Here is a 72,089-nt window from a genome sequence, read left to right on the forward strand (position 1 = left end):
TGAGGAAGTGGAGATGCAAGGCGGGTGTGGGGGGTTGGGGGGAGGTAGGGAAAGAAAAAATGAAAAGATGGGATTGGGAGGGAGACAAACCATAAAAGACTCAATCTCAAAAACAGACTGAAGGTTGCTGGGGGGAGGGGGAACGGGAGAGGGTGGTGGGGAAATGGACATTGGGGAGGGTATGTGCTATGATGAGTGCTGTGAAATGTGTAAACCTGGCGATTCACAGACCTATACCCCTGGGGATAAAAATACATTATATGTTTATTAAAATAAAAAAAAATTTTAAAAAAAAGGAAACCTGTAAACACCATAGGGATCCATGATATCCTGCATTTTTAAAGTTAAAGAAAACAAAATAGAATTTAAATGACCTGATTAATGTCATTAGTTTGGTGGAACCAACAGCTGAGGACAGGAAACATTCACTGAGCTTTTATTATGTGCTAGTCTCTCTTCCATGTGATTTCCCTGTTTTAACTTTTATACAAAACCATATCAGGCAAGTATTGTCATCATCCTCATGGTACAAATGAGGAAAGTGAAGTAGAAAGAGTAAGTGATTTTCCCAAGATCACATAACCAGTGAGTGGCAAGACCAAGCTTCAAACCCAGACAATTTGGTTCCAGATTTTATGCTCTGAACAATGAGGCTATCATGCCAACTCGTTGTGATTTATATTTTTATTTGAGGGGTTGAGACATTAACTTTTTAATCAGTTTTATTGAGGTATGTATTTATATATAGATTATAATCCACCCATTTTATATGTGTGATTCAATGAATGTTGACAAACATATACAGTATAACCACCATGACAATGAAGCTATTAAAATTTTCCTTACTTCTCTAAGTTCCCTTATGCTGTATCGCCATCAATTCCTTCACTCTGTCCCTGGCCACTGGCAATCAGTGAATAGCTGTCACTGTGTGCGCTTTTCCTAGAATTACATATAAAAGTATCTTTCTTTTTTTAGAGTTATTTTTAATTTTTTAAAGATTTTTTAAAAAATTATTATTTATTTGAGAGAGAAAGAGAGTGAGAGACAGAGATAGCAACAGAGAGCACAAGCAGGGAAGAGAGGGAGAATCAGGCTCCCCCCTGAGCAGAGAGCCCAATGCTGGGCCCAATTCCAGGACCCTGGGATCATGACCTGGGCTGAAGCAGACACTTAACCCACTGAGTCACCCAGGCACCCCCAGATTTATTTGTTTATTTTAGAGAAGGAAAGAGAACATGAGCAGGGAAGGGGGAGAGGGAGAGATAATCTTTAAGCAGACTCCACACTGAGTGAGGAGCCAACATAGGGCTTCATCTCATGTCCCTGAGATCAGGACCTGAGTCCAAACCAAGAATCACAAAGAGTTAGAGGCTTAACTGACTGTGCCACCCACATGCCCCCTTTGCGTCTGTCTTTTAATTAGTGTAATGTTATTAAGATTCATCAGTCTTCTTGTATCAATAGTTCTTTCCTTTTTTTAAGTTTTACTTTATTTATCCCTGGACGGGGGTTTGGGGAGGAGGAGCAGAGAGGGAGGGACAGGTGGACTCAGTGCTGAGTGTGAAGCCCAAAGTGGGGCTGGATCCCCGGACCCTGAGATCATGATCTGAGCCAAAACCAAGAGTCAGATGCTTAACCGATTGAGCCACCCAGGCATTTCAATAGTTCCTTCATTTTTATTGCTAAACAGTATACCATAGTATGAATAAATCATGGTTTATCTATTCACTAGTTGTTGGACACTTGGTTTATTACCAGTTTTTAACTGTTATGGGTAAATCTGTGAATGCTTCTATACATTTTTTTGTATGGACATGTGTTTCAGTTTCTCTTGGGCATATACCTAGCAGTGGGATTGCTGTGTCCTTTAATGAGTAGATGTTTAACTTTGTAAGACCATGCCAAAGTGTTTCCCAGACTGGCTATAGACAGAAACACATGAAAGTGCCATTGCTCCACATTCTCACCAACAGTTATATTTTTAGTTTTAGCTGTTCTGATGGATATATAATGGTATTTACTTTGGCTTAAATTTGTATTTCTCTGATGGTTAATGACATTTGTCTTTTTATGTACTTAATGGTGTTTTGTATGTTTTCTTTTTCAAAATGCCTGTATAAACACTTCACTCATTTTTTAATTAATTTTTTTATTTATTATTATTTTTTATAAACATATAATGTATTTTTATCCCCAGGGGTACAGGTCTGTGAATCGCCAGGTTTACACACTTCACAGCACTCACCATAGCACATACTGTCCCCAATGTCCATAATCCTACCCCCCTCTCCCGACCCCCCTCCCCCCAGCAACCCTCAGTTTGTTTTGTGAGATTAAGAGTCACTTATGGTTTGTCTCCCTTCCAATCCCATCTTGTTTCATTTATTCATCTCCTACCCCCCTAACCGCCCATGTTGCATCTCCACTTCCTCATATCAGGGAGATCATATGATAGTTGTCTTTTTCCGATTGACTTATTTCACTAAGCATGATACCCTCTAGTTCCATCCACGTCATTGCAAATGGCAAGATTTCATTTCTTTTGATGGCTGCATAGTATTCCATTGTGTATATATACCACATCTTCTTTATCCACTCATCTCTCATCTGTTGATGGACATCTAGGTTCTTTCCATAGTTTGGCTATTGTATAAACATTCGGGTGCACGTGCCCCTTCAGATCACTACGTTTGTATCTTTAGGGTAAATACCCAGTAGTGCAATTGCTGGGTCATAGGGTAGCTCTATTTTCAACTTTTTGAGGAACCTCCATGCTGTTTTCCAGGGTGGTTGCACCAGCTTACAGTCCCACCAACAGTGTAGGAGGGTTCCCCTTTCTCCGCATCCTCGCCAGCATCTGTCATTTCTTGACTTGTGAATTTTAGCCATTCTGACTGGTGTGAGGTGATATCTCATTGTGGTTTTGATTTGTATTTCCCTGATGCCGAGTGATGTGGAGCATTTTTTCATGTGTCTGTTGGCCATCTGGATGTCTTCTTTGCAGAAATGTCTGTTCATGTCTTCTGCCCATTTCTTGATTGGATTATTTGTTCTTTGGATCTTGAGTTTGCTAAGTTCTTTATAGATTTTGGACACTAGCCCTTTATCTGATATGTCATTTGCAAATATCTTCTCCCATTCTGTCAGTTGTCTTTTGGTTATGTTAACTATTTCCTTTGCTGTGCAAAAGCTTTTGATCTTGATGAAATCCCAATAGTTCATTTTTGTCCTTGCTTCCCTTGCCTTTGGTGATGTTCCTAGGAAGAAGTTGTAGTGGCTGAGGTCGAAGAGGTTGCTGCCTGTGTTCTCCTCAAGGATTTTGATAGATTCCTTTCTCACATTGAGGTCCTTCATCCATTTTGAGTCTACTTTCATGTGTGGTGTAAGGAAATGGTCCACTTTCATTTTTCTGCATGTGGCTGTCCAATTTTCCCAGCACCATTTGTTGAAGAGGCTGTCTTTTTTCCATTGGACATTCTTTCCTGCTTTGTTGAAAATTAGGTGACCATAGAGTTGAGGGTCTATTTTTGGGCTCTCTATTCTGTTCCATTGATCTATGCGTCTGTTTTTGTGCCAGTACCATACTGTCTTGATGATGACAGCTTTGTAATAGAGCTTGAAGTCCAGAATTGTGATGCCACCAACTTTGGCTTTCTTTTTCAATATTCCTTTGGCTATTCGAGGTCTTTTCTGGTTCCATATAAATTTTAGGATTATTTGTTCTATTTCTTTGGAAAAAAATGGATGGGATTTTGATAGGGATTGCATTAAATGTGTAGATTGCTTTAGGTAGAATAGACATTTTCACAATATTTGTTCTTCCAATCCATGAGCATGGAACATTTTTCCATTTCTTTGTGTCTTCCTCAATTTCTTTCATGAGTACTTGATCGTTTTCTGAGTATAGATTCTTTGGCTCTTTGGTTAGGTTTATTCCTAGGTATCTTATGGTTTTGGGTGCAATTGTAAACGGGATGGACTCCTTAATTTCTCTTTCTTCTGTCTTGTTGTTGGTGTAAAGAAATGCAACTGATTTCTGTGCATTGACTTTATATCCTGACACTTTACTGAATTCCTGTACAAGTTCTAGCAGTTTTGGAGAGGAGTCTTTGGGTTTTCCACATACAGTATCATATTATCTGTGAAGAGTGATAGTTTGACTTCTTTTTGCCAACTTGGATGCCTTTGATTTCTTTTTGTTGTCTGATTGCTGAGGCTAGGACTTCTAGTACTATGTTGAACAGCAGTGGTGATAATGGACATCCCTGCCGTGTTCCTGACCTTAGCGGAAAAGCTTTCAGTTTTTCTCCATTGAGAATGATATTTGCGGTGGGTTTTTCATAGATGGCTTTGATAATATGTGCCTTCTATCCCTACACTTTGAAGAGCTTTGATCAGGAAGGGATACTGTACTTTGTCAAATGCTTTTTCAGCATCTATTGAGAGTATCATATGGTTCTTATTCTTTCTTTTATTAATGTATTGTATCACATTGATTGATCTGCGGATGTTGAACCAACCTTGCAGCCCTGGAATAAATCCCACTTGGTCGTGGTGAATAATCCTTTTAATGTACTGTTGGATCCTATTGGCTAGTATTTTTGGTGAGAATTTTCGCATCTGTGTTCATCAAGGATATTGGTCTGTAATTCTCTTTTTAGATGGGATCCTTGTCTGGTTTTGGGATCAAGGTGATGCTGGCCTCATAAAATGAGTTTGAAAGTTTTCCTTCCATTTCTATTTTTTGGAACAGTTTCAGGAGAGTAGGAATTAGTTCTTCCCTAAATGTTTGGTAGAATTCCCCTGGGAAGCCGTCTGGCCCTGGGCTTTTGTTTGTTTGGAGATTTTTGATGACTGTTTCAATCTCCTTACTGGTTATGGGTCTGTTCAGGCTTTCTATTTCTTCCTGGTTCAGTTGTGGTAGTTTATATGTCTCTAGGAATGCATCCATTTGTTCCAGATTGTCAAATTTGTTGGCATAGAGTTGCTCATAGTATGTTCTTAAAATTGTTTGTATTTCTTTGGTGTTAGTTGTGATCTCTCCTCTTTCGTTCATGATTTTATTTATTTGCGTCCTTTCTCTTTTCTTTTTGATAAGTCTGGCCAGAGTTTTATCAATCTTATTAATTCTTTCAAAGAACCAGCTCCTAGTTTTGTTGATTTCTTCTGTTGTTTTTTTGGTTTCTATTTCATTGATTTCTGCTCTGATCTTTATGATTTCTCTTCTCCTGCTGGGTTTAGGCTTTCTTTGTTGTTCTTTCTCCAGCTCCTTTAGGTGTAGGGTTAGGTTGTGTATTTGAGACCTTTCTTGTTTCTTGAGAAAGGCTTGTATCACTATATATTTTCCTCTCAGGACTTCCTTTGCTGTGTCCCACAGATTTTGAATCGTTGTGTTTGCATTATCATTTGTTTCCATGAATTTTTTTCAATTCTTCTTTAATTTCCTGGTTGACCCATTCATTTTTTCGAAGGATGCTGTTTAGTCTCCATGTATTTGCGTTCTTTCCAAATTTCCTCTTGTGATTGAGTTCTAGCTTCAGAATATTGTGGTCTGAAAATATGCAGGGAATGATCCCAATCTTTTGATACTGGTTGAGACCTGATTTGTGACCCAGGATGTGATCTATTCTGGAGAATGTTCCATGTGCAGTAGAATGTGTATTCTGTTGCTTTGGGATGGAATGTTCTGAATATATCTGTGATGTCCATCTGGTCCAGTGTGTCATTTAAGGCCTTTATTTCCTTGTTGATCTTTTGCTTGGATGATCTGTCCATTTCAGTGAGGGGAGTGTTAAAGTCCCCTACTATTATTGTATTATTGTTGATGTGTTTCTTTGATTTTGTTATTAATTGGTTTATGTAGTTGGTTGCTCCCATGTTAGGGGCATAGATATTTAAAATTGTTAGATCTTCTTGTTGGACAGACCCTTTGAGTATGATATAGTGTCCTTCCTCATCTTTTATTATAGTCTTTGGCTTAAAATCTAATTGATCTGCTATAAGGATTGCCACCCCAGCTTTCTTCTGATGTCCATTAGCATGGTACATTGTTTTCCACCCCCTCACTTTAAATCTGGAGGTGTCTTCGGGTCTAAAATGAGTTTCTTGTAGGCAGCATATTGATGGGTTTTGTTTTTTTATCCATTCTGATACCTTGTGTCTTTTGATTGGGGCATTTAGCCCATTACCATTCAGGGTAACTATTGAGAGATATGAATTTATTGCCTTTGTATTGCCTGTCAGGTGACTGTTACTGTATATTGTCTCTGTTCCTTTCTGATCTACTACTTTTAGTTTCTCTCTTTGCTTAGAGGACCCCTTTCAATATTTCCTGTAGGGCTGGTTTGGTGTTTGCAAATTCTTTCAGTTTTTGTTTGTCCTGGAAGCTTTTTATCTCTCCTTCTATTTTCAATGATAGCCTAGCTGGATATAGTATTCTTGGCTGCATGTTTTTCTCGTTTAGTGCTCTGAATATATCATGCCATTTCTTTCTGGCCTGCCAGGTCTTTGTGGATAAGAGTGCTGCCAATCTAATATTTTTACCATTGTATGTTACAGACTTCTTTTCCCCGGCTGCTTTCAGGATTTTCTCTTTGTTACTAAGACTTGTAAATTTTACTATTAGGTGATGGGGTATGGACCTATTCTTATTGATTTTGAGGGTGGTTCTCTGCACCTCCTGGATTTTGATGTTTGTTCCCTTTGCCATATTAGGGAAATTCTCTCCAATAATTGTCTCCAATATACCTTCTGCTCCCCTCTGTCTTTCTTCTTCTTCTGGGATCCCAATTATTCTAATGTTGTTTCGTCTTATGGTGTCACTTATCTCTCGAATTCTCCCCTTGTGGTCCAGTATTTGTTTGTTTCTCTTTTGCTTAGCTTCTTTTTTCTCTGTCATTTGTTCTTCTGTATCACTAATTCTTTCTTCTGCCTCATTTATCCTAGCAGTAAGAGCCTCCATTTTTTATTGCACCTCATTAATAGCTTTTTTGATTTCAACTTGGTTAGATGTTAGTTCTTTTATTTCTCCAGAAAGGGCTTTTATCTCTCCAGACAGGGTTTCTCTAATATCTTCCATGCCTTTTTCGAGGCCAGCTAGAACCTTGAGAATCATCATTCTGAACTGTAGATCTGACATATTACCAATGTCTGTATTGATTAGGTCCCTAACCTTCGGTACTGCCTCTTGTTCTTTTATTTGTGGTGAGTTTTTCCGCCTTGTCATTTTGTTCAGATAAGAGTATATGAAGGAGCAAATAAAACACTAAAAGGGTGGCAAAGACCCCAGGAAAATGAGCTTTAACCAAATCAGAAGAGACCCCAAATCATGGTGGGGGGAGAAAGGGGATAAAAAGAAATTCAGAAAAAAAAAATTAAAAAAGAAAACAAATAAAGAAAAAATATAAAAAAGAAAAATATATATATATCAGATAAACTAGTTAAAAAACATTAAAAAAGGAAAGGGTAAAAGTTAAAAAAAATTTAGCAGAAGAAAAAAAATAAAATAAAATAAAAATTTAAATTAACCACAAGACTTAAAAGTCATGGGGAGAAAGCCAGAGTTCCGTGCTTTGCTTTCTCTTCTTTTGGAATTCTGCTGCTCTCCTTGGTAGGTGAACTTGTTCTTGGCTGGATTTCTTGTTGATCTCTTGGGGGAGGGGCCTGTTGTAGTGATTCTCAAGTGTCTTTGCCCGAGGTGGAATTGCACCGCCCTTACCAGGGGCTGGGCTAAGTAATCTGCTTGGGTTCGCTTTTGGGAACTTTTGTCCCCTGAACGCTTTCCGTAGAGTTCCAGAGGACGGGAATGAAAATGGCGGCCTCCCAGTCTCCGGCCCGGAGGACCTGAGAGCTCGGGGCCCCACTCCTCAGTGCACCCTCAGAGAAGAGAGCCCAATCACTCCTGTCTCCCTGGCCTCTGCCCATGCTCCGAGCTCACCCAGCCTGGGACCGGTTCAAGGTAACCCCAAGCTGAGAGCTCACTCCTCGGCTCTGTCTCTGTAGCCAGCTTCCCCTGTCTAATACCTGTGAGCTCTAGGACACTCAGACACCCCCGATCCATCTGTGACCCTGCGGGACCTGGGGCCACGCTGACCCCACGTGGGCTTCACCCCGGTTTAGCCTCTGGAGCGATGTCCTTCTGTGGAGCATACTTTTAAAAGTCCTGATTTAGTGCTCCGTTGCTCTGCCACTTGCCGGGAGCCGGCCCCTCCTCCCACGGTCTATCTTCCCGTCGCTTTGGATTCACTTCTCTGCCGGTCCTACCTTTCAGAAAGTCATTGATTTTCTGTTTCTAGAATTGCTGTTCTTCTTCTCTTCAATCTCCCGTTGGATTTGTAGGTGTTTGCAATGGTTTGATAAGCTATCTAGCTGATCTCCTGCTACCTGATGTAGTCTCAGCCTGCTACTTCTCCGCCATCTTGACTCCTCCCACTTCACTCATTTTTGAATCAAGGTGTTTGTCTCTTGCTATGTTGTTCTGGAAACAAGTCAATTGAACTGTCAACAAGTCAAGAATTTTCAGGAAAATTCCTTGCAAATACTTTTCTCTCAGTAGGTTTTCAATAGATGCCCATTTTCAGTCCCTCTATTTTAATTTTGCTGAGAATTTTTAAACATGATTTGCTATTAGAATTCTGTCATTTTTTTCTATGCCTATTTAGAAGATTATACAAAATTTTATTTATAACCTGTTAATAAGGTGAAATACTTTGATTTTCAAATGTTAAGCCAATGCTGAATTCTTGCATATACCCAAATTGGTCATGATTTATTATTACTTTTGTATCTACCTGAATTCACTGGATTTTGGCATCACTGCTCATGAGATAAGTTAATTTTTAGTTTTGTTCCTTAATGCCTTTTTCTGGCTTTGGTATAAAGGGAAAGCTGTCCTCTTAAAATGAGTTAATAAGTGTTCACTCTTTTTTAAATTTTTGGGCTTGGATTTTGCTTTTTGGGAAGTTTGTGAATTACATTCTTTAATACATAATGTTCTATTCAGATTATCTATTTTTTATTGCATGAGCTTTGATAAATGTCTTTCAAGGAATTTGTCCATTTTGTTTCAGTTTGCAAGTTTATTGCACTAGTTAATATTTCCTTGTTATTTTAATTACCTTAGGGTCTGTATTGATAGCCCCTCTTTTTTGCTTACACTGTTAATTGGGTATTCTCTCTAATTTTTTGGTCAGTTAGACTTGAGATTTATTAATTTATAGATAGTTTCAAATATTTTTTGATTTATTTTTCTCTATTATACATCACTGTTCTATTTCATTTATTTCAGTAATTGTCTTTATCATTTCTTTTTAAAAAATATTTTATTTATTTATTTGACAGAGACACAGTGAGAGAGGAACACAGGCAGGGGGAGTGGGAGAGGCAGAAGCAGGCTCCCTGCTGAGCAGGGAGCCCAATGTAGGGCTTGATCCCAGGATCCTGGGATAATGACCTGAGCCAAAGGCAGATGCTTAATGACTGAGCCACCCAGGCACCCCTCATCCCTTTCTTCTCCTTATTTTAGTTTTATACTCCTCTGCTTTTCCTATTCTTAAGGTGGAAACCTAGACCATTGACTCAAGACCTTTCTTTTTTTCCTGATATAAATATTTGATTCTATAATTTCCCTCTAAACATGGTTTTCTCTATATCCCACACTTTTTTTTTCCTTAAGATTTCACCTATTTGTTAGAGAGAGAAAGAGAGAGAAAGCAGAAGCAGGAGGAGTGGCAAGGAGAGGGAGAATCAGGCTCCCGCTGACTGGAGAGCCTGACATGGAGCTTGATCCCAGGACCCTGGGATCATGACCTGAGCTGAAGGCAGATGCCTAACCAACTGAGCCACCCAGGTGCCCCTGCATGCCACAGATTTTGATACCTTGTATATTCATTTTCATTTACTTCAAAATGCTATCTCATTTCCATTGTACTTTCATATTTAACACATAGGTTATTTAGAATTGTGGCATTTAATGTCTAATGATTTGTAGATTTTCCATGTAGCTTTCTGTTACTGATTTTAAGTATAACTCTATTGTGGTAAGAGAGTATACTTTGCTTTCAACCCTTTCACATTCATTAGGATACTTTATTGCATAGCATGTGGTGTAACTTTGTGAATATTCTGTGTGCATTTAAAAATAGTATATTCGTCTGTGGTTGGGTAGTGTTCTATATCAGTCAGTTAGGTTGAGCTAGTTGACAGTGTTGTTCTGGTCTTATATTCTCTGCATTATTATCTATTATTCTATCAGTTACCAAAAGGAGTATTATAGTCTTCAACTGTTATCACGTATTTTTAAAATTCCCTTTTCTATTCTATTAGTTTTTGCTTCATATATTTTGAAGCTCTCTAATGGAGTGCATTAATATTTAGGATTATTTTGTTCTCTTAATGAAATACATCTTTTATCATTAAATAATGTCTATCTTTACCTATGGCAATCTGTTCTAAAGTCAGTATGGTCTTATATAATTACTACAACTTTCTTTTGATTAGTATTTTCATGTGTTCTTCATACTTTAACTTTTATCCTGCGTCTTTATATTTAAACAATTTACTTTTAGACAGCATATAGTTGGTTCACACTGTTTTATCTCATCTGACAATTTCTGCCTTTTATTCGTGGGTGTCGAGACAAGTTATAATTATTGTAAATATTGATATGATTTGGTTAAAAGTACCGTTTAACAAATAGTATTACTTGTCACTTTTGTTACTTATTTCCTTATTTTCTGCTTTCTTTTGGATTTATAGAACTGTTTTTATGATTTCATTTTATTTCCACTATTACCTTTTTAACTATACTACTTTGTTTTATTGTTTTTTAAGTTTTCTTCTTATTATATTTTACTTTTTTTTAATCCACTTTCCTGGGATTCAGAATGTATATTTTTCACTTATCACAGTCCACCATCAAATATCCTATAACTTCACATGTAGTATTAAAAATGTATGCTTCCATGTCTTTCCTGTGGCCTTTGTGCTGTTGGTATGTATTTATCACATATACCATTTCTGGTGCTCTCCTTTACTTTGTGTAGATCCAAATTACTATCAGTTATTAGAATCTTAAGCAGGTTCCACATCCAGCAAGGAGCCAGAGGCAGGGTGTGATCTCACAACCCTGAGATCATGACCTGAGCTGAAATCAAGAGGTGGTTGCTTAACTGACTGAGCTACCCGGGTGCCCTCTTCTGAAGATCTCACGTTAATAATTCTCAGAGATTGGGTTCAGTGATAAATTCTCTATTTTTATTTGTCTAAAATGTTACATATTTTGCCTTCATTTTCAAAAGACATTTTTACTAGGCAAGGAATCCTATATTGACTTTTTTCTTTCAGTACTTAATAGAGATTTCTCCCTTGTCCTCTGGGCTGCTTGCAGAGTTGATAAGTATGGTCTCATTTTCATCTTTATCTCCATACATAAGAGGTTTCTCCTGCTTTTAAGAGTTTTTGTTTATCACTGATTCAACAATGTGATTATAATGTGTCTGCATATGAGTAAGTAAGTGTGTGTGTGTGTGTGTGTGTGTGTGTTAGGATTATTTTGGTATTCTTGCGAATGTAGGTATATGGTTTTCATTAAATTTCAAAAATGTCTGGGGCACCTGGATGGCTCAGTCAGTTAGGCATCTGTCTTCAGCCCAGGTCATGATCCCAGGGTCTCGGGATTGAGCCCCGTTAGGCTCCTTGATCATCAGAGAGCCTGTTTCTCTCTCTCCCTCTGCCACCCCCCACCCCCACTTGTGCTTTCTTTCTCTGTGTTAAATGAATAAATAAAATCTTTAAAATTTTTTTTCAAAAATCTCTGGCTGTTACTTCTTCAACTATCCCCCCTGTTCTGGGACACCAATTTCTGGGCCATTGGTTCTGCTATTTTTTCTTTCTGTATTTCACTTCGGAATTTTTCTTTTGCTTTCTTTAAGTTCATAACTCTTCTCCAATATCTAAAATGTAGTTGATACCGGATTGCTTTTTCCTTTTCAGACATTGCATTATTATCAGTAAACAGTCGCACTTGGATCATATGAGTCTTCCATTTCTCCCCTCATCAGGTCCAGGTTTTTTTCTGTGTTCTTGAGCATCTGGAACATAATTATAATAGCAAGTTGAAAGGTTCTTGTTGGCCAGTTCCATCATTTCTATAATTTCTGGGTTTACTTCTACTCAATGATTATTTCTTCTGATTATGGGTCATATTATTCTTTTAAGATTTTATTGAGTTATTTGACAGAGACACATAAAGAGAGAGGGAACACAGGCCGGGAAAGTGGGAGAGGGAGAAGCAGACTTCCCATCAAGATGGGAGCCTGATGCAGGGCTCGATCCCAGGACCCTGGGATCATGACCTGAGCTAAAAGCAGATGCCCAACAACTGAGCCACCCAGGCACCCCATGATTATGGGTCATATTTAGCTCCTTCCTTCCTGGCAATTTAAAAAAAAATTATTTGAGTATAGTTAACATACAGTGTTACAATTCTGGCAATTTCTGATTAGATGCTGGTTTTTATTTTTATTTTCTTGTGTTCTGGATATGGCTGTAGTATTTAAAGAGTATTGAACTTTGTTCTAATGTGCAGAAATTTAGGGTCAACATTATCTCAAGGCCTGATAGTAAATCAAGTTCAGATAAAAAATGTATTTATTTTAGGGCTATTTAATGTCACTATTAAGGTGATAATTTTCTGCAGACTGTATTAGATGCTGCCTGTATTACAAAATCTCTACACTGGCTGATGAAAATGCAAAATGGTCTTTGCCTTCTGTGTCCTGGGAGTTTTTGGCTTGCTGCTGCTTTCCAGTGATTCTTTCCTCATCCTTGTGAATATTTTTTTCCCTGTATGTACAGATCAGTACTCAGCAAAGATTCAAGGGGTATTTTCTGTAGTTCAAAGGATGAGCTAATCACAGCAGAGCAGAAACCTCCCTCTTTTCTCCTTCCTCCTCTTTAATACTTTGCTGTTTAAATTCTAGGTTACTCAGACTCTCTGAACTCAGAGTTTTGTCTTCTCAACTTAGTAAGATCACTGGGGTCTGTTTCCTTCCCCTTCCTTGTACTTCAAACTACCTGGTGTTAAAAAAAAAAATTCAACTAAGTAGATTTTAGAGATTGTATTGGCTTTTATTGAATAATTCATGAATTGGGCTGCATTCCATATAGCAGAGAGAAAGGAGTTCCAAAGAGCTGTACATAATGAGAGACTTTAATAGGCAGAAGGGGGATGGAAACTAAGGTACGTATTAAGTCTTGGTTTGGTGATATGGGCTTAGCACAAATGACTCCATTTTGAGCATGTTGTCTCTTTCTAAACACTGGAAAATGCCTGTACACTAGCTGGAACGTGGAGCGCAATTTACCATGTGTCTTGCACTGCCCATGGACCAATGTCTGTGTCGGGGAGGAAAACAATTTTTCTTCTACCCAGCTGGGTTTTTGGCTGAGACCTCACTGTAATAAAAGATAGATCAACAGGAGAAAAACAAAAATTGAATAACATGTGTACCTCCTGTATACATGGGAGATACCCAGGAAAACTGTTCCAAGCCATCACCTTAAATACCATCTCCAGCTAAAGACAAAAGAAGATGTGGGGGGTAGGGAGCTATTATTTTTATATTTTATATATTACTTTTTAAAATTTTATTATTATAGAATCATTTGGAAAAAAGTAAATCATGTAAGTAGAGAATTTAGCTCAGGGCCTGGCATTATCTTGGTGTCAAATAAATGGTAGCTTAAGTTTTTTTTAAGATTTTATATATTTATTTGAGAGAGAGAGAGTACAAGGAGGGGGAGGTGCAGAGGGAGAGGGAGAAGCAGACTCCCCACTAGTCAGGGAGCCTGATGTGAGGCTCAATCCAAGGACCCTGGGATCATGACCTGAGCTGAAGGCAGACGCTTAACTGATTGAGCCACCCAGGCACCCCAGCTTAAATCTTTTTTAATATAATTTTAGAGAACTGGCTATGTTATAAAATGGCTCAGTTAGCATTCAGAATGTTACAAGAAAGGATATTAGAGTTTATTATACTACCTCGTGATTTTTTAACGTAATTTATTTCTTGTAGTATGCACTTTAGGGATGAGAGAGTTTATTTCCATAAGGCTGCCATTTCAACAAATATTTATCAAAAGCTTCCCATGTGTGAAACACTGTACTAGGCACATGGAATAAGCAAACATTGCAATATACTGTCCATGTCATCAAATATCTTACAATCTAACAGTCACTTCTACATTGAAAGAGTTCCTCTATTTACACCAGTATATACCTAGCTTAATATAGTCTAGACTAAGACCTTTAATATCATTCTTTAAAAATACTTCAAATTTTATGGTGATTTTCTTTTCTTTTTTTTTTAAGATTTTATTTATTTATTTGTTAGAGAGAATGAGGGCACAAACAGTGGGGAATGGCAGGCAGAGAGAGAAGCAGGCTCCCCACTGAGCAAGGAGCCCAATGTGGGACTTGATCCCAGGACTCTGGGATCATGACCTGAGCCCAAGGCAAACACTTAACCAACTGAGCCACCCAGGTATCCCTGATGTTTTTATTTTCACCTGAAGTGTCCCTGCCCCTATTCTTTTATCTGTGGATTTGTTTTTTTAATTTATTTTCATGACTAATGTAACCTCCAGAAAAGAGAGATCTTTTCTTCCTGCCCTGTGCATTTTTGTCCTGACCCAAGCTACCTCTTATAGCAGTACATTTTATCTATCCCCAGCATAAAGCCAATAATACTTTTTGCCATTTTAAATTATCTTTGTTCTCAATTCCAACCCCTAAACTGAGCTTATCATTAATTTTTCATAAATTTCATCAAGGGAAAATATGTCAGGATCTCTGTGAAAGTCCAAATAACACATGCTGAAGTGACCATGCTTTTGGTAACAACCCACTCTTCCAAGTTGGTTCCTAAAATTTATGATCAATGGCAAAGAGCTAAATAGGCATTATATTTCTATGAAATGGAAGGGAAAGTCACTCAGTACTAAAGTTGACATAAAAACAAACTAATTTAAAAACAAACGTTATGCTTTTAGCTAATCTAAAACTAAATTTCCCCAGAGAAATTTCTGAAAATTTGGGCATACTTTGTCCCTGTGCTGATTTTTCTCTGTCATCCTTATCCACATCCACTCCCAGCTCTCTGAGATTTGTAAGCTGTTCCAGAGGAATTCCTAGAACTTGACACATGACAGGATGAGTACCTTGGTGTGACATACTCTGTAGGCTTTTCTGTCTGTTGAAAGGATGAGTTCAACCATAACATACACCATGTTATAATGTGGTGCTTCTGTTGTTAAATTGCACTTTGGTTGAAATTATATGTTTGCTACTTGTTTTATTGAACTTTCTTCCATCTCTCACTTTGTCCTCTTTTATACCTAACGCTGCTCCAGAGTCATGATTTGCCTCTTTTCTTCCCCTATGACCCGGTGTTCATATGATACTGAAAATTTGACTCCCTGTAGCTTGTCACTACAGTCCTTATTAGTGAAAGGGCATAGAATGAGTACTCTGACACAGTATGTGTTGTTCTTACAAAAACATGCTTTGGGAGTAATTACTGTATTGCTTTGCCTGGACCAAAAAATATGGGCCCATATATGAAACAGCAGGACAGATCTCCCAAATCTATTTACAGAGCCACACAAGTCAAAAGAACAACCAAACAGAATTCCTAAATAAGGAAGTTTTTAAACCAGCAGATTAGTTGTCATCCATTTTCCTTCAGAGAAGCTATGTAGCGTGTCTTTGACATGAAAGTTCTATGATTTGCCCTCCCTAGCTTAGCATTAAGAACATATTTCTAGGAGAATGGAAAAAATTAGCATAGTAATGCTTACAGGTTTTCTTATTCACTTGGTACTTTGTGGAGAATTTCTTATAACCATTCATTCAGATGATGCTTAAGTACCATGTTCACTATAAAGCTGTTCCTATTAGTTAGAGGAGTGGTATATATCACACTCATTTCATTGTGTATCAGAAGGGTTCTTGTAGTCCTTGCCATTCTCAGTAGGCACTCCTTGAGGACACTTGTTGCTTATTTCATTGTTACTCCAATGTCAGTTTCAACAACGATTTAAACTCATAAACTAATGGGGCACCTGGCTGGCTCTGTTGGTAGGGCGTGGGATTCTTGATCTCAGAGTCATGAGTTCAAACCCCATGTTGGGTATAGAGCTTACTTTAAAAAAGTAAAATAAATGAACATAAACTTTTTAACGCTGTGACTTTGGAGGCACTAAATCCTTACTAGTGAACCTGTTTGTGTTACTTACTATCAGACTACCTGCTATTTCCAAGCTATCCAAATTTCACCATCCAGTGCATCCTTGGAAGGACTAAATGAAATAGTGTGAGTAGCTCATTATCGAGAATGTATGTTTCAACAAAAGTCAGTTTTTTCCTTCCTTTCTTAGTAAATATTTACTGAAAAAGCAGATGACAGGACTATTCAAGCATTTAGTGTTTCAATCAGAAGCATTGAACAAATTTCCTTTTCTTTTGATAAAAAGGAGAAACCGTATTATTACCTTATCTTTGTCTTGTTAAAAGAGAGATAGCTATATGATAGGTCATCAGGGAAAGACCCTTGGCTTGGTTCTTTATACATGATGCCAGTTCAAATTCTTCATATATGTGCAAGTTCAAATTCTGGACTATAAGATCTTTAAGGTCCTTTAGAATTTTCAAAATATTTATCAACCAAAAAAAAAATTCCCTTTTATTGAATCTGACTTTGAAGGCCTATCAAACTCGGAGAGCTGAGATTCATGGAACACTTGTAAATTTAATGAACTGAGTATTAGAAGAGCATGTCTACCAAGTGTAGCCCTTTGTGAGGCACTGTGGTCTGATGCAGTGTGGACTGCTGATGTTGTCATTTGTCTTTGTCTTTTGTGCTACTGTAAGCCTTATATCATAGGCATGAATCACTTCCTCCAGAAGCCTGAAGAGCTTTTTCCTTCATCTCTACTGCCTATTCATTTGTAGAGGAAGAAACTTAGGACCTTTCTGGAACCATCTCTATAGATCTGAAATACTCTGCCTTTGGTAATGGAATATTCTATTCACCTTCTATAATAAAACTGTGTTTTATTTGTCCCCCAGAGCATGTAATGGTGTTTGGCACCATAGTAAAAATAAGATAAATGGGTAAGATAAATGAAATAAAAAACCAGTTAAGCAATAAAGACCTGAATTGGTTAACTCAGTCCCAGAGGCATACACTTATTTGCAGAGGGGCTCTTTGTATAGAGCATGTAAGTGCACATAAAGAAAGGAGCATTTGAATGATGGAGCATATTCCCCAGGAAGTAATACATGTCTTTCTAAAATACAGAAGCATGTATAAGCCCTCAGACTGCAAATGCCCTAGTCTTTGAAGTTATGCGTTGAGACGATTTGAACAACATTACTTGGAAATAAATGTAGAAATAGCCAAAATGATAAAACATAGTTGCTGAACTTTAGGAAGCAGAATATCTGGACAATAAAGACTAAGAAGTCTGTGATTACTATTTCAATTATGATTACTATTATGATTACTATTTCATTTATGATTACGATTTCAATTATGAAAGTTAGGAGGGTCTAGTCTTGCACAAAGGAGTGTGTGATGTAGAATTTGAGAAATCCTGTTACCAAAAAGGGAGATGCAGAATCAAGGCAATGAAAAAAGAAGATCCAGAGGAAATTTGGGATGAAGGGGCTACTTTCATCACTCCCAGTAATCAAGGTCGGTAGCACAGCCATGATTAATTTATTTCGTCTGAATTTGTAATTTCCTGCTTGGCTGTTGGTTAATAGAATATAGCTCAATTCACTCCTTTGCTTTCATACCTTTACTCTGAACATTTTGTCTATAAAATCCTAAGTAAGAACTTATTTGGGAATTATTAAGGAGAGACATTTAATTGGTATATCAAACCAAAATCATAGTCATGGTATCTTTTTTTTTTTTTAAATTTCAGAAGCCAGGCTATTTTAATTATGAAATTAGTGCCCTAAGGTAGAGAAGCTCCATTTGGGTTACTATTCTCTTTTAGAATGGTCTCTGAATAGGGATAAGCCTGGAATAAAGGGCAAGTCTAGATCAAGTCCCTCTTTTTATATATCGTATTTTGTAAAACTGAAAAGTCTTTCCTCCAAAGCTTTCTTCAGTGTTTTTTCCCTTGATTTAAAGATCTGAAAATTTACAGGGGCATACAGATACAAACATTCCTTACTACTTCACTGATGTAATGAAAGTGAAGTAATGATTTCCTCTCCAAATAGTGCCTTCCTCACAACTCTGAAAAAAAGTAATAATAAACAGTACATCCCTCTGGTGAAATTTGCTTATTGATGAATGGAGGCCTTGCTATTGACTTTTCAGTTGGTTATTTAGCTCTCTATTTCATCATAAGCTACTTCTGTATGCATTTTATTAAACAAACGTCTGTATCCATATTCAGCTGACTAATACAGCATATACATCTTGTATAAATCTGGCTAGTTTGGTGGGAGAAATCCTATTCTGTGGGAGTGTTAAATTGAGTTGAAGTAGTAAGTGAATCCTTAAAGGGTATGAAGCCACTCTACTGTCCAAATAAGACAGTGGTAAGATGAACAGAAAGACAGGGATGGAAGAGTTTGCAGAGGCTCAGCAGGATCCTAAAGGCACCTCAGCTAATAACACTGCTAGAGAAAAAGGAAAGCTAAAGCATCAGGAAGAAGAGTCATCGGGGTAAGGCTGGAAACCCACTAGAAGATCGTAAGCAACCCCTGCAATGACTTTAGATTTGGTAGTCTTAATCAGTGGGGGAAAGAGTTGAAATCTTCCTGAGAAGGAGAAAAATATTATTTGAGTTAAGCTTTCCAAAAATAATTCTGGAAGTGCTGTTTCATAGAGGGTCCACTAGAAGCAGGAGACTAAGTTGGAAGCTCATACCAGGGTTAAGGAAAGACTTGTTATGAGCCAAAGAGTTCTAGGTGGTCAAGATTCAAAGAATCTACCCAAGAAGGGACAGGACAGTTTTTATTTTTATTTTTTTTTTATTTATTTGTTTGACAGACAGATTACAAGTAGGCAGAGAGGCAAGCAGAGAGAGAGAGATAGAGAGAGAGGAGGAGGAGGCAGGCTCCCCACTGAGCAGGGAGCCTGATGCGGGGCTCGATCCCAGGACCCTGGGACCATGACCTGAGCCGAAGGCAGAGGCTTTAACCCACTGAGCCACCCAGGTGCCCCCGGACAGTTTTTTTATTTTTCCAGGGATCCTACCTAGAGTTCAGCTGTGGAGGAGAGAAATTCATTGAGCAGGGGATCAACAGCAAATATTTAAAGACAGGAGTCTCAGGCAGGCATGGAGGACCTGAAAGACTTAGGGTGAAAAGAAATGGCTAAGTCATAATGGAACAAGTCTGGAATCCTTGTCCAAGGTCTTACTTCATTCGTTACTGAGACTCAGGTTAGCCCCTCATACAAAGATGACAACCAATGAGTGTTTGTCACGAGAGAGACTAATTGAACTTAGTTGCTGTTTTTGGTTTAAAGATGTCAAAGATCAGGATAATATGAGAAACGAAAAAAGGAATCATAAAATTTATATGGTAAACAGGAAAAAATATTACTAGCAAAAAGTTAACTGTTATGTTTCATGATTTTTGTAGTCGCAGAAGGCAGTATTGCTGTTTGTGACAACATGTGATGGAAATAGATAGACAAATACCACATGATATACCTTTTATGTGGAATTTAAAGAAAAAAGGGAAAAAAAACCCAAGCCTATAGTTATAGAGAACAGATTTATAGTTGCCAAAGGTAAGGACTGGGGGAGAGCAGAATGGGTGAAGGGAGTCAAAAGTTTCATCCATTTATTTTTTATATATTTTTAACATTTTATTATATATTTGACAGAGAGAGAGAGAGAGAGCAAGAGAGCATAGGCAGGGGGAGCAGCAGAGGGAGAGGGAGAAGCAGGCTCCCAGCTGAGCAGGGAACCCAATGTAAGGCTTGATCCCAGGCCCCTGAGATTATGACCTGAGCCAAAGGCAGATGCTCAACCAACTGAACCACCGGGGCACCCCAAGGTATATCCATTTATAAAATAATTCCTGGGAATGTAATATACATCATAGTGACTATAGTTAAAAATACTGTTTTGCATGTTTGAAAGTTGCTAATGTTAACTGAATTTACTGGACTTATTTCTCAGTATATACAAATATTGAATCATGTGTACACCTGAAACTAACATAATGTATGTCAATTGTAACTCTATCTTAAAAGAGAGATACCTCCCACACTCCAAAAAAAACAAAAACAAACAAACAAACAAACAAAAAAACCAAGAGAGGCAAAATCTATATTACAGAGATGACTTGTTCTCAGATCATGGTAAATCGATAGATATGGACTTCTGGTGAGAAAAGAAAGGTCACTAGAGAATAAATTAATTCCAAGGTGAGCCATAGAAGGTTGATTATTATTTCTTTTAGTCATACAATGAAAGAATATATTGCAAGCAGCAAAGAAGAGGGGAGGTGGGATAGGAGAGCAATGTAAGGGGGGATTTAAGAGTAAAAACACAAACAGTAATATTCTGGGGGGTTTGCTAATGATTTTTAGAAGAGTATTAATGTGCCTCTTAGTAGTCTATAATCTTCCTTCACTACCCCAGACTTTTAGTAAAAAGACTTTTCTACTACTCTTCTCTACTACTCTTCTACTACTTTTCTACTATAAACAGCAGCTTTTTAACAAATTGGGAGAATGAAGGGAAATTGATGAGGTCCAACATAGGTTTAGGTAGGTCAAGAAGAGAACAGCAATTGGAAAAAGCAATTGAAAATGCTGCAGGAAGAAGAAATAGGAACAAAAGAGATGAAGGCAAGTGCTGCTTTCCCTGCCTCCTCCCTCTGAGGGAACCCTTAGAAATAGAGACTCCTAGGATTTCCTTCAGTATCTGGGATGAGGACTTGAACCATTGTATTTGGCTATGAAGGAAAGCGTGAGGGTAACCTCAGCAAACTTGAGACCTTGGGAGACACAGCAGACATCTGAGGTATATTTACAAATGCATAGGACAATAGCAGAGTAACTAACGAGGTTTCTTTTTTTTTTTTAAGATTTATTTATGTATTTTAGAGAGAGAGAGAGAGAGAGCGGGGGTGAGGAAGGGCAGAGAGAAAGAGAGAAACTCAAGCAGACTCCACACTGAGTGAGGAGCCTGACACTTGATGCGGTGCTCAATCTCCCAACTTAGATCACAACCTGAGCCAAACCAAGAATCAGACCCTTATCTGACTACACCACCCAGGTGCCCCTAATGAGATTTCTTTTAACTGAAGTGAAAATTGAAACAGAATAGTCAAAAGACTTTTTTTTTTTTTTAATTCACAAAGCCACTACTGGAATTGGGTCACCAAATGCTTGCTCTATGGCCTTTTTTTTTTTTTTCCCTACTGCAAAATTTTTGTACTAGGTCTAAAGGAAAATTTAGAAAACATGCACTAATTTTGAGATAGGTTCTAAAACAAGCAAATCCTGATGATTATAATTTTATCTAAATGTCTATTATATTGGTCATCCTGACTCTGTATTTTTCATGTGTTTAGGTTTAAAAAAAACAAAACAAGCAAATAGAATATATAACTATAGAAATTGAGAGATACTGTAAATTAATTAATTAAAAATACAGTCTTTGCCCTTATAATATTTCCCCAAAACTATAAAACAGGTCTATGCTCAGAGAAAACAGAAGAAAATGTATCTTGTCAACTATGTGACAGTTCCTAAATGGGTCGGTTGATTACTTAAGAATCCGCTTCCAACATTGTGTTTCAACTATAGTTCAATTTTTTTTTTTAAGATTTTATTTATCTGAGAGAGAATGAGCACAAGTCAGGGGCAGAGGGAGAGGAAGAAGCAGACTCCCTGCTGAGCAGAGAGCCCAACATGAGGCTTGATCCCAGGACCCTGAGATCATGACCTGAGCCAAAGGCAGATGCTTAACCAACTGAGCCACCCAGGTGTCCCAGTCAACTGTAGTTCAATTACAAAGAAAAAAAAATCTGCTACCTTAAGAAGTGGTGCAGTTTCAATGCAGAGCTAGAGAATATATAAAAATAAATATTCTTATTAAGTATTGAGTTATAGGTCAAATAATTTGGCTAGTTATGTATTCATCCAGCTTACTTCAATACATCATAGAGGGATTTAATTACTTGCAAGATCTACAATTTTGCATGTCACGCACTGGTACTGATTCCTTTGCTTTTATTTAAAAATAAATTAATTTCAACTTAGTAAATATTCTGTGTCCACTACAAAGAGGTCACCATGCTAAGTACTTTAGGAGATATCAAGTAGAGTAATATAGGATTCTTGGCCTAAAGAGAAAAGGACCAAAATTTTATAACGTGAGAGAGGGAGCTCCATAAGAGAAGTACTGTGTTCTGTGGAAAATCAGAAGAGGCAGAAACATTATCTAGGTTGACCCTCAGAAATGGCTCCAAGAAAGAAACATTTGATCTGTTCTTTGATAATCCAAGATGGATAGAGGGAGACTGCGTAAGGATGGAACAGCATAAACAAAGACAAGTAGGCAGGATTTATAGTCACTTTGGTCATGTCTTGGGCAAACACATGTCAACATGGCACCTAAACAGCAAAATAGGATCACATGTAGGGGTGCCAGGCTGGCTCAGTTGGTATAGTACATGACCCTTGATCTTGGAGTTGTGAGTTCAAGCCCCACACTGTATGTAGAGATTACTTTAGAAAAAAACACATAAAATATAAGGCCTTTACATATCAATAAAAAACTGAGTATCAATTTTGGAAATGAATGGGCAGCTCTTTAAAGCTTTTGATCGGGGAGTGAAATAGAACCGTAATTTCGGCACATTATTTTTCTTTTCATTCCCCCCGCCCCCCACATTGCATCCCTAGGACTTATTTATTTATTTATTTATTTTATAACTGGAAGTTTGTACCTTTTGACATTAACTTGCATTATCAGCACATTATTTTTTAAAATTTTTTATTTCTTTTCAGCGTAACAGTATTCATTGTTTTTTCACCACACCCAGTGCTCCATGCAATCCGTGCCCTCCCTAATACCCACCACCTGGTTCTGACTGTGTTGTTGCATTACCACTTGAGGAACACATAGTGTACTGAAGGATTCAGAGGTTCTGAATTGTAATAAGAGAATTGGGAAAGAGGGGCTGATATGAGCTATGAAAGTAGACTTTTTTTTGAGAATTATTTATTTATTTTAGAACACAAGCATGAGCCAGGGGGAGGGGGAGGGGGGGAGGAGAAAGAATTTCAAGTAGATTCTATGTTTGATTGATTAGATGGTGGTAAGTGGTGTGTGTAACAGATTGCTCCTGAAATTTAGTGATATAAAGAAGAATAAGTATTATCTCTTAACATTTCCTGAGAGCAAGAATTTGGGAGTGATTTGACTTGGTGATTCTGGCTTGGATTACCTCCCAAGGTTGTGGACAGTATCCTGAAGACTCGAACTGGGTTGGATACCAATACCCTGCAGTATTACTTGACATAGCTGGCAAGTTGGTGCTGGCTGTTAGCGGGAGCCTTTAGCTCCTCTTCAGACATTTCATAGGGCTGTTTGAGAATTCTCTCAACATGGTAGCTTGTTTCCTCTTGAGGGAGCGATTCAGGAGTCTAAAGTGAAAGCTGCATTGTTTTTTACAACCTAGCTTCAGAGGTCTTATCATTTCTACAGAACCCTATTAAAGTCACATAGTCAGCCCTAATTTGAAGTGGAAGGGGAGAGTTCAGGGAAAAGGTATAGGTACCAGGAGAAGAGGATCATTGGGGAACATCTTGGTGGCTGTCTGCCTAGTGTAATTTTCTTCAGGGGAGAGAATCCTCTACTTTATCTCCTAATATCCTAGCCCAGTTCATTACTGAACTGAAAAATGAAAGATGGCTTTGAGCTTTTGAGCTTCTATAATTGGGGGAATTTTAGCTCTACATTTTATACAACTAGAGATAAAGAAGCTTAAGAGGAAATGTATATAACTTGGATTTATTTCTACATATTTTCTTTGAGGAGTGAAATGTATTTAATTTTAATCTCTAAAATTTCAAAGGTTAATTGAAAGAGACAAAATTCAACACACTTTTCTATATTCAATTCCTTCCAAGTAGATGAACTACATTGTGAATAACGAATGTCAAGGGGGCACCTGCCTGGTTCAGTCAGTAGAGCATATGACTCTTGATCTTGGGGTTATGAGTTCAAGCCCCACATTGGGCATAGAGCTTGTATTAAAAAAAAGAAATACCATGAATCATTGCTTCATTTTAGATGGAACCTTATACTTTTCAGTAGATATTGAAATATTGAGGATAACTGGAAAATTTTCGGGAGAGCTTCTTAAAAAATGTAGTCCTTGTGGAGATATAAAAGGGTAAAAGAGATGATTTCACTTGCTGTACTATACAAAAGCTGGCAAATTCCAAAAGAAATCATAATAGACTTGTAGTTTATACAGGTGGATTTTTCTTTGTCATAAACCCAAATCCCTAATCTCTGACATCATTTTGTAATTATAACTGGTAATATGACTTCATGTGTCTAATCACACAGAGCCAGATCCATTTAGTAACAGTCTTAGGGCTATTTTTGGCCCTGCGAATCCCTGTGGGTGCTATTCTTATATTGTGGATTTAAAGCTTCATTATTCCTTTCATTACTTAAGCACCCAAATGGAGATTTTTTTTCTTCAAATGGAGATTTTAAAATGCAAGTATCAGTGTGCATGGGAGGGAGGATATCCTAGTTTTCTCATATATCTCATTCATTGGAAAGCATCATGCCACAGTGGTGATGTAGCAGATGTGTGCAGTGCTCATTAATACATTATTTTTGAGAGTTGCAAGATAGTTTGTCCTAAACATCCCACCATCAACAGTAAAATAAAACTCCTTAGGGCCTAATTTCCTACCACTCTCCCTCCTGGATTAAATGACATAAATGATTGATTGCACTATAATATCTATGAAGGGAGGTTTTTAAATTCATATAGAAATGAGCTACATCTTTAGAATATAACTGGAGAGTTGTCTGCTTTCCTCTTTTTACTATAATTTATGTAGAGAAATATTTCTTGGGGGCACCTGGGTGGCTCAGTCAGTTGAGCAGCCAACTGTTGATTTCTGCTTGGGTTGGGTCAGGGTCTTGGGGTGGTGGGATCGAGCTCCAAGTCTGGCTTGTGCTCAGTGTGGAATCTGTTTGTCCTTCACCCTCTGCTCCTCCCCCTGCTTGTGTTCACACATGTGCTTGCTCTGTCTCTCGCTCCCTTTCAAATAAATAAAATATTTTTAAAAAGATTTCATTTATTTATTTGACAGAGAGAGAGATCACAAGTAGGCAGAGAGGCAGGCAGAGAGAGAGGAGGAAGCAGTCTCCCCGCTGAGCAGAGAGTCTGATTCAGGACTCGATCCCAGGACCCTGGGATCATGACCTGAGCCAAAGGCAGAGGCTTTAACCCACTGAGCCACCCAGGTGCCCCTCAAATAAATAAAATATTTTTAAAAAATATTTCTTGGGGGGCACCTGGGTGGCTCAGTGGGTTAAAGCCTCTGCCTCCGGCTCGGGTCATGATCCCAGAGTTCTGGGATCGAGCCCCACATCAGGCTCTCTGCTCAGCAGGGAGCCTGCTTCCTCCTCTCTCTCTGCCTGCCTCTCTGCCTACTTGCGATCTCTGTCAAATAAATAAATAAAATCTTTAAAAAAAATATTTCTTGGATGGTCCATTTTAGCACAGGATTGATTTCATTTATTTTGGCCAATGATTAAGAACAATGCTCTTATCACCTGCCCAATTTGCCACTGGAAATAGTAGGTGACACCAATGATTCTTCCAAGTACTGAGTAGCTGAACTGGGATACAACCAAGCAGTGGAGCATCCAGGAAATGGTTAACACAGGGGCCCTTTTATCTGAGAGGAAAAGACAAAGACATTGCTCTAGGCAATAAGCATAGGGATATTTGGTTTTTTGAAGTCCTTTCTTTTCTCTGCACTTAAATATCCAATTTAATGTGTCCTTTTTAGAAAAAGACCATTTTAAACAAAACTCACGTTGGAACCATGCAATTAAGAAAGAAGTGTTGCTGCCCACACACAGTAGTTTTTGGTGATACATGATCCAAGGTGTGTAAAGACTTGCCAGAAGACGTGTGGGAATCTTCCAATAGGAACTGCGTAAATACTTCTGGAGACAGAGAAGGATGTGTTTTGAATAGCATTCCATTCCAGTGTGCTTCTCAAGCAGTGAAGTTGTGGTGAGGATCTTGTCTGGCTCCTGTCCACCTTTAGCATCTCTCCAAGATCTGTCTGTGGCTCCGATAGGGAAATGTGGGCCACAATTTGGGAAAAGTGATCCAAGGGAAAGTGATCCAGCTTTTATCCTTTTGATGGTTGTAGTTAATGTCAAGGCCACCAAGGGGTACCTGGCTGGTTCAGTGAGAAGAGCATGTGACTCTTGAGTTTGAGCCCCATGCTTGGGTGTAGAGATTACTTAAATAAATGAAACTTAAAAAAAAATCAAGACAGTCAAATTTTAAATTAGTTTTCTTGATAGATTATGCTTATTTTAAGAAATCTCTCCCTAACTTAACGTCTCAAATATATATCCAGCATTTCTTCAGATTTTTAAAAAAAAATTCATGTTTAAACTATCATATGATCTCCCTGATATGAGGAAGTAGAGATGCAATGTGGGGGGGCTGGGGGGGTAGGAAAAGAAAAAATGAAAGAAGATGGGATCGGGAGGGAGACAAACCATAAAAGACTCAATCTCAAAAAACAGACTGAGGGTTGCTGCGGGGAGGGGGGACGGGAGAGAGTGGTGGGGATATGGACATTGGAGAGGGTATGTGCTATGATGAGTGCTGTGAAATGTGTAAACCTGGCAATTCACAAACCTGTACCCCTGGGGATAAAAATACATTATATGGTTATTAAATAAATAAATTTTAAAAAATTCATGTTTAAATCCACTTGGAACTGCTTTATGGGTTAGGTATAATGATTCCAATTTAATTTTTTTACATTTGGATAATTAATTTCATATAGATAAATAACCCTTGTCCCACTGATAAATCATTCTGTCTCTGTCATGTGTACAGATCCTATTTATTTTTGTGTAAGCTTCTGTGCTCTTGTATTCTTTGTTTTCTGTTTTTCTGTCCCTTTGCCAAAACCTCACTTTTTGAACCACAATGAATTTTTGTAATATGTTGCAATATGGTTCAAAATGGTTTTCATTATATTATTAGTCGCTTTTTCAAATGAGTTTTGAATAATATTCTTAAATTTCATGGAAAAAAGGGAGAACTAGTGTGATTTTTATTTGAACTGTCAAAATTATGGTTTGGGGGATAATGATATCTTCACAATATGGTGTCTTCTCATTTTAGAATACGAGAAGTTATTAAATTCAAGTGATTAAATTCTTCTTAGAATCTTAGAAATGTTTGGTAATTTCATCCATTCAATTCTTATGTACAACTTGTTGGAGTTATTTATACCCTTTACATTTTTCTGATGTTGGGAGCTGATTCCTTCCTCAGCATCATCAGTAATAAAACTTAATTTTTTTTTCTCTGTTAGATTTCTTTGCTTGTCACTAAGGTAGTTTCTTAGGTGAAAGGAACAGGAGTACTATTCATCTACCACTAATACCCCAATCTTGGATCATTGACTGGAAACTTTGAACTGGTATTAGAGGAAGAAAAGATTCATGCTCTGACAGCCTGGGCCAGAGTCATCAGGTTTCAGTGCTTTCCTAAGTCATGTGGGTTTTTTGACCTTGGTGGTTTTTAACTGGCTCAGACAGGACAAGCCTCAGTAAGCATAGACAGCAGAGCTTCAGGCTGACTTCACCCTGACCCATGTCAGCTTAGCCTTTTTAACCAAACTGGGTCTGCTGACACAAGGATTAACCACCCAAAGGAAAAAGCCATTTAGTCCTTGTTAAGGCCTATATGGAAACAAGCTCAGCCTTCCAAGTGTTTGAGCTTTCCAAGCATTTGTGGGTTAGGGAAAAGGAAAAAAAGAAAACTTTTTGTGTTTTTCCCAGCTGGATATACATGCTGAAGTTTTTAAACTTCCAGTAGCAGAGTCATGAGAGATACAGACCAAAAGTGTGTGTGTTTTGTGCCGGACATAAATAGGTAATGCTTGTTCAGAAAGCTCAGACCCTCTTAATGCTTTTGCTGTATTCAGGCCTAATCGTTTATTGTAGTAGCAAGAAGTGAATTCTAGAAAATGTTAGAGAGCAAGATCAGAACCTAGGTTTGTTTTATTGGATGTTCTCTTGAGATACTGAATCTTTTAGTGAATGATCAAATACGTGGAGGTAATATTCATTAGAATTACTCTTGTAATGTGCTGTTCTTGTTTCCATGCCATTTTTTTGTTATTTTAAATAATTTTTAAGGATTTTAAAATTTTTTAAAGTAATCACTATACCCAGTGTGGGGCTGGAACTCACAGCCCTGAGATCTAGAGTCACATGCTCCAACAACTGAATCAGCCAGGTGACTCTCCATTCCATTTTAAAATGCTGGTCAGGACCCATAGATTCTCAAGTCTCACTCTAAGTCCTGACCTGAAGTGTGAAAAACACTGGACTAGACTGTTAGTAATATAGGATTTATTTTTTCAAAATGATTTTTTTAAAGTAATCTCTGTACCCAACATGGGGCTTGAACTCATGACCTGGAGATCAAGAGTCACATGCTCTACCAACTGAGCCAGCAAGGTACCCCTGTGATATAGGATTTCTGATGTAGGTTTTCTAGGTTATTGTTCAGAAGTTACCTACTTACCTTTCTTTTCAGATACTGCTGCTGTCAATTCTGTGAGCTCTGCATGAAATGCTGTTAAATTACCTTGCGATCTCAGTTAGTCCAACTCAGTTTCTGCTTATAACTCCAAACTCAAGATGGTTCATAACTTTAAATAGAATAGTGTTATGAGAATGGAAACACAATTGGCACTTTGATAAATTTTCCCCCTAAGAGTTTAAATTACTTTTGCTACTACACAACTTGGAGAGAGGGGCAGGTGATGGGTTTGTGGCAGTCTGGTTTGAGCTGTGCAGTTCAAGAAGTGAAAGACACATTTGTTAATCTGTGAAGTTATTACTACAACTAAATCATAGCAAAATCCTTATGAAAAAAGATCTTCAGAAAATAGATTACAGGGGCACCTGGGTGGCTTAGTAGTTAAGCATCTGCCTTCAGCTTGGATCATGATCTGGGGGTCCTGGGATCGAGCCCCGCCTCAAGCTCCCTGCTCAGTGGGAAGCCTGCTTCTCCCTCTCCCACTCCCCCTTCTTGTGTTCCCTCTCTTGCTCATCTTTCTCTGTCAAGTAAATAACTAAAATCTTTAAAAAATAGATTACAGGGAAAATTGTTTAACAGGCTTATTTTTCTGCCTTAAATCTGAATATTTATAAGCTTTTAATTTGTAATTATTTCTTAATGCCATTGTATCAATTATATGTGTAATATATCTCTCATTCATATCTACATGTATATATGTATATAAACACATATTGATTGCTTAGTAACTAATTTAATGATGGCTATGATTTATTTAGTATCATTTATTTGACACATACTTATTATGACAAAGTCTAACAACAAGGTGGACATTCTCCTCTCCATTCACATCAGTACATCAGGTATGTTAGAATCTCACAGCTATTAAATGTCAGAGCTAGGGTTTGCTTTGAGTTCTATTTAATTGTAAAGCCTGAATTCTTTCTATCAATTCTCACTGTCTCTGGAGCGATAGGAAGAGGGGGATGAAGATCCGTAAAAAATTTTGTTGATGTATCTATTAACTCAGTGTTGTCAACCACTTACGAATTCCCTTTGCATTTATATATTCTTTTTCACAATAAGTAATAACAAAGGTGGTTTCCTGTATGTCACCTGTCTCCATCTATGCCTCTCTAACTTCAACTCCCTCTCCTTCAAAAGTAAAAGTTGCAATGCCCACCTGGTTCAGAATCCCATGTAGCTCCGATTTTATTTGCACCCAGATTTACATCAAGAACTAAGTCTCTGAGGCTTTCTGACAAGTTCACTGCTGTTTCTTTGTACAAGTAGCTGCATCAGAGAAAATGAAAGTGGGACGTTGAATAAATGTAGTAGAAACTCTGTTATATGGCCTCTAGTGAATATATAATGAGAAATCAGTATGAAAGAAAACGGATCTGGGATGCACTATGATAGGCAGATTTAACATTAAACTGATGAAGCCCAATCTTCAGGGCCCTAACTTGAGCGGGCCACTTCCAGATTCCGACTCATTATAATAATGTCATATCCTTTTTCTTCAAGAGTCCCCCCACACCAAAAATATGTGAGCTTTATGTTCTACAATATCTAGATTCTCTGCTAAGAAATCTGCACAAGATATAGGTATCTCTGGCTCAAATAAGGATGGAGAAAAAGAAAAAGAATAGTAAGGGAATTAATATAGGAAAATAAGAGGAGGAATAAAGGGCAAAATGACAGAGTTGGTTAGGAAAGGAAAGTTTGCAGGTAATTGAGAAATCTCTTGGTATTGTTAAAAGAAGCCTAGGGAACATAGGATTAGAGGCTAAAGAAATATTTGTCTTCTCTTTTCCTTTGGAAGCATTCTTTGTCAATAAAACTCCCATATCAATCCCTATTACAACAGGCTTCAAATACATTTCAATTTGTTATTAGAAAGATTGTACAAAACCTTTAAGCATGAATTGTTCACCTTCTTGTAATTCTTGGAAACTCACGCAGAAGGTAAACTCAGTGTGTGAGTCCAGGACACATCATAGGTAAATAACAAAGTAAAACACATCAGATAATGCTAGAAAAGTAGTCTTCATTAGATCAGAAGAGATCCATTAAAGACAATGTTGACTCATCTGAGTTCTGACATTGTTTCCTGTTCTTTTTCCTCTTTACTAAAATTGGAATGACTGGAAATAAAGAAACAACAGAATGACTGCCTTTTACCAAAAACATAATCTTTTGTTTTGTTCTGATTTGTGGCACTATTTTGGTTCTTTGTTATTTTCTGCGACGTTTGTTTATTTCTGTGTACATATTATCTCTCTGCTGTTGCTGTAGCTTTCTCTAGTTTTGTCAGTTCCTAAGGACCTTTGAAAAAATAACAGAAGTACATGAAGATATAATTAATAATATTTACCATACCAAAAATAAAAGCCCTTTTTGAACTGAAAATTTTCATATGATCCAAGATCTTGGATATTTAATGAATCACCTTTCAAAGCAGGAGAGAAAGATTGAATTGGAGAGGAGTTCATAAATCAGAAGTAGATTTATCAGAAGAGAAAAGAAAACAAATCACAGACAGCCTATATATCTTTATGAGATACAAAGGGTTTGGAAGAGTAGGGTGAATTTATGAGCATATCAAAGGGAAGATTAATTTTCTCAAAATTGCAGAAAGTGCTTAGAACAAGTGTAATGAAGAGCCTGAAACTGTTGAGTTTGTGGTTGAAAATGTTGAGAATTTTGAGAATGCAGTTACACATCATGGGGGGAAATTGGAGACCCCCATCACCTCTGCAGGAAAGGTGCATAACAAGGTTTTGTATAGACGAGAATTAAACCATTATTGTGTTTAACCCCTCAAGATTTGTTTGTGACAAAAACTAATGTTAACCACCCAGATTGTGCCATCACAAATAAAAGGTTGCATCCCTAATACACTGGGTGTTCTTCCTTGACTAGTTCTCTCTCCCTACAAATGAAACTTGAGGGCTTATTTGAAGACTTTAGCAGAGGCACATACATAATCATAAATCCTGGACCCCCCCGCCCCCCCACCCCAAAGTTCTTTTCTTGCTGGGAAGGTGGTACTCCTTCAATAAGTTAGCCACTTCAGTAAAGAAAGAGCTAGAGAATAGGAGGCACTGGATTGGTCACAACACTTTGTTGATTTATCCTAGGAAATAAGTGACAGGTATTAAAAAGGAGGGGAGATTGAGAAAAAGATTTCAAAGAGTCACTTGAGTGAACGTCCCCTCAAGGAAGCTTAAGTTCAGGAGTTGGATCACCTGATGGCTTAGCTCAGCTTTATCACCTTCCATTAACTTTTCAACCCACTGAAACTTTGCTTTCTTCAGAGCATTGACATAATTCTGCTCTCGCTAGTATAATCAGTGATTTCTAATTGGCAGATCCTCATGGCACTTTTCGGTCTTAACACATCTCTGCTGTGTTGATCAACTGCTGACAATCCCTTTCATCTTCAAACTCTCCCATTTTCCACTCTTTCATTTGTTCCAGATTTTTGGTCCGATCTCAGATATGTCCTTCTCAAGGCCATTCAAAAACAGTTTTCTCCTCCAGCCACTCAAATGGTCAGTTTAGTTAGAGTGAATTATTTTTTTAAGACTATATTTATTTATTTGACAGAGAGAGACACAGTAAGAGAGGGAACACAGCAGGAGGAGTGGGAGAGAAAGAAGCAGGCTTCCCGCCGAGCAGGAAACCCAATGCAGGGCTCGATCCCAGGACCCCAGGATCATGACCTGAGTTGAAGGCAGACGCTTAATAACTGAGCCATCCAGGTGCCCCTAGAGTGAATTCTGCATACAAGTCCATGTTTTAAATTTCCACCTATGAGCCAATAAGCTTCAAACGTTTCCCTCCAGCCAACACTGCTCTCTGTAGCCCTATGCCCTAACACTGACTACTTCAGATAAATCCACACATTTCACTTTTATCAATTGGAGGGATCACAAACTACCATTTTCTAAACTTCATGTATTATTTTGCTCCCCAAAAACTGTCTTGACTTTATAACCTGGGCCGAAAAGGCTGAAATCTTAACCAGAACCAACTGGTCACCAGTATATCCATTTTACCGCCATAATATATCTCATATCTGTCCCTTCGGTCTTGATTCACACCCTCACCTCACTCAACACCAGCACTAAGCTCTTTCATTCATGGCTGGAGCTATTGAAAAAGTATCTTTATATTCTTTTTTTTTTTTTAGATTGTATTTATTTATTAGAGTGCACGAGCAGGATACGGGAAGTAGGGCAGAGGGAGAAGGCGAAGTGAACTCATGCTGAGCAGAGAGCCTGATGTGGGGCTGGATCCCAGGACCTTGAGATTATGACCTGAGCCAAAGGCTGATACTTAACCTACTGGACCACCCAGGTGCCCCTATTTATATCCTTTATGCTGTTTTCAGCCAACACAAAATCAAATTCTACACAATTTAGAAGAGAAATAGGTTTAACATGCAAATATAATCATTTATATGATTATAACTTGCTTAAAATATTTTTATCCCATGCTGATAAACCCAGACTTCTCAATGTTTCAAATACCCCTTCTTTCTATAGCATTCTTGAATCTTATAAATCAGTGGGTCTCAGATCTTTTTTCAGTATGAGGCACTTTCATGAGTGACATATTCCCTTTTCCATGCCCGGAACTTAGTGAAACCTCCCCAAAAATATTTGGCAGAAGATTTTTTTTTAAGGATTTTATTTATCTGAGAGAGAGAGCAAGCAAGCACAAGTGGGGGGAGGCAGAGGGAGAGGGAGATGCAAACTCCCCACTGAACAGGGATCCTGACATGGGGCTCGATCCCAGGACCCTGAGATCATGACCTGAGCTGAAGGCAGACACTTAACCGACTGAGCCACCCAAGTGCCCCTTGCAGGAGATTCTTTAAAAAAGATTTTATTTAAGTATTTGAAAGAGAGAGCACAAGCAGGGCATACTGGCAGGCAGAGGGAGAAGCAGGCTCCCTGCTGAGGAAGGAACCTAATGAAAGATTCGGTCCCAGGACCCTGGGATCATGATCTGAGCCAAAGGCAGGCATTTAACCGACTGAGCCACCCAGGAGTCCCTATTTTGCAGAAGATTAAAGAATATATAATCACAGATTGTTTTTTAGTCATACTTGCTTTTCTCCTTATAAAAATTTATTACAAAATCTATTACTGTTATAAGAAAGTGGGGGGATTCTCCCGCTGCCTGCTGTTCCCCCTGCTTGTGCATTCTCACTCTCTCTGTCAAATAATTAAATAAAATCTTTAAAAAAAAGATGATTAAAAAATAATAAAAGGGGAAGTAAGTAAAATAGCAACTTTGGAGTTACTATTAAAATACTCTTGGTTGGGGCGCCCGGGTGGCTCAGTGGGTTAAAGCCTCTGCCTTCGGCTCAGGTCATGATCCCAGAGTACTGGGATCGGGCCCCGCATCGGGCTCTCTGCTCAGCGGGGAGCCTGCTTCCCTCCCCCCCCCTCTGCCTGCCTCTCTGCCTACTTGTGATCTTTGTCTGTCAAGTAAATAAATAAAATCTTTAAAAAAAAAAATAAAATACTCTTGGCTATTAGAGTACTTCTTTCTAACAGTGACATAAAGAAGGATGAATAATAGTTCTGTGTAGTCCCTTCTAGCTCTAACACCATTTCATTTTTCCCACTCAAGAAAAACACCAAAGGCACACAAATCCAAGTAAAGACAGAAAAATAAATTTAAATCCATTCTAAAATGTAGCAAGTGGAAATCACTCACAGATGTTGCTGACAGTGATTTTTCTTTTCTTTCTTTGTTTTTCTTTGCTTTCTTTTTTTTTTTTTTTTGGCAAATTACTAAATGATACTTCGGGAACAGATGAGGTAATGGAAAAATGTCAATGACCTGCAAACCAGGCTTTCTCTCCTCCCTTTGTCATCCCTTTACAGCACCTGTAGAAATCACTTAACTTTAGCATATGGTGGGGGTACCTGGCTGGCTCTATTGGTAGAGTATGTGATTCTTGCTCTCAGGGTCATGGGTTCAAGTTCTGCATTGGTCCTAGAGATTACTTAAAAAAATAAATTAAAAAAAGCTAGCATGTGGTATTCAAATAATTTGTTGACACAACTGTCTTTTGTTAATTTACATATTACAGACTCTTTTAGAATAAGAATGATGTATGGTATTTTTCTCTGGTTTCTAGGAAATTGTACAGAACATGGATATATCTTACAATGAATGAACAAAGATACTTTACAGTATTTTTTAGTGGTATTTTTATTTTTACTACTCTTATTTTCCTTTTTTAAAAAAAATCCATGAAAACATCAGATTTATTGGCAGCAACAGTGTCTGGAACTTAACTCTAGTTTTTGTCATAGACAACTTCATATGGTGAAACCCTGCAAAACATCACAAGGCAGCCATCTGAAAAGGTTGAACTAATAGGAGACCTTGGAGTTGAGTGACCTTTCTCCTGATACTTTCTTACTTCATGTGTAGGTTACATTTCTTTGGAGGTCCTTTAAGAAGACAAATGATCCCTGGATTCCTCCTGAGTGGTAGGGTCTTGATGGTTAAGATAGATAGGACATTATGGTGCTAGCCTCATGGCAACTCTGAGCACATCTTCTAGGGATGAAGCCAGTACATTTACTTACCGATATAAGCCAGGTCAGTTTGCTCTCAACCTCTTCAGAAACCATCATTTTCTAAATATCAGTACAGCTTACCAATATCCTATGTACTTCCAGGTTTTTCAGTTAACCCCAAATGGTGCTAACAGCAATTCTCAATACTCCCTCCTATTTTTGTTCTGAAAAGTAGGATATGGTAACACTCAATTGCTGCACAAGTTAATGTTTTTAATCAACCTCCATTCTCTTGAGTGACTCGTTGCAGCTCCTCAGAAATTTAAACTCTTACTCATTAAACAAAAGGCTACATTTTTCTTCTTTTCCTCTGTCTGTATTTGGCACTGAATATTTCGTATTCTATGGAATGACTGGCCTGGAGCCCCTGAAAAGGACCACAGTTGATGTTTGAGCTCATTTCAATGACAACAGAGCATATTGAAGTTTTTTTTTTGTTGTTTTGTTTAATAGAAGAGCATCAATGTCCACGCTGAATTTAGAATCATTTACATTTAGTTCTATCTAGTATAAATTCCTGTATTTATGTACCATTAAATATCATAATTATTTAATTTTTTAAATACTAGCAGGAAAAGTTTAACTTCTCCTTAAAGCTGAAACAAATATATATGCTTGTAGATGCACACACAGACACACACGCACACACACACACACACACATTTTACCACACATTTAAGCAGTAGGCACAAAGGCAGCACGGAGGTTGGAAATGACCAGGAAGCACGCGGTCTAGTCAGCTCTTGGATCAGTTTATTAGGAATAAATTAGTGCCCACCCTCCAACCTGGGAGATAAGGTGGAGATTAGCTGTTTCTATGTAGTTTGGGTAAAAAAAAAAAAAAAAAATCCTTGCAATTCTCAGATGAAAAAAATAGAGAAAACAGTATAAAAGAAGGAATACTAGGATAATCCAATGCGACACTCATTTTTGCCTCAGTAATGTTTTTTGCTCATTCAGTTCAGTCCAGTGACTTGCTTTCATGCTCGCTCGCTCAGCCCTTCTCTCCTTGATGAAGCCTGGTTTTCTGGTACTGAGGATGATTATGTAGTAATTCTGACAGTTAGTCTCTAGAGTTGTCTCCTTTGTGTCAGAGACGACAAGAAACAGCAGGGAGACTTACTGAGGATTGGAGTAGGGGGAATAAATAAGATGGATTTGAGCAGAAAATAGGAAAAAGGAGAGAGCAGTATTAAAGGGGAAAAAAGGACTCTGAGAACGTTAAAGATTGAGGGGTTTTACGGATCACTGAGTGCTAGCCCTTTGTCTCCACGTGTGGAAACTGAGACTCAAAGGTGCTGAAGGGATTGCTGAAGGCCACAGGAATTTCTGGATGTGATACATTTTCATTTTTCTAAGCTGCCCATAAAACTGGTAGAGAACTATTGTGGTGATCCCAGGTAGTTTCCATATAGCCAGCAATTTTATCACTGAGCAGAAGTTTCACTCTCAAGAATATTTTTCCTGTGTTCACTCAAGTGTTCTTTCTCCAACTCTCAGTGATCCGTTTTGAGTAATTCTGTGTAATAGCGCTACCATTCTAATGGATTACTGTTGCTTAAGGCACCAGAATGTTACAAAAATACCTCATTCCTTATCTTTATTTTACTCTTCTAGACTTGAGAAAAAGCCATTTGAAACAAATAATATAGTTGTGATTTTTTTTTTTTTTTTTTTTTGGTGGTGGTTTTTGGCTCTCAGAACAAGGCCAAAATTAATCTCTTTCAACCATAAGAGCACTACTGCTGGAAAACCATATATATATGTATTTGTGTCAGGGCTCAACCTCAGGCATCTGGACTACCACGATCATTTCTTATAGTGAGGGACACAAAACTGGACAGAATTAAATACTGGAACTGTCCAGGCAAGTCCCATTGTACATGACTTCCCAGTCTTTGTGTGCCTGGTTTGACGGGAACATCCAGTCTTTCCAGTGTCTCTCTGAACTCTCTGATCCTTTCTAATAATGACAGTCTAATAATTTTCCTATGCCCACTGATTATGGAATTCTAGTAAAACTCCTGGATGCTTTTCTGTCTCTGGTTCTAATAAAGATTTTCAAAATGTCTTGCTTGTTTGATCCTGTCACTGGCATTCCCCACCTTGATATTGGCACTTGTATTTTGCCTTTCTTGGGTGATACAATTCTGTGAAAAGGTTAATATGCTTTTTCTTTTTAAACTAAGATCCTTTAGGACTAACACATTAGGGGTGCTCGGTTTAGCATCCAACCCTCGTTTTTTTTTTCTTTTTTTTAAAGATTTTTATTTATTTGAGAGACAGTGAGAGAGAGAGCAGAGAGCACAAGTAGGGAGGAGGATAAAGAGGGAGGGACAGATGGAAAGGGAGGGGCAGACTCCCCACTGAGCAGAGAGCCTGACGCAGGACTTGATCCCAGGACTCTGAGATCAAGGCCTGAGCTGAAGGCAGATGCTTAACTGACTGAGCCACCCAGGCATCCCAACTGTTGGTTTTGATTCAGGTCATGATCTCACAGTTGTGAGATCCAGCTCTACGTTGGGCTCTACACTCAGTGGGGTATCTGTTTGAGATTCTCCCCCCTCCCTTGGCCACCCGCCTCCTATGTGTGGACATGTAGACGCACACACTCTCTATCAAATAAAGAAATCTTTATAAAAAAAAAACACATTAAAAACTTCTTAAACTATGTTGATGGAATTTTTCACTTCAAACTTGGCCCTACTATTCTCTAATTGGAAAATAGCAAGCTCCAGTATTGCACTATAATTATAGATACTATGTTCTTGACAGATTTTTTAAGGCATTGGGTTTAATTAAAGTAATTGGTTCCTGGTCTTATAATAAAGCATTATTCAAAGTGTTCTGAGACCATCCATTTTCTACCTGTAAAGGAAGAACAGACAGGCATACCTGCATTTTCAGGATGAAATATGAGCTTCAAATTATATAGTACTAAAACATTCACTAACTTCTAATTTTGTTATTTATTTCACTAAATAATTGTTTTAATAGAATGAACTATTGAAAATTACTAGAGCACAAAGCATCTTAGATTGTTTTTCTTCAAACAAATGGATTATCTAAACAGTAAATAATAGTATTATGGATACAGAATAACAGCCTATACTATATAATTACAATGATTATAACTAAAACAGAGAGCTAAGATTTTTTTTTAAGATTTAATTTATTTATTTAACAGAGAGGGAGAGAGATCACAAGTAGGCAGAGAGGCAGGCAGAGAGAGGGGGGAAGCAGGCTCCCTGCTGAGCAGAGAGCCCAATGTGGGGCTCGATCCCAGGACTCTGAGATCATGACCTGAGCCAAAGGCAGAGGCTTTAACCCACTGAGCCACCCAGGCTCCCCAGAGAGCTAAGATTTACTCTTACTATGTTTCACTTCTTTGAAGATAAGAAATATTTGAAAATTTTGCATTCAGAAACCTTTTGCATTTTAATGAATAATTAATTGCTTGAAATTTTTGGGAAGGTGTAAACTTTGAGTTAATCTTCCACCATGAAGCCAAAACTTTTAATATTCTATTACAACCTTCAGTATCTCAATCTCACAGCACCAAGGAGAAAATTGCAGTGCACATGACCCAGTTGGGTAAGGTAATTCGTGAAATGATGATACTGTGAAAAAATGACACCTTTGTTCTCTGAAATGGAATCATGATTCCTCTTAAAGATAGCTAAATTGTGTAAAATAAAGGGTAGTTATGGAAGTCCACTTTTTTAAATCATCAAAAAAATATGATTGAATATACAAAGTATAATGATAGAAAGTATTGGGCTCAGGAGTGACAGACCCACAAGGAAAGCATTCTAATATCTGTAGAGTAGGGGAAAAGAAAAACTTTAACTGAAAGAAGTTTTTTGTTGTTGTTTGTTTTGTTCTGTTTTTTACTTTGGACCACTATATTTACCCATTTTTCTAGCTTAATGTTTTTCAAAATGGTGACTTTGAAAACTATATATTTATTTTATTGTCCATTAATTTTAAAATTGTCAAAACCTGAGGAGGAGTCAAGATGGCGGAGAAGTAGCAGGCTGAGACGACATCGGGTAGCAGGAGATCAGCTAGATAGCTTATCTAACCATTGTGAACACCTACAAATCCAACGGGAAATCGAAGAGAAGAAGAGCAACAATTCCAGAAACAGAAAATCGATCACTTTCTGAAAGGTAGGACCTGCGGAGAAGTGAATCCAAAGCGACGGGAAGATAGACCCCGGGGGGAGGGGCCGGCACCCGGCAAGCGGCGGAGCGACGGAGCACAAAATCAGGAATTTTAAAAGTCTGCTCCACTGGGAGACATAGATCCAGGGGCTAAACTGGGGGGAAACCCAGGCGGGGTCAGCATAACCCCAGGACCCGCAGGGTCACAGAAGGACTGGGGGTGTCTGAGTGCCGCAGAGCTCGCAGGTATTGGAGCGGGGAAGCCGGCTATAGCGACAAAGCCGAGGAGTGAGCTCTAAGCCCAGGGTTACCTTGTGCCGGTCGCAGGCTGGGTGGGCTCGGAGCGCGGCCGGAGGCCACAGAGACAAAAGCGACCCGGCGCTTTTCTCCAGCTCCAACAATTGACTGCTTTCCTCGAGGCGCGACCGCAAGCCAGGGAGGCGGGACTGTTGGGCGCTTTGCTCTGAGAGCGCACTGAGGAGCGGAACCCCAAGCTCTCGGCTCCTCCGGGCCGAGAGACTGGGAGGCCGCCATCTTCATTCCCGTCCTCCGGAACTCTACGGAAAGCGCTCAGGGAACAAAAGCTCCCGAAAGCGAACCCGAGCGGATTACTTAGCCCGGCCCCTGGCAAGGGCGGTGCAATTCTGCCTGCGGCAAGGACACTTGAAAATCACTACAACAGGCCCCTCCCCCAGAAGATCAACAAGAAACCGATCCAAAACCAACTTCAGTCACCAAGAACAGCGGAATTCCACAGCAGGAGAAAGCAAATCCTACCTGGACAAAATGACAAGGCGGAAAAACTCACCTCAAAAAAAAGAACAAGAGGCAGTACCGAAGGCTGGAGACCTAATCAATACAGACATAGGTAGCATGACAGATCTAGAGTTCAGAATGACAATTCTCAAGGTTCTAGCCGGGCTCGAAAAAGGCATAGAAGATATTAGAGAAACCCTCTCCGGAGAGATAAAAGCCCTTTCTGGAGAAATAAAAGAACTAAAATCTAACCAAGTTGAAATCAAAAAAGCTATTCATGAGGTGCAATCAAAAATGGAAGCTCTCACTGCCAGGATAAATGAGGCAGAAGAAAGAATTAGTGACATAGAAGACCAAATGACAGAGAATAAAGAAGCTGAGCAAAAGAGAGACAAACAACTACTGGAACACGAGGAGAGGATTCGAGAGATAAGTGACACCATAAGACGACACAACATTAGAATAATTGGGATTCCAGAAGAAGAAGAAAGAGAGAGGGGAGCAGAAGGTATATTGGAGACAATTATTGGAGAGAATTTCCCTAATATGGCAAAGGGAACAAACATCAAAATCCAGGAGATGCTAAGAACGCCCCTCAAAATCAATAAAAATAGGTCCACACCTCGTCACCTGATAGTAAAATTTACAAGTCTTAGCGACAAAGAGAAAATCCTGAAAGCAGCCCGGGAAAAGAAGTCTGTAACATACAAGGGTAAAAACATTAGATTGGCAGCGGACCTATCCACAGAGACCTGGCAGGCCAGAAAGAACTGGCATGACATATTCAGAGCACTAAACGAGAAAAACATGCAGCCAAGAATACTATATCCGGCTAGGCTATCATTGAAAATAGAAGGAGAGATAAAGAGCTTCCAGGACAAACAAAAGCTGAAAGAATTTGCAAACACCAAACCAGCTCTACAGGAAATATTGAAAGGGGTCCTCTAAGCAAAGAGAGACCATAAAAGTAGTAGATCAGAAAGAAGCAGAAACAATATACAGTAACAATCACCTTACAGGCAATACAATGGCACTAAATTCATATCTCTCAATAGTTACCCTGAATGTTAATGGACTAAATGCCCCAATCAAAAGACACAGGGTATCAGAATGGATAAAAAAACAAAACCCATCAATATGCTGCCTACAAGAAACTCATTTTAGATCCGAAGACACCTCCAGATTTAAAGTGAGGGGGTGGAAAACAATCTACCATGCTAATGGACATCAGAAGAAAGCTGGGGTGGCAATCCTTATATCAGATCAATTAGATTTTAAGCCAAAGACTATAATAAGAGATGAGGAAGGACACTATATCATACTCAAAGGGTCTGTCCAACAAGAAGATCTAACAATCTTAAATATCTATGCCCCTAACATGGGAGCAGCCAACTATATAAACCAATTAATAACAAAATCAAAGAAATACATCGACAGTAATACAATAATAGCAGGGGACTTTAACACTCCCCTCACTGAAATGGACAGATCGTCTAAGCAAAAGATCAACAAGGAAATAAAGGCCTTAAATGACACACTGGACCAGATGGACATCACAGATATATTCAGAACATTCCATCCCAAAGCAACAGAATATACATTCTTCTCTAGTGCACATGGAACATTCTCCAGAATAGACCACATCCTGGGTCGTAAATCAGGTCTCAATCGGTACCAAAAGATCGAGATCATTCCCTGCATATTTTCAGACCACAATGCTCTGAAGCTCGAACTCAATCACAAGAGGAAATTTGGAAAGAACGCAAATACATGGAGACTAAACAGCATCCTTCTAAAAAATGAATGGGTCAACCAGGAAATTAAAGAAGAATTGAAAAAATTCATGGAAACAAATGATAATGAAAACACAACAGTTCAAAATCTGTGGGATACAACAAAGGCAGTCCTGAGAGGAAAATATATAGCAGTGCAAGCCTTTCTCAAGAAACAAGAAAGGTCTCAAATACACAACCTAACCCTACACCTAAAGGAGCTGGAGAGAGAACAACAAAGAAAGCCTAAACCCAGCAGGAGAAGAGAAATCATAAAGATCAGAGCAGAAATCAATGAAATAGAAACTAAAAAAACAATAGAACAAATCAACAAAACTAGGAGCTGGTTCTTTGAAAGAATTAATAAGATTGATAAGCCCCTGGCCAGACTTATCAAAAAGAAAAGAGAAAGGACGCAAATAAATAAAATCATGAATGAAAGAGGAGAGATCACAACCAACACCAAAGAAATACAAACAATTATAAGAACATACTACGAGCAACTCTATGGCAACAAATTTGACAACCTGGAAGAAATGGATACATTTCTAGAGATGTATAAACTACCACAACTGAACCAGGAAGAAATAGATAACCTGAACAGACCCATAACCAGTAAGGAGATTGAAACAGTCATCAAAAATCTCCAAACAAACAAAAGTCCAGGACCAGACGGCTTCCCAGGGGAATTCTACCAAACATTTAAAGAAGAATTAATTCCTATTCTCCTGAAACTGTTCCAAAAAATAGAAATGGAAGGAAAACTTCCAAACTCATTCTATGAGGCCAGCATCACCTTGATCCCAAAACCAGACAAGGATCCCACCAAAAAAGAGAATTACAGACCAATATCCTTGATGAACACAGATGCGAAAATTCTCACCAAAATACTGGCCAATAGGATCCAACAGTACATTAAAAGGATTATTCACCACGACCAAGTGGGATTTATTCCAGGGCTGCAAGGTTGGTTCAACATCCGCAAATCCATCAATGTGATACAATACATTAATAAAAGAAAGAGTAAGAACTATATGATACTCTCAATAGATGCTGAAAAAGCATTTGACAAAGTGCAGCATCCCTTCCTGATTAAAACTCTTCAAAGTGTAGGGATAGAAGGCACATACCTCAATATTATCAAAGCCATCTATGAAAAACCCACCGCAAATATCATTCTCAATGGAGAAAAACTGAAAGCTTTTCCGCTAAGGTCAGGAACACGGCAGGGATGTCCGTTATCACCACTGCTGTTCAATATAGTACTAGAAGTCCTAGCCTCAGCAATCAGACAACAAAAAGAAATTAAAGGCATCCAAATCGGCAAAGAAGAAGTCAAACTATCACTCTTTGCAGATGATATGATACTATATGTGGAAAACCCAAAAGGTTCCACTCCAAAACTGCTAGAACTTATACAGGAATTCAGTAAAGTGTCAGGATATAAAGTCAATGCACAGAAATCAGTCGCATTTCTTTACACTAACAACAAGACAGAAGAAAGAGAAATTGAGGAGTCAGTCCCATTTACAATCGTACCCAAAACCATAAGATACCTAGGAATAAATCTAACCAAAGAGGCAAAGAATCTATACTCAGAAAACTATAAAGTACTCATGAAAGAAATTGAGGAAGACACAAAGAAATGGAAAAATATTCCATGCTCATGGATTGGAAGAACAAATATTGTGAAAATGTCTATTCTACCTAAAGCAATCTACACATTTAATGCAATCCCTATCAAAATCCCATCCATTTTTTTTAAAGAAATAGAACAAATAATCCTAAAATTTATATGGAACCAGAAAAGACCTCGAATAGCCAAAGGAATATTGAAAAAGAAAGCCAAAGTCGGTGGCATCACAATTCCAGACTTCAAGCTCTATTACAAAGCTGTCATCATCAAGACAGTATGGTACTGGCACAAAAACAGACATATAGATCAATGGAACAGAATAGAGAGCCCAGAGATAGACCCTCAACTCTATGGTCAACTAATCTTCGACAAAGCAGGAAAGAATATCCAATGGAAAAAAGACAGCCTCTTCAACAAATGGTGCTGGGAAAATTGGACAGCCACATGCAGAAAAATGAAATTGGACTATTTCCTTACACCACACACGAAAATAGACTCAAAGTGGATGAAGGACCTCAATGTGCGAAAGGAATCTATCAAAATCCTTGAGGACAATGCAGGCAGCAACCTCTTTGACCTCAACCGCAGCAACTTCTTCCTAGGAACATCGCCAAAGGCAACAGAAGCAAGGGCAAAAATGAACTATTGGGATTTCATCAAGATTAAAAGCTTTTGCACAGCAAAGGAAACAGTAAACAAAACCAAAAGACAACTGACAGAATGGGAGAAGATATTTGCAAATGACATATCAGATAAAGGGCTCGTATCCAAAATCTATAAAGAGCTTATCAAACTCAACACCCAAAGAACAAATAATCCAGTCAAGAAATGGGCAGAGGACATGAACAGACATTTCTGCAAGGAAGACATCCAGATGGCCAACAGACACATGAAAAAATGCTCCACATCACTCGGCATCAGGGAAATACAAATCAAAACCACAATGAGATACCACCTCACACCAGTCAGAATGGCTAAAATTAACAAGTCAAGAAATGACAGATGCTGGCGAGGATGCGGAGAGAGGGGAACCCTCCTACACTGTTGGTGGGAATGCAAGCTGGTGCAACCACTCTGGAAAACAGTGTGGAGGTTCCTCAAAAAACTGAAAATAGAGCTACCCTACGACCCAGCAATTGCACTACTGGGTATATATCCTAAAGATACAAACGTGGTGCTCCGAAGGGGCACGTGCACCCGAATGTTTATAGCAGCAATGTCCACAATAGCCAAACTGTGGAAAGCGCCTAGATGTCCATCAACAGATGAATGGATAAAGAAGATGTGGTATATATACACAATGGAATACTATGCAGCCATCAAAAGACATGAAATCTTGCCATTTGCGACGACGTGGATGGAACTAGAGGGTATCATGCTTAGCGAAATAAGTCAATCGGAGAAATATAACTATCATATGATCTCTTTGATATGAGGAAGGGGAGATGCAAGGTGGGGGGGTTTGGGGGGAGGTAGGAAAAGAAAAAATGAAAAGATGGGATTGGGAGGGAGACAAACCATAAAAGACTCAATCTCAAGAAACAGACTGAGGGTTGCGGGGGGGAAGGGGGACGGGAGAGGGTGGTGGGGAAATGGACATTGGGGAGGGTATGGGCTATGATGAGTGCTGTGAAATGTGTAAACCAGATGATTCACAGACCTGTACCCCTGGGGATAAAAATACATTATATGTTTATTAAAATAAAAAATTAAAAAAAAATTGTCAAAACCTAAAATAGGTCAGGTCCCATAATAGACAATATAAATATAAAAATGAATATATCATGGTCCATTCACATCTATGAGGAGTTCATATTTTAAGGGAGGAGGAAGCTATGTGAATAGACAAATTTATAATACATAAGTACTGTCGAAAGGCTTCTGTGGCAAGCGCTGTTTGCCCATCCATCAGATAACCTCTCTTTACCTCTTCTTTGTGACTAAATGCTGACTCATCGAGTATGAATTAGGGATGCTGGGATCTCAGGTTAAGGGTCAAATCTAGAATCTAGGGATAGCATGTATATTAGTTTCCTAGTGTAGCTGTAACAAGTTACTGCAGATTTAGTAGCTTAAATACAAAGTTATTATCTTACAGTTCTGGAAGTCAGAGATCTGACACAGATGCCATCAAGATACTGACTTCCGTTCTTTTGTATATATACCCATAAGTGGGATTGCTGGATCATACTGGAGTTCTGGTTTTAATTATTTAAGGAACTACCATAATCTTTTCCATAATGGCTTTATCGATTTACATTCTTACTAGCAAGGGATATGTTTACCCCAAATCCTCATCCATACTTATCTTTTGCCTTTTTGATAATAGTCATTCTAAGAGATGTGAGGGACATATCATTGTGGTTTTGATTTACACTTCCCTAATGATTAGTTAAGTTGAGAACCATTTTATAAACCTGTTGACCGTTAGTATGTCTTCTATAGAGAAATGTCTATTCAGTTCCTTTGCACATTTTTAAATCAGGATATTTATGTTCTTGCTATTGAGTTGCATGAATTCCTTATATATTTTGGAAATTAATCTCTTTTCAGGTGTAGGATTTGCAAATATTTTCTCACATTCAGTAGGCTGCCTTTTCATTCTGTGGATCTTTTTTTCCTTTGCTGTGCAGAAACTTTTTAGTTTGATGCAATCCCAGTTACTTATTTTTGCTTTTGTTGCCTGTACTTTTGGTGTCATTAAAAAAAAAAAAATCATGGCCCAGGATACTGTCAAGAAGCTTTTCTTCTAACAGATTTACGGCTTCAGGTCTATATTTATATCTTTAATCCATTTTGAGTTTATTTTCTTTTAAAGATTTTATTTTTATGTAATCTGTACATCTAATGTGGGGCACAAACTTATAGCTACAAGATCAAGAGTCACAGGCGCTACTGACTGAGCCAGACAGGTGTCCCCATTTTGAGTTGATTTTTGCATATGGTATGAGGTAAGTGTCCTATTGCATTCTTCTGCATGTGGACATCCAGGTTTTCCAACGCCATTTATTAAAGACACTGTCCTTTCCCCATTGTGTGTTCTTTCCCCCCTATCAAAGATTTATTTCTGGGTTCTTTGTTCTGTTCTGTTGGTCTATATGTCTGTTTATATGTCACTGCCATACTGTTTTGATTACTAATCTTTGCAATATAGTTTGAAATCAGGAAGTGTGATGCCTCCAGATTTGTTCTGTCGCTGGAGAACACTGGCTATTCAGGATCTTTTGTGGTTCCATATAAATTTTAGTATTGTTCTATTTCTCTGAAAAATGCCATTGGAATTTTTATACATTTTTTTTTTATATCTGTAGATGGCTTTGGATAATATGGATGTTTTAACAATATGAACTCTTGCAGTCTATGAATATGGATTATCTTTCCATTTATTTGCTTCTTCAATATCTTTCACCACTGTCTTATAATTTTTAGTGTATAATTTTCTCTGGTTAAATTTATTCCTAAGTATTGTACTGTTTTTGATGTTATTGTGAACTGGATTGTTTATTTCTTTTTCAGATATTTCTTTGTTAGTATATAGAAACACAACTGATTTTTGCATGATGATTTTGTATCCTGCAACTTTACTAAATTAGTTTATTAGTTCTCTAACAGCTTTTTGTTGTTGTTGGGTCTTTAGGGTTTTTTACATATATAATCATATAATGTGCATAGAGAGATAATTTTACTTCTTCCTTTCCAGTTTGGATACCTTACATTTTTTTTCTTGTCTCATTGATCTGGCTAGGACTTCCAGTGCTATGTTGAATAGACATGGTAAGGGCACATATCCTTGTCTAGTCCAGATCATAGGGTAAAGCTTTCCATTTTCCCTCATTGGTCATGATGTTAGCTGTGGGATTTTCATATATAACCTTTATGGAGTTGAGGTGAATTCCTTCCATACTTAACTTTATTGAAAGATTTAATCATGAATGAATGTTGATTTTTGTCAAATATTTCTTCTGCATTGACTGGGATGATCATGTGTTTTTTTCCCTTTTATTTTATTAATGTGTGGTGTATTACACTGATTTGTTTATGTTCAATCATCCTTGCATCCCAGGGACAAATCTCACTAGGTCGTGTTTTTTTAATGTGCTGTTTAATTCAGTTTGCTAGTATTTTGGGGGGGGGTGGTATTTTAGCATCTAGGTCCATTAGAGATACTGGCCTAAAGTTTCTTTCTATTATGGTGTCTCTGTCTGGTTTTGCTATTATCAAGTAAGTTTGGTAGTGTTCTCTCTCCTATTCTTTGAAAGAGTTTAAGGATTGATATTAGTTCTTCTTTCAATGTTTGGCAGAATTCATCAATGAAGCTGTTTTGTCCTGGGCTTTTCCTTATTGGGAGGTTTTGATTTTTGATTCATTTTCTTTGTTATTGGTCTATTTAGGCTTTATATTTCTTCTCAGTTCAGTTTTTATGGGTTGTGTATTTCATTTCTTCTAGGTTATTCAATTTTTTGGCATATTGTTATTCAGAATAGTCCCTATGACCCCTTTTATTTCTGAGGTATTTGTTGTAATGTCTCCTTTTTCATTTCTGATTTTATTTATTTAGGCTTTTCTTTTCCTCTGTTTTCTTATTTAATCTAGCTAAGGGTGTGTTGATTTTTACTTTTCAAAAAAATTAACTCTTCATTTTTTTCACTTTGTCTTCAGATACTTTTTAAATTCCCTTTTGATTTCTTCTCTGACCCACTGGTTGTTCAAGAGTATGTTTAGTTTCCACATATTTGTGAATTTCAAAAAAAAAAATTTTATTGTTGATTTCTACTTTCATTCCATTTTGGAACAGTTTTAACCTTAAATTTGTGAAGACTTGTCCTATGACCTAACATATAATTTATCCTGGAGAATGTTCAGTGTGCACTTGAGAACAACATATATTCTTATGTTGCTGGATGAAAAATTCTGTATGTCATGTTTATTTGGTTTATAGTATTGCTCAAGTCTACTGTTTCTTACTAATTTTCTGTCTTAATGTTGTATCTGTAATTGGAAGTCTCTACTATTTTTGTATTACTGTCAATTGTAAGCCTGTTGTGTTGGTGTAAATGCAGAGGCAGTAGCGCCACGGAGAGTAATGCGTGTGTGGGGTAGTTCCAGCTGGAGGAGGTTGCAGAGGTGTGGACTCCAGGCAGCTCCATAAGGTGGAGTCAACACCAACAAAGATGGGGTGGGGTGGATCTTCTTTGCAGAAGCTCTAAGTGTCCATAGCAGTGAGGGTGCTGAATTTTTGGGTGGTAAGGGGGCCAGGGTCCCCCTGTCCTCTGTTTCCTCCATGGGGGGAGATTGTGGTCAGTGGGATGCTTCTTGGCCATAAACTGTGCTGGGCTGGGGGATGGGATAACCTAGGTAAAATGTTTTCTACACATTTCATTGTAGCCATCCTCAGTTTTTGTGCTCCTTGGGTTGCTGCAGCTTCTGCATTATACTGCAGAGCTCTCCCAGAGCTATTTCACTGTTAAATTGGTGGGTAATTGTTAAATTGTTTTTGTGGAGGGACAAGAACTGGGAAGTCCTAGTCTGCCAATCTTGCTGTCATCCCACAACCTGTAGTTTTAAAATGTGTTTTGTTTTAGCTGAAAATATTCAGATTCTCATTTGTACTGTTGTTGCCTTGTCTTCTGAACTATCTTTCTCCACTGGGTCATAATAGCTCTCTACTGACATCAGATTCATCTTTCCCAAAATGGAGAAACTGATCATGCCTTAACATGCAGCTATTTCCCAAAAGAATGACATTCAGCCTCCTTAGCCTGAGTTTCAGTGCCCTGGCTCTTTCTTGGACCTCATCACCTGCAAGAGCCCAGCTTTCATTCGAGAGTTGAGTCCCTGCCAGGTTCCCCATGTTGTTTGTGACTGCAAACATGTGTTTTATCTCTTCCTGAAATTCCCTCTTTCTTTTCTTTCCTGTGTACTGCCTCACATTTCAAAAGTCAACTCAAATATAATTGTATCAACACAGATATTGCTGAGTAGCTCAGAAAAGTGTTGGCATATCTTTTGCTGTGGTCCCATAGCATCCTCATACATAGAGGCACTGTAGTCCTAACTAAGTGTACACTTGACCCTTGAACAACACAGGTTTGAATTGTGCGGGTCAACTTATATGTGGATTTTTAGTGATCAGTACAACGCAGAACTGCCAATGTATTTTCTCCTCCTTATGATTCTTTTAAAAAACATTTTCTCTAGCTTACTTTACTGTAAAAATACAGTATATAATATACATAACATGCAAAAATATGTGTTAATCAACTGTTTGTCTTATTGGTAAGGCTTCCAGTTCAGCAATAGATTGTTTAGCAGTTAAGTTTTTGGAGATTCAAAAGTTAAATGTGGATATTTGACTGTGCAGGGGGTTGGTGCCCCTAAGCCCCACCTTGTTCAAGGGTCAACTGTACATTATTTCATCTCCCTGTCTTGGCTCTCTATACCCCTAACACTGACTTGAAGAAGTGAAAAGTAAAGGATAAAGAGCAAAATAGTGGGAAATTGCCTTGGCAAAATAAGTACCTGGGATGATTCAGTGCTTTATCTCAAGTTATGCAGATTTCAGAAGTGTATAAATTTAGAAAATAAAGATTATACAGGAGAAGTACTCAGGTTCTTAAAGAGTATAACTGAACTCTTATTTAGTAAGTAATAAGTGACATACATCACCCCATCAGAATTTGGGAATATAAAACTGGGACCAGCTACAACACCAATATTATAAAGCATGAAAGCCATATTGATGCGTTTGGAGAGCTCTTAAAAGACAGCTGTGGCTTCCTATCAACTTACCATGGAATGCAAATCAATAGGAAATGGCATTTCAGCATTGCACTCTAGCGAATATTAAATATCAAATGCTTCTCAATGCTGGCAGTAAGTGGGCCACATTGATTTTTTTCCCCCCTGGCTCCACTGGTATCCTGCTAATGAAGCCTGCCTCTGTGGGCTTTTACTGTATATGCTAATAGGCACCATGGGAAGAACGCATCATATCAGAACCCCTAGCCCTGTGAGAGCAGTTTGTGGATAAAGAACATTTGCTCTTAGAACCACAGCCCATATTAAAACATCTGACTTAGGAAAATATTGCACCTGCCACACATTTATATCTTCTCAAAGTGAGTATTTTTGGAAGTCTACATTATGTCAGATCTATGTCCTCTATAGAAACACAAACCTCCTGCAATGGTTTTCCTAATTGTAAACTACTACATGAAGCACTGATTCTCAAACTTGGCTGAACATTGGAATCACCTGGGGAGTTTACAAACTATGGCTGACTGGACCCAACCCTCAGTGATTCCCATTCCATGGTGTGGGCTGTGGCCTTAGCATCCAGATTTTTGACTACTTTCGAAGTGATTGTATATGGGTTGTAAAGGTTGAGCACTACTGATATAAAGAATATGTGCTATAGTTCAAGTTTAAAGAAGGCATTTTTCCATTGACTTAGTCACTGATTACGATTATAGTTGTTTGTGCCCTGGCTCACCCACATGTTCATATGCTTGATATGCTTACCCAGCTTCTGGTAGTAATAATGTGTGTGCATACACATGTGCATCTTTGGTGGGAGGGGTGCACACTTCCAGAAATTGGGGAAGGAGCTAGTTACTTTATTTTTTTGTTGTTGTTCATACTTCACTTGCTAATATTTTTCTGGATACCTAAAATGAGCATAGAATTTTTCAGCAGATGTTGGCAACAGATGGTAATCACCTTTGTCTCTTCATTATAAAACTGCAATTGATTATCAGGTTGAACAGTGAGTAGGCTCATTTAAAATAAACAGTTTGGAATAGCACAAAGTCCTTCATCTAATTCCTGGAATTCACAACCTGGGTGCTCAGCAGACCACAAAGGAAGATGACCTTGAAGGGTAGAGAGACCCTTCCTACCTATATCCAATGTTATCAAGCCTTCTTTTCCCAGAATTAAAATATATTGCCAACTCAATTGAAGTTGTAGGAGGGGTCCCAGTTGAATCAAATGAACTGTTTCATTGATCAAATGAAACAAATGTTTCAACACCAAATAGAGTGGGGAGGGGTGCAGGTGGGGAAAGAATGTAACAATCTAGCAACAGTCCTTGTATCACAGGGACACACCACACTGCCTGGGTCATTGTGAGCCATGGGTCAAAGAGGATAGTGTACTCCAGGGACACCCCTTAGGCCACCTTGAACATGTACCAAATTGTTCCTTGATGCTCCTAACTTGCTCATTGTAACTCCTTTCCCCAGTCTTCTCATTCAACAATGAGCTTGTTATGCTTTTACTTGCCCTCAAACTCAAAGTACTATATCCAGTAAGCAGAGTCAGCCATGGAGCATTATTGACATTTGAGGACATTCCTGACCCATTTCCATTTAATTAAATCACTAATAATTTGATTATAATTATATATGTGTATAGGAGGGAAAAAGTGAAGAGAACACTATATGAAATCAAACTATTCAAAACAATGAAATCAAACTGTTCAGAACAACCTTTCCATAAATGAAGACTTTATGGAGAAAATCCACTGATTTTGAAAGAAAGCAGCAGTCATTTTCTTATCTATATTACATGCATTATACAGTGTAATCCCCTCTATGAAAAAAATGGATATAAGAATGTTACTGAGTTGCTGATTAGCTAATATTGGGAAAGCTAAAAAAGAGTGAAGCACAAACCAAGTTATCTACACTTACATGATACTAACCACGAAGCCTGAATTTATGATTCAGTCTTAATGGAAAGATTTGATCAAAATGCCTCCTCTCAAAATAACTCAGACATTGGTAAAATATCTGTTGCTACAATCCCTGTATACTATCAGTTATTTGCAACACATTTCTGAAAAGGTGTCTGAAATTAGCTCCCCTGAGATTAAGGAAATGGCCAATAGGAAGCGTCTGACATGCGACTGTGGTGACTCCTATCTACATAAGCCATAATCCCTGACACTCACACATTGCACAAAATTTAGGCCGAAATATAACAACAAATTATTAAGGATGTTCTGAGATAGACTTACCCTATGCATCAGTTCTAATAACTGGCACTGGATCTCAAAGTTAGCCTCAATCATACCTTCCTAGCTTCTGTTGAGGAGTTACGAAAAGTAAATTTTATTGAAATAAGTCTTAATTTATCTTCTTCACTAACTTGAATCATAAGAATTAAATCTTCTGTAGGAACAATGAAGCTAGATAAGCAGACACTTTAATTTTTGAATGTTGGGGGTAAGTAACCTATAGGGAATATACGTAGAACAGAGTATGTTTGGGACCTGGCCTAGGTGATATTATGTAGAGGTGTTATGACTGTGTCGCACATTAATGGAAGGATGAAAGTGAATATAAAAAACAGATGATGTCACATCCAGGAAATTTGGGAACACATATAAGAAAACAAACACTAATAAAAAAAACTGATATAATAAAAAAATGAGTTGTTTAGGCAAAAGAAGTAAAAAATATGGAGTTAGGAGTGAAGTAGGAACAGATAAGAAAATTGTTTGCTCCTTTAACCCTTGATACTATTCTGTTTCAACCTCTGTATTAGGTATTGAGAATAGCCAATGAAGAATAAAGTTATGGTCTCTGTCCACAAATCCTTGGGTGAGTCTTTTATTTGGGCTCCTGCTTAGAGCATCTCCTGAAATCCAATCTGGGCAATACATTAGAGTCACAAGACCTGCTTCTTTCAAGAGACAAAATGTCTTGGTTCACTATGCAAGAACTTCTCAAAAAATGAATTGGCAATAGTAGTCCCATTGGTGACATCCCTTCTAGAATCATTAGACTTCTTTTTTTGTTGTGGTATTTGCTAGGGGTATATTTGATTTTATATACCCCTAGAGAATTCACCAGGTAAAAAAGTAGAGGAAGCAATTTTCTTTACTATACTACAGTATCCCAGGGGAATTCTCCTGATACAATTCTCAGACAATCTTGCAAAAGGAATCTCCTTAGTCGGAAAAAATGCTATATTAAATAAGAAAAACAGATACTACATACCTTCTAAACTATAGTGCTCAGATCTCCCTAGAAGGTTGGTCCTCATGAAGTCCTATTGTTCCCCATTTTAATAATTTTAAGGAAGCTGAAAGGCTAGTATGAGACATATGGAAAGAATAAAACACTACATGTGTAAGTCTTATTCCTTCATTCATTCCTTCAACTTTTTTTTCTTTAAGCAAGTCAAAACAGTGCTCTACTTGAAAACAAATTCCCAGGATGAAGTGCAGCTCTTGGGAAAATTCAGCAAATCTAGAGAATTGGTGGTTTTATGTGGGTAGGGTAGTTGGCCAATCACTCTCGGGGTATTTAGACTTCCGTTGCATGAAGAAATAACACTGGATGGTCCAATTTCTCCCCTCACTTAAAACCACCCAAATTCTTTGCAAAGACAGACACTTGGTATCCTCAAGCTTGATGTACCAAAAGACAAAGTGTGAGATGAGAGTAGAAGAAAAAAAGAATGAAAAGTTCAGTTCATGGTATATTTCTTAAGTCACCCAAAAACTGAGAGTTTGCATCATGATTATATTGGTGGTACTCATGTAGTTTATCAGTGAATATTGACTAATAATCATTTATTTTGTGCTCCTCAACTTAATAGTGGGTGTTCACCCCTATCTTACCAGAATTTCACTTGGCTACACACACTGATACTGCTCAAATCATAGGCTCAGTCACGTCTAGCTTCTGATCTTGACTACATCTTGACTAAGGCTGGTAACATTAGTCTCATACCCAGATTTGGCAAATATCTCATTTCTCTAATCCTTCCATCTGATGTGCCAAGGGCTTACCAAGCTTCAAGCCTCCCTATTTTTGAGTTTTATAGACAAGTGGTAGCTTCTGCTCTGCTTTCTTGTTTTGCATGCTAGTTAGTCTTTCTTTAGTTAAGCCCTGATGGACCTTAATTTTCATTTTTCACAGATGGTTGTTCAGCCATGCTCCTATTCACAGCCTGCTTACCTCACTCATTAATGAGAAGATGCTGAGGCACATGAAGGGATGCTTAGGCCGTTCTGGACTCTTGAGGTTTTTCTGCAATGTCCCATGGGGCAGCAACCTAAAGACCCCCTCCAGCAGTCTTTCAGTGGACAGATCTGAAGAAGCATTGATACAGAGGCATCTCACAGAAGAGCCAGACAGAAGGACAGCCCCTCTCCAGCCCCACCCTCAGTCTATGGAGCACACAGGGCAGTACACAGGGTTGAAGATTTTCTGCACTGCACATAATTTGCTTCATTTCCTCATTGCCAAGTCTTTCCTTTCTCCTTTTCCCTGCCTCTTCTTAACTCCAAGATATAGCCATGATTTTTTTTGGTTGTACGTCCAAATTTCTATTCCCCTGATTCCTCAACTTCAGCCCATTTCTTCCGTTATGGCACTTTAGGAATTAGAACTACTAGTAGTGACTCTCTGGCAAGCCCTACTTCCTCCTCTTATTCCTACCATCAGAGCCAGTTTCCTGCACAGAAAGCTTGTTAGCAAACTGTTGACAGAGACACAATTCTACTGGTTGGAAAAATGGAAGCTTCATTGGGGCAAGCTTGGTGGAAAAATTATAAAATGTTAATGGTTGGGCTAAACTATTATTAATTCTTCCAAAGGATCCTAGATTCTATAATTCTAAGTACAGGATTCTGAAAAAAAATAGATTAAAATGTCTTCCAGGAATAAATTAAGAGTTGTATCTATAAATTTGGGATGATTATTTCAGTGTTGAGGATATACATGTTCTTAACACTGAATTTTTGGTAGATACGTTGAAGGTTAGTCAGAAATTTATATCCAACCCTTGGGTGTTACTGAATTGCTGTGAGTAGCAGCATACAGTATCTGAAATGGGAAATAGAAAATGATTTAAAATTCAAGATGTGCCATGCTTTGGTTTAGAGAAAATCAGTCCAGAAGACTTAGACAAGGAGGTTGGCTTAAAATCTAGCATTGTCACAAGGAAAGATGACTAGATACAGCAATTGGCTATTGATGTGGGTGGGAAGAAATTAAATATAAAGATGATATCAGGCCTTCAGAATTTAAGATATGTCATTGTAGGTGATCCCTTGAAGATAGAGTAAGGATTAGGTAGATGGGAGATTCTGAATATACTCCTTTATTTGAAAAAAATTCCCCTAAATATATTTAATGTGTTCTCTGTGTTATTAGTGAATATCTTAAAATCTGTATTCTACTAATAATAGCTCAATTTATATAGCTTATGATGTCTATTTGCCTATTTGCTTTGGATTAATAACACTGTCAGACAGGCTCTGAGAAGGAGAGAAAGCCTCTACCAAAAGGTGAAATTGACTATAATGAGATATCCCCACATACCGCTTAGGATGGCCACTATCAAAATAAATAACAAATAGTAAGTGATGGTAAGGCTGTGGATAAATAGGAACACTTGTGTACTATTAATGGGAATGTGATGGTACAGCAACCATAGAAAACAGTATGGCAGTTCTCCAAAATAAAAGTAAAATTGTCTTATGATCCAGCAACCTCATTGCTGAATAGACATCCAAAAAACTGAAAGCAAGATTTCAAAGAGCTATTTGTACACTCATGTTTATAGCAGCACTATTTACAATAGCCAAGAGGTGGAGCAACTGAAGTATCCATCCATGGATGTATGAATAAACATCCGTAGATGTATGAATAACCTAATGTCCATCTAGTGGCAAGGAATGATTATCCCCACTCACCCCACTTGACTGGGTTTTGAAATAGTTGTACGCTACAAGTGTTTAATTGCACATTGATCACATACTAGAATCACACACATGCTCGTGCACATTCAAGGCACCTTAGTGTGGTTAAACTCTGGTTTTATTTCTAACAATGGGAACATGTTAACCCTGTTACCTAATTGTTCAAGACCTGTTTCCCCACATGTAAAATGGAGATAATGATATATCTACACATGGATTTTGGTGAAGGGCAGTTAATACATCTAGTACTTAAAACTGGTCTGGCACAAAGAAAGCACTTAGGCATTACTATTATTCTTATCATCATCATCATCAGTGGTAGTAATAGCATTTGTATAATTAAAAGTATTAAAATACATAAAATATTGGTTAACTGAATAATGTGATGAGTTATAGCTACATCTTTTAATTCTGTTTGTATGCTTCTAGCTTATATAAATTCCTTAATTTGTCTATATAATCTTAAAAAAATCAATGTGTTACTTTTTTAAGGTACTAGCCATTTTAAGGCATTAAATGGTGAGCCCCTCTTGGACCCAAATGATAGCACCTAAGAGATACTGAATAATCATTTTTAAAGTGTTGAATATTTGAATAATTTCCACATTGTTAAATGTGTAGAACTTACAAAGAAAATTATAAAGACCAAAAAAATCCAAAGACAGACCCCACTACATTGTTTTGAAGTAAGCTGTGTGCTCAACATGGGGCTTAAACTCACGACTCCAAGTCAAGTGCTTACCAACTGAGCCAGTCAGGCACCTCCATGCTGCTACATTTTTGTGGTCATGTAATTGGAAGAGGCTCCCGAGGGCCACACACACCTGGGTTAAGTGTGGTGGTGACTACATGGAGGCAATTCTGCCACCTCAGGACTTTTCCAGCAACATCTTCCAGAAGTCTCTCATGTAAGACTTTACCAGCAACACAGTGATAGACTCTCCAGGCGGAGGGAAATTCTTTCATTCTACCCCTCTCTCAGACTTCTCTTTTTCCAATCACATTTTCCTAATTCCACCTTCCCTCCTTCCCTCCCTCCCTGGCCTTGATCTCTCCGTCTTAAAAAATAATAATCAATTAACTAATTTTGAATCAAAGTATGAATCCTCTGAATTCTCTCATACAATATAGCATTTACAGGTCTAGCATTTACAGGTGTGGTTGTATGAGAGAATTCAGAGGATTGTAGGGGAACTACTGTTTATTGGTCAGAAAAACTGGAAAGAATTGAAGAGATTGCTGCTCAAGTATAGACTTCATAGTTCAGACCTTTTGAATACTCTGTTCTCTATTATAGTGATATAAAGTGCTACCCTAGAAGTGTTAGAATGTAAAACCTGAAAATACTGGAAGAGGTGACTAACTTGCTGCAGGTCAGGTCAGAGAAGGGACAAGATGCCACTATACTTCTTTTTTTTTTTTAAGATTTTATTTATTTATTTGACAGATAGAGATCACAAGTAGGCAGAGAGGCAGATAGAGAGAGAGAGAGGAGGAAGCAGGCTCCTCGCTGAGCAGAGAGCCCAATGTGGGGCTCGATCCCAGGACCCTGGGATCATGACCAGAGCCGAAGGCAGAGGCCCTAACCCACTGAGCCACCCAGGCGCCCCTATACTTCTAATGAACCTCTGGAGAGTGTCCTGTTCTCTGAAGCCAGAGTCATAGCTTCTCTCTACCAACAGTAAAAATGTTTAAGAATTCACGTTTACAAAGAGGAAGAAGGGAAAATGCATTAGCCCTGCACTGTTTCAAAAGGCAGAAAAGTCATTTGATCAGATGATTGATTCTCCTCTGTCATGAAAAGCTTTCTTATAGAGAAAAAAAGAATCTCACTATGTTTTTAATAGTAAAATGGCCGATTCTCATTTCCTGCCTAATGAATTATTTACATACTCCACCCAAGGCCATTTATACTCAATCTGCTGTTAGGCAATGCTCCAGAAGACGGTGCCCTCATTTGTAAGAGGATCTTCTCTGAATTCAATATATTCTCTTCATTTAGTCTGTGAAAATGTTGGTGTGCTCAGCCACAGACACGAAGATCCATGTTTTGATACATCTGTTCTCCTAATATCACAGAGCAACGGGGCTGGTGAATTTTCCATTGATCAATGGAAACAGACAAAATAGGTAATTCAGGGCCAAGTAGGAAGGAGCCATTGTTAGTCTAAGGCATGGTCCAGCCCCTTATCCAGTATATCTTGGAGTCCTGTTGCCATTTCCCAACTTTCCCCCACATTTCTATTCTGACCAGCTCCTCCACTTATAAGCACTTACCTAGTGCATGTTCTAGGGGAGATAGCAGCTTCTAAGCTGAGAATGGTGCTTTAATTAATTAATTAATTAATTAATAATTTTTTAAAAAAAGATTTTATTTATTTATTTGACAGAGAGAGACACAGTGAGAGAAGGAGCACAAGCAAGGGGAGTGGGAGAGGGAGAAGCAGGCTTCCCGCAGAGCAGGCAGCCCAATACGGGACAATGTGGGGCTTTATCCCAGGACCCTGGCCTCATGACCTGAGCCAAAGGCAGAGGCTTAACGACTGAGCCACCCAGGTGCCCCCGTGCTTTTAATATCTTAGGAAACTTTCTACGTAACAGATTAGTTTCTTGTTTTCAGGTTTCCTTCTCTCCTAGGGCATGTATTGACAATACCTAGCTCATTCATATATAGAGTGCAGCTGTTCTGAAAGATGAGTCATGAAAGCCCTGCAAACTCCAGTGCTCTGCTCTTTATTCCAGAGATAGACTGGGTGTTAGGGTCCATGATCAAAGGAGCGAGACTTGATAAAAAGCGAAGGTCAAGCAAAGCTTTATTTCGCGCCAAGCATCGAGAATCAAACCGACTGTTCGGGGCCGCCTCTTACAGAGAGGGCGACCCCCAGCCTCACAGACTAACTTTTGTAGAGCCAAGGCCATGTGGTTGAGCCTGACCACACACAGGTTGCCAACAAGATTGCAACACACAGAGAAAGCTGCACAGTCATGCTAGGTCACACACGGGTGGCCAATTGAATTACAATTCACCCTATAGTAGCTATTTGAACTAGCCTATCACCTTGGTCAGTATTGGCGCCCAAAAGGCACCCAAGAGGTGGGGCCCACACTCCTTGGTAGCTAGGGAGACAGTATGCATGCTCCACTGATTGGATGTCTCCTCCTGGCCTGACTCATCCCTGCATTCAGGCTCTGTTATCTCCACCTGACCTGACCCGCCCTTGTATTTGGGCTCTGTTATCAGGGACTGGTCGACCATATTTTACTGGTTTCCTGGACTTGCTTTTAAGTTCCCCTGGGTGGGGGGGGGGGGAGGGTCAGTTTAAGTTTTGCTGCATAAACAACAAAATCACTGTTTAACCGAGATGAAATCGCTCTAAGTAGGCCCTTACACTGGGAACCTTAAAATAAAGAGTAGTGGGGGCAGACTGGTCGCTGGCCAGAGGTCCCAGTGCAACAAGGGTAAATACATATGAAATGGAGACCAGCAATGTCTCAAAATGCTCAGGATGTATTATGTTTCTTATTTAATGTTATCAGCAATGTTAATTTCTCCATTAACACATCAACTGAAAAATGTATTTTTAGCTACTCAAGCAACTGCTTGTGGACAGCTTTCCTAATTTTAGAGTGACATATCACTTCCAGTTATCAGTTTCATATAGGCACTGAAATAGAATGCATCTCTGTGGGGCATAAAGATGTGATAGCGAAGCTAACAGAAATATGGCAGCAGCATGAATACTTAGCTGAATTAACACATTGCAGTGATGAATTATAGTTCATTATAATTTCCTAAAACCAAGACCTCGTTAGAAGTAAAGTTGGGCACATTTAAATGTCTAAGAATGCTAGCTCTCTTTTGAGGATTTTATTTTAAAATTTGCCATTTCATTGTCAAAAATGGCCTCTAACTTATTAATTCTGTGGTTTTCTAGCACTAAATATTTTCCAAATAATAACCAAGTTTTGAGATTGTGTCCATAAAGTTTTGCTTTTTTAAAAAAAGATTTTATTTATTTGAGAGAGAGAGAGAGTGACAGAGGGCATGAGAAGGGAGAAGGTCAGAGGGAGAAGCAGACTCCCCGTGTAGCTAGGAGCCTGATGCGGGACTTGATCCTGGGACTCCAGGATCATGACCTGAGCCAAAGGCAGTAGCTTAACCAACTGAACCACCCAGGCACCCTAAAGTTTTGCTTTTTATTATCAATAGTAAGTTGGGTAATTTTCAAAAATCTCACTTTTAGACCTCCTGGAATGTATGAGATAACTTTAAAATTACGTATTTTAATAATATATATTGAAATACATAATATTCATATAGAAAATGCATATATGTACAGTTTTAAGAATAATTATAAAGTAGAAAATAGTGTAAATCCCTTCGAAGAAGACAGAACAACAATTAGCACATCTCTGTCTTTCTGCTTGAGTTAACCTCTGACTCTTGAGTTCTCTCCTTGCTTTTCCTTATGGTTTTACCACATACATATGAAACCATAAAGAATATGCTGTTTAATTTAGCCTGAACTTTATATAAGCAGAATAGAGCTGGACGTATCCTTTTCTGTCTTGCTATCATTGAAAAATGAACTGAATCATTTCTAATTTCCTATGTGTATGATGTACATTGACATAAATGAAAAATATTACATGGAACATACTTATAAAAAACTGTTGTTTATCTAATATCTATATTATATATCTCTTTCATTAATTCTATTTCCCTGATTGTTTGCCTCTTTAACAATTTCTTGTTTTACTAAGTTTGTTTGTAAAATTCCTTGCAGTTACAGGTTTCTTAACACTGTAGCATAGCTTCTACACTGGTTGCCGTCAATTTATTGCATAATGAGAGCATGCACTCAGTGTTAAGCATTGTCAGCCCATATACAAAACACGTATTGGCATAAAGTTAACAACTCTGAGAATTTTTCTTCTAACCACTTGATATAATCATGACATTTGCTTTTCCATTCTTCGAGATTATGTTGTACCAATCGATCAACAAATTTTTTCATTGTTGTCTATTGACAGAACATTGTCATCATTTCTTGAATTCCTTTCTTTAACATTAAACATGATGATTTCAGTTGTTCCCATGCTGGAAGAGTATATAGTAATATCTGTGTGAAAGAATAAAATTCTTCTATTAAATCCATTGCAAAATATAGTCACGGCAAGTACAATAATAATTATCCACTTCAAGTCAGGATAATTTCTTTCCCAATTCATGGGTAATGTTGTCCCTTTTAAGAAAAGCCTTGACACTTAAAGGGATGAAGTTTTTGTCAATTATTTTTTTACACGTTCAACAAGTTCCTTTAAGCAATTGAGTGCTTCAATAACCCTGCTCTTCTTTCACTTTGCAAAATCCCCTTATAAGAGAGATATTGAAAACCAGGAATGAGAAATAAGTAGGCTTCACTCAATGGATAATTTAAATTTTTTTCAATGGATAATTTTAAAAGTCAAGAAAAATTTGGGGGTTATTTTCTTCAATTTTTCAATAAACTGAAGAGGTGTTTAACCATAATGGTTAAGGAAAGCCAATGGCTTTTGGAATGGGAGAGGGTTGAAGAATATTGGATGCCAATAAAATCACGAAAATGATCTTTTAAGTGTAAGCCATACGAATGCTGAAGTAAAAGGACAATTTTATGCCAATTACTTTAATGTTGATAGAAAGGACATCAGATGCGCTTTGAGTAGAATTATGTAGAATACAAAAAGTACAGCCAATGTTTTCCATAGAATCATTCATGTTCTGCTTCTATTTTTCATAAACTTTACACCTATATACAATTATGCAACAAAATTTGTACTTGTTTTATCGCTACAAAAAGCAGTAAATTTTCCTCATTCACTCCTAACTTAAAAAGAATCTGCAAAAATCTTCAGTTTCTGAAGTTTCATCTGGAAGGGATTTTATTCATAATGGCAAGCTTTTTTCATATGAAAACTATCAGTCAAGCCAAAGAAAAAAGTTTTCCTGCAGTGTTATCATTTGGATCTATAGTCGTGTCATAAAAAGGTTTAGATATTTTAGTGTGTATGATTTAGAATTAACATTCTGATCTTTGATAATCTCTGTGACAGTAAATGGAATTATTACATTTTTTAAATAATTTCTCTTTGGTACTTAGAAATTTGCTTGCAATTTTGGAATCAGAAAATACTTCCCAGTAGTAGTACATTCAAACAGTCATTTGAGCTGAAAGACTGATGTCTTTTATATGTAGTGTAGAAGGCCATTACAACTTCTGCTGTGACTATTTTATCTTCCTGTGAATTTCTTAATAAAAAAAAAGTTATTTTTTTTTTTCGCTGTCTTTCGTACCAATCGAGGAAATCCTGCATCTCCCATGCTCAGCTCTTAGCGTATACCAGTTTCTTTCTGGCTTTTCATCATTTTCTATATTGAATGAAGAGTTGCATACTGCACAAAAAGCTTTGAAGGGACTTGTTCCTCATTTAATAAATGTCCACCGTTCATAAAATTTGTCACAACATTTACACTTGTGTTGGACATTTTGAGGTTCCAACATATACAAATAAAAACATATAAACAAGCATTGCAAGAACTGAAAAGGCTGAATTTGCACCTCTCTCTGCCACATCACTCTGCGTGCCTGTCATGAACCAAGTCCGTAAACAGGGGTTGAATGAAGGTCAGAAGGGTTTTGACCTTGTGAACTAAGAACAACTCGAACTCACTGTTTGATCCAAAAAAGGTGAACTCCCCTTTTGGCTGAAGGGAGAACTGTACTTGTAAGGCGCAGTCTTTCTGAACAAAGTCACAGGTGACCCTCTATGAGGTTTGGCTATGTTGGGGGATTCAAGGATTGGCTGACATTCAGGAGCAGAGAGTTTAGGGACTGACAAACATTGAGGTGTGTTCCTGTGGTCGCTAGAGTAAGGCTGCTACCTATAGGCCGACTTTCAGAAGCATGGCCCCTGATTGGACGCCGTCGGGAATGTGAGGCTGTCGCTGATTGGCTGACTTTCAGAGTTGGGCATATCACTGATTGGCTGAGTTTCAGAAGCCTGGAACTGTCATTGACTTGCTGTCTTGCAGAAGTTTAGTTCCTACGGGAGAGGCAGTCATCGACAGTCTCATTATACAGGTCGGAAGTTACATGTCGTTAATGGTGGTTACTTGTTCACGACTTGGGACTATGGGCAAAAATATACTTTCTTGAATATTTCCTTCAATTCTAAGTCCACCCTCTTTGAACTTCCTTTAGCCAAAAATGCGGAGACACCAGATCTTTATGAGTGGAGGTTATGATTTTCAATTAGTAATCACCAATTACTATGATTTAATCACCAACTACTGTAGTTGAAAACTAGCTCTAACTGCTGAACTTTTGTAACTTACTGAAAAAAGCTGAATACGGGACCTTTAGGATGTCCTTACAGTCACTATAGAATGCAAGACAAAAATCACAAAGACTACATGTTCTATGTGTTCAGGCTGGCTGTAAACCCTAGATGAAGCCCATGTCTGAGGCAGGGTCTTCCTGAACTAAGCTTCTCAAGCAGTGCTCTGAGGGCACCCCAGAGTTCTGTGGGCATCAAGACCCACTGCCCCCAGAAGAAAGAAGGAGCTGAGTGGACAGGACTCTGGGCTTGCAGTCCCCATTTTACTCAGATTGCTCAGTTTTCCTTATGTTCATGGATTGGATTTCTGGGGAAAGCTGCAGTTGGAATAATCAGTCACATGTCTAAAATGTTGACAATCACTATGACTATATATATATATGTATATATATACATAAATATATATATTAGATTAATGCAAACTGATTGCAGCACATTCTATTAACTTATTTTTCATTTTAGTCCATACTGTTTTATCAGTATTTTGTTTTCCATGTGCCCTTCCATTCTTATTCAATTTCTATTAGGTTAATGCCTAGAAGAGGAAATGTAGTATCAAATGGGTTTCATGTTTATAACTTTAAATATATCTTGTCAAATTTTCATCTGTCAGTATGTTATGAATTTAAAAGTCCATGTAATAGTATAGGAGAGAGCTTGGTTTCTTGTAACACTTTAAAACCCAAGTAAACATTCAAAATGATATATTTTTCTAAATGTGAATAACTGTATTTTTCTGAAAAGTGTATATTCATTGAAAACAGTCAGAAAATAATGAAGTCATCTTCCAGAATTTTCTTTTTGTTTGAGTACACACACATATATACCATCTATGCAGGAGCAAAGGGAAAGGGGAAGAAGGCATTGAAGAAATACTAATAGACTTAAAAAGAGAGTCTTCCTTAGAATAAAGTTTGAGATCTTAGAGGTTATCTGGATCAGTAAGTGAAAGAAAAGTATTGTCTTTCTTTCACGTGCCCTCATTTAAAGATATATATATGTGTGTACATATATATATATATGTATACTTATATATGCATATTAATAGGTATCTTATATATTTTCTATATAAATACAGATTTAAAGAAATTATATATGTATTTGGAAAGGAGAAATATATGCAAAATTTCTATACTTACAGAAATGTAAGGAAATTTTTATATATAAAAATATTTTTAGGGACACCTGGGTAGTGCGATTGGTTAAACATCAGACTCTTGGTTCCAGCTCAGGTCATGATCTCAGGGTCACGAGACTGAACCCCACATCGGGCTCTGTTGCACTGAGCACAGAGTCTGCTTGGATTTCTCTCTCTCCCTCCCTCTGCTCCTCCCCCCGGCATGCACACACACGTACACACACACACACACACACACACATACTCTTTCTCTCTCTCAAATAAACAAATAAATAAACAAATAAATCTTAAAAAAAGAATTTTCTTTATTTCTATATTTCTATTTTTCTATATTTCTATGTATGTGTATTTATAAAAATATTTATATAAAATTACAAAGAAATTTATTTTTAATATAGATCTTTATATATTTTTAAAAAATATATATATTTTTAAAGATTTATTTATTTATTTTAGAGAGAGAGAGGGTGAGAGCGCAGAAGCAGAGGGAGAGGCAGAAGGGAGAGGGAGAAAGGCAGACTCCTCGCTGGGCGCAGAGCCCACCAAGGGGCTTGATCACAGGACCCTGAGATCATGACCTCGGTGGAAATAAGAGTGGGAGGCTTAAGAACTCAGCCATCCAGGTACCCCAAAGAAAATTTCTATAAAAATATGCATGTAAGGAGAAATCTATTGTAATTTCTATATTTATCTATTTCTTTAAATGAGGGCAGGGAGAAATGGATGCATTTTAGTTATTAGTAAATCAAGGTCATAACTAAGGCCTGGAAAGATCCAGAAAGGAGGAAATTATAGATACCAGAGAGTAAACAGAAATGATACCCCAGAGGAATACTGGGTCTATGAAACTGGTGAGAGTTGGCCTCTAGAGGTAATGGAATGTTTATGAGAAAAGTTGCAGTTTATTCACCTAAATAACTAGTGCAACCACACAGGTTATAGCAATCAACTTGGTCAGAACAGAATCACCAATTTCCCTTGTCTCCCCAGTCTGCTCTTCTATTGAGCAAGTTTTCCCTATTGCAGAAGTGGCATCACTATCCACCCAGATTATCTGGCCAAATTTTAGGAGTCGTCACTGATGGTTGTTCTTCCCTCATGACCTTGCAGCCATTCAAATTTTACCAGCTGAGGACCCAGATAGGAAGAGACAAGCCCTGTCTAAATTCCAGACGTATAGAATCTATGAGCATAATAAAATAGTGTTTCACAACACCAAGTTAGAGAGCAGAAACTGATTGCAGCACATTCTATTAATTTATTTTTCATTTTAGTCCATACTGTTTCATCAGTATTTTGTTTTCCATGTGCCCTTCCATTCTTATTCAATTTCTATTTCATCCTTCAAAACCTTGTATTCTATATTTCATTCCAAATTCCATTCCATCTTTTTCTTTTCCATCTATTTTCAAATCTATAGTGCATGTTTCATAGTCCATTTATTTCATGTCATTGCATTTTGAGTTCCATTCTATATTCCTTCCTATAGCGTATTCCTTCTTTTTCTTTAAAACTTTATTTCACTCTATATTCCATTCTATTCATTTTCTCATATGACATTATATCTTCTATTCTGTGTGCCATTAGATATTTATTTTCATCCTCCTTTCCATTCCATTTTCCCATTATATTCCATTCAATTTCCATCCTCTTCAGTTTTCCATTTTGTATCCTGTTCAAGTCCATATTCTATGCCTCATTTTATTCCAGTTTCCTCTGCAACCAGTTTTTCATCCAACTCTGCATTACATTTAAAATCCATTTTCTATTCCTTATTATTTAACACTCCAGGTACCATTCTGTTCTGTTTTGTATGATATTTCCAGCTGGTCATCCATTCCACTAAATTTCTTATTCCATTTTGTCAAAACTGTTATGACAATGACTTTCAGGAGATCTGCTTGCCAACATTTTTATCAAAGAATTAGAAATGTGCCTGGCCTTATACCAAGAATTTCCATTTCTGGGAATTTATCTATAACAAGGATAAACTTAGGATATGAACATATTTTAGCAAGAAGGATGTGACTCACAGTGATAGAGTACAAAGTTGAAAACAAGATAAATGTTGGCAATCTAAGAATGTTTGAAATTGTAGGCCTCCTCTATAAATGGAATGTTTTCTAGTTACAAAATGGCCTGGTTTATTTATTTACATGGAAAGTGTGTTTTCTGGATCTAAAACAGAGGTTACAAAATGGTATGGATAAATCCATTTTTGTAAAACAAAATAACTATAAATACATGTAAATGGCCATTCTGCCAGTATATAATTTTTGGTAGTTACCTATGGTGTGTGTATGGTGTGTGAAAAAAAATTTTTTCCTATGGGTGTGTGAAAATTTAAGTGCAGGTTTTTGTTTTTGTTTTAGTATTTCCTTTTCTGTTTTGGGTACTGAACATGCAACCCTTTTGTAATAATGACTAAAATGTTCAAATACTAAACTTCAAGTCTGTGAATCATAACATAATGATATTAGCAGAAATTAGACATCTGTGGCTAAGAATGAAGACTAGATCAAATTAAGTACCATGCATTCATTACTAGATTACTGTGTCCCTTACACAAATATTAATGTATATTTAAGGGCAGTACCACTATTTTTTTAAAAAGATTTTATTTATTTATTTATCTATTTGATAGAGGGAGAGAGGCAACACAAGCAGGGGGAGTGGGAGAGGGAGAAGCAGGCTTCCCGCAGGATCATGACCTGAGCTGAAGGCAGATGCTTAAGGACTAAGCCACCCAGGAGCCCTGGGCCAGTACCACTCTTAATCCTATGAAATTCTTGCCTGTTCCCCTCGGCGTAGGGTGATTCAGATGTGTGGAGGGGTCCCTTCTAGGGTAATCCATGCACCCAGTGGCTTGACCTAGATTCCATAATGGTGACGTAGCTAGGAGATTACCTCTCTCTGACCAGTGTGGTGTTTCTTTCAAGTGATTTCTTTCAAGTGATTTCTCATCAATCACCATGAGAATGGTGCTGACACACTGATTTTGGGTCATTCATGTTGTTTATATAGAGTCTCACCATCTGATACACGCACAGTTGTAAAGGGCTGTGTTTAAAGTTGAGGAAATTGACATTATCCACCAGCCCTCTCAGCCCACTGCAGAGGGTCAGGGAACACCCTCCTGTTTCCTGCCACATGTCTTGGGTTGGGCAGCTCAGGAAGATGAGGGGGGGTCAGGTGATACCCAGCCCACCAGTCAGAAGCGAAGATTTTACCAAGCTCCACCCACCTTCCTCGTTCGTCTCTTCCTGCCTCTACTTGAGGTAGTGTTTGCGGCGGTGTTTCTCTTTGTGAGAAACTTACTTGCCTTTTGGCAACCCAGTCATACTCAGAGGAGGAAGAGAGAAGCAGCAGCAGTTTGAATCCGTGCAGGGCGACGTAGCCGGGGGGTGGGGGCCTGAGAACGAAGTCGCCTTTACTACTATCGATTCCGGCAAGACTGGAAACCGAGATGCTGCAGCGCAGGTGCCCCTTCTTGAGCGACCCCCGCAGCACCGAGCCCTTCAGGATTGCTAAGGCTTGCACCGAAGCTTCCTTTCCCATCGTTGATGAGGGCCCTGACTTGCCCGGCATAAACTGTGCTGCCAAAGAGGCATGCTGACCTCCCAGGCTTCCAGAGTTACCATTCAGACCTTACATCTGTGGTGGCTGAGTAGCGCGAGAATCAAGACGGTGCACTCTGGCAGCTAGCCGCCCTGGGACAACCCACAAGGGGGCATTGGCACGACGATCAGTGGATGACCTCAGACCGAAGCTTGGAAAACAACAAGCCCCAAAGCCACCCCAGTCGGAAAAGTCTGCCTAGACACACACTTCTCTGTAGACTGTTTTCTAGAGCTTCTGGGACTCCGAGGTCTGAGTCTTTGCTGCCATCTTCTCCGTAGCCCGGCACAGGCACCAGGCGCCATCCGCAGACTTCTGTCTGGAACTCAATATCGTGGCCAGGCCCTGCTCTCCAGAGCCAGGGATTTCTGCTGGGCCCTGCTGGTGGCAGCCACACCCCCTAGGCAGGCTCTGCTTTTGGCCTCAGCAACGGCAAAGCCAGGCCCATCCTGTGGAAGCCATGCATCCTCACCAGGCCCGGCTCTTCTCGGTCGCCACCGCATGCCAGGCCTGATCCTCCCAAGCCATGCCACGCAGGTAAGAAGGGCGCTCCGCTGCTGTCCGGCTCCACCTGAGCCCGCTGGCCTTCGTCCTGCTTCCCCACCTAGGTTCACCGCAGAAAGGCTTGGCTCCCATAGTCCTTCAAACTCCTGATGACCATGGTTCTATGCCTTGCTTCCCAGCCTGGCAGTAATGCCACCTACATTAGTGCCTCCTTATCCTGGTTGCCAGGCACGTTTTGCTTTTATTTTGTGGGGCAACGTGGTGGGAGCTTCCTTCCCTAGGTTTCTTGGTGTGAGCGCTGCCATCCCCATTGGGTTTTCTGGCCTGAGTTTTTCTTCGTCCTACCATGATGATGATGATGATGATGATTTTGCCTGAGCTCCAACTCCAAGCCTAGCCCTCCCAGAGTTAGGCCAGCCTTACTGCCTGAACTTGTTGCCCCCGAGTCCTGCCGGTCTAGAAAAGGTCAAAAGAGAGAGCACATAGCCCCTATGGTATGACCCTCTCTGTCTCAGCAGTCTCCAAAGTGAAGTTGTAATGGACATCCATCCACTGTGATGAATGGGCTTACCTGCTGGGTACCTGTGAGGTTTCCAAAAGTTCTGCCAGTCACTAACCATCATTATGAGCAAATTTTTTTTTTTTTTTTAAGAAGGAGCCATGAAGGGGTGGGAAGGGCAGGAGGTTGGGGGAGAGAATCTTAAGCAGGCTCTGTGCCCACCAAGGAGCCTCTCGTTCGGGCTTGATCTCAGGACCCTGAAATCCTGACCTCAGGCCCCTGAGATCATGACCTTGGCCGAGATCAAAAGGTTAGCTTAACTGACTGAGCCACCCAGGTGTCCCTCATTATGAGCAATTTTAAAGCCTCACCTCCTTGTGACTCCACCCTGGAGTGTTTAATCTGCTGTTGAACCTTGATTCCAGGCCCCGTGCTCCTTCAAATGGTTTGCCTTTATTCCTGAGCTGAAATTTCTCTTTTCCAAGTGGCCATTTACAGAATGAATTTTTTAAAATGGTATCGCGTTTTAGCTTTTCTGTAATTACACATAAGTGTAAATACTTTTTGTTGTTTTGGGGCATTGATATTTCTGTAAAATGCCCATTTATACCATATGTTTATTTTTTTCAATGCCTTAAAAATATACGTTATGAATAATAACCCTTTCTCTGGTTAATATGGTACAAATACATCTCCCAGTTTTTTTGTCTACTTCTTGAATCTTTTAAATACTCTCATTTGGTAACCAAAAGTTTGAAAATCATTATGCAGTTGATTTTGACTATCCTTTGCAAATTTTGTTTTTTATATTATAATTAAGTCCTTTATTAGCCCCCAATAAATTAGTCTTAATTTTTTTCTGTATACTTTAACTCTTGCTTTTCACAGAATATAATCCTCCTGAAATTTGTTTCCATGTATAATTTGGTGAAGAGGCTCCCATTTTATTGCCATTTTCCATATAGATAATCTATTGCCCATTAGAATTTTAAAATTTCTTCCTTTCCCTATGATCTACCATGATAGCACTGAAATGAAATAGGTTTTAATTTATACATAGATCTAACTGTAGACTCTTTTCTGTACAACTGGGTCATTTGTCTCTGTGTTTATTCTACTCTGTCTTATTAAAAAAAGGGCAAGTGTCTCACTTCATTCTCTTTCAGGAATATATTAATATTTCCCACATTTCATAGCCCTATACTTTTTCATATTATATCTTAGAAGCAGATTGTCATAGTGCATGAAATATCCTATTGGGTTATGGTTAAAATTGTTTTGAATTTATAGATTATTTTGGGAAGTCTGTATTATTGTAATAGTGAAACATCTTGTCTGTGAAAATAGAGTGTCTTATTTATTTAGGGATTTTTTTTTGTCTGTTTCATTCACATTTTTATAATTTTCTCAGTAGTGTTAGTCTATCTGTAGGTGTGGTTTTCATTGCATCTGTCTTGCTTGATATCCTCAGTCAATTTTGAAAAATTCTAGGCAATTATATCTTCATAGAATGTATTTCTTAATAAAAATATTTTCATTTTTAAAAAGGAAATTTGAATAACTGTCATCTTCAGAATTGTTCACTTTTTTTGAATCTTTAGGAGGGACAGAAAGTAATCATTGTCCTTATTTGAAATGGAGTTATGACCATAAATTTCCTATTTACACTTCATACCTTTCTAGCATAGGTCATTTACAACTTGGATAAGAGAAGTGGAGTTCACCCCAAGATGACTGGAGAAACAGAGGGGTGATGGATGTATCCAGGTCAGGAAGACGGAGCGTGTGATCAAATGTGGTGGAGACAATAACCTAGATGGGAATAGGGAGAGCCGGGAGCAAGACTCAGAAGAGAAGGAGATAGCAGAGGTCAGAAGCCTGACAGGGGAAAGCCTTGGTTTTAATTATTTATTTATTTATTTACATTTATGTGTGTATGTATGTGCACATACACACACACACACACACACACACACACATATATACACACACAAATATATGTATATATATATTAATTTTTTAAGTTTTTATTTTTTTAATTTCTTTTCAGTGTACCAGAATTCATTGTTTATGCACCACACCCGGTGCTCCATGCAATACATGCCATCCATAATACCCAAGACCAGGCTCACCCATCTTTCCACCCCCCACCCCTTCAAAACACTCAGGTTGTTTTTCAGAGTCCATAGTCTCTCATGGTTCGTCTCCCCCTCCAGTTTCCCTCAACTCCCTTGTCCTCTCCATCTCCCCATGTCCTCCGTGTTATTTGTTATGCTCCACAAATAAGTGAAACCATATGATAATTGACTCTCTTTGCTTGACTTATTTCACTCAGCATAATGTATATTTTTAAAAAGATTTTTAAAGGATTTTATTTATTTGATAGAAAGAGTACATGTACAAGAAGGGGGAGTG

This window comes from Martes martes (assembly GCF_963455335.1).
Source record: "Martes martes genome assembly, chromosome: X".
NCBI lineage: Eukaryota > Metazoa > Chordata > Mammalia > Carnivora > Mustelidae > Martes > Martes martes.